Source organism: Thunnus albacares, chromosome 15, assembly GCF_914725855.1.
Source record: "Thunnus albacares chromosome 15, fThuAlb1.1, whole genome shotgun sequence".
Taxonomy (NCBI): domain Eukaryota; kingdom Metazoa; phylum Chordata; class Actinopteri; order Scombriformes; family Scombridae; genus Thunnus; species Thunnus albacares.
In genome coordinates this window covers 6,317,931-6,389,680 of record NC_058120.1, presented here as the reverse complement: position 1 = coordinate 6,389,680, position 71,750 = coordinate 6,317,931, and the positions used below count along the sequence as shown (strand labels likewise).

At 39.1% G+C, this 71,750-nt stretch overlaps 4 protein-coding genes and 1 long non-coding RNA gene across 15 annotated transcripts; 2 read left to right on the top strand and 3 right to left on the bottom strand.

The window, feature by feature from the left end:
- Positions 1-1,775: 1,775 nt before the first annotated feature.
- LOC122998788 lies at positions 1,776-15,740 on the bottom strand. Of its 5 annotated transcripts, none has more exons than XR_006407506.1 (4): positions 15,452-15,740; positions 14,386-14,562; positions 3,130-6,008; positions 1,776-2,517 (listed from the first exon to the last, which is right to left on the bottom strand). It is a non-coding gene; the product is annotated as an uncharacterized LOC122998788 (long non-coding RNA). The 5 variants fall into 5 exon arrangements; XR_006407507.1 differs by having other exon boundaries at positions 14,386-14,531; XR_006407508.1 differs by lacking the exon at positions 14,386-14,562 and having other exon boundaries at positions 3,130-3,200; positions 3,286-6,008.
- A 7,873-nt stretch (positions 15,741-23,613) lies between these two features.
- On the bottom strand, positions 23,614-42,393 carry wdr43 (WD repeat domain 43). Its single transcript, XM_044375293.1, has 18 exons — positions 42,113-42,393; positions 40,894-41,028; positions 40,474-40,595; positions 37,914-38,034; positions 37,536-37,654; positions 37,304-37,406; positions 36,854-36,918; positions 35,532-35,691; positions 34,995-35,081; positions 34,697-34,822; positions 34,088-34,237; positions 32,807-32,893; positions 31,952-31,983; positions 31,693-31,756; positions 27,599-27,712; positions 26,816-26,885; positions 24,866-24,924; positions 23,614-24,697 (listed from the first exon to the last, which is right to left on the bottom strand). The coding sequence occupies exons 1-18, from the start codon at positions 42,317-42,319 to the stop codon at positions 24,560-24,562; spliced, it is 1,959 nt and encodes a 652-aa protein (XP_044231228.1). The 5' UTR covers positions 42,320-42,393; the 3' UTR covers positions 23,614-24,559.
- Positions 42,394-44,085: 1,692 nt separating this feature from the next.
- On the top strand, positions 44,086-47,967 carry trmt61b (tRNA methyltransferase 61B). 2 transcript variants are annotated; one of them, XM_044375784.1, is made up of 7 exons: positions 44,086-45,112; positions 45,219-45,321; positions 46,053-46,243; positions 46,389-46,480; positions 47,374-47,576; positions 47,660-47,740; positions 47,825-47,967. In XM_044375784.1, the coding sequence occupies exons 1-7, from the start codon at positions 44,315-44,317 to the stop codon at positions 47,857-47,859; spliced, it is 1,503 nt and encodes a 500-aa protein (XP_044231719.1). In that variant the 5' UTR covers positions 44,086-44,314; the 3' UTR covers positions 47,860-47,967. The 2 variants fall into 2 exon arrangements, with proteins under 2 accessions (XP_044231719.1, XP_044231718.1); XM_044375783.1 differs by having other exon boundaries at positions 47,657-47,740.
- Positions 47,968-48,175: 208 nt separating this feature from the next.
- Positions 48,176-51,771, bottom strand: spdya (speedy/RINGO cell cycle regulator family member A). Of its 6 annotated transcripts, none has more exons than XM_044375787.1 (7): positions 51,672-51,771; positions 50,822-51,118; positions 50,645-50,703; positions 50,473-50,558; positions 50,159-50,330; positions 49,562-49,904; positions 48,176-48,826 (listed from the first exon to the last, which is right to left on the bottom strand). In XM_044375787.1, the coding sequence occupies exons 2-7, from the start codon at positions 51,072-51,074 to the stop codon at positions 48,768-48,770; spliced, it is 972 nt and encodes a 323-aa protein (XP_044231722.1). In that variant the 5' UTR covers positions 51,075-51,118; positions 51,672-51,771; the 3' UTR covers positions 48,176-48,767. The 6 variants fall into 6 exon arrangements, with proteins under 6 accessions (XP_044231722.1, XP_044231721.1, XP_044231724.1 ...); XM_044375786.1 differs by having other exon boundaries at positions 51,654-51,754; XM_044375789.1 differs by having other exon boundaries at positions 49,543-49,904; positions 51,429-51,730.
- An 815-nt stretch (positions 51,772-52,586) lies between these two features.
- pcare1 (photoreceptor cilium actin regulator 1) lies at positions 52,587-57,533 on the top strand. Its single transcript, XM_044374022.1, has 2 exons — positions 52,587-56,276; positions 56,940-57,533. The coding sequence occupies exons 1-2, from the start codon at positions 52,891-52,893 to the stop codon at positions 57,061-57,063; spliced, it is 3,510 nt and encodes a 1,169-aa protein (XP_044229957.1). The 5' UTR covers positions 52,587-52,890; the 3' UTR covers positions 57,064-57,533.
- The last annotated feature ends 14,217 nt before the right edge of the window (positions 57,534-71,750 follow it).

Here is a 71,750-nt window from a genome sequence, read left to right as displayed (position 1 = left end):
GGTGTTTATTACAACTAGGGGACACTGTCATAGATATAAAGCACTCAACACAATTTGGTGACTGATCCTGAATCAGTGTACTGACTGTAAGAGAATCTGAGTATATGCTTCTTGGGGAGACATATAAACTCTAGCTGTGTCCCATTTCAGGGAGCTGCTCATTAGGACTGAAGGCTAGTAGGTTGAACTTGCACCTTCTCTCCAAATAAGACATCTACAGAGGGTTCACCATTGTGTCATCACAAGTACTCTCACAGAGACAAATGACTAGAACTCAATGAATTTGGGAATTAATGAATTAGCAGTGAGGTACTCTGTGTTTAAAATACCACTGAGTTATTTCTATGTTGCAGAAAAAAAGCTGAAGAACCTCAGTAATTGATAATGACTTGTACCTTTATGACAGGATTCATTTTGCAGAGGCAGTCACCACAGTTTCCACTGCTGAAACCTCTGAATGAACCTACCTACCACTTAAAATGGATTCTGGATAAAAATCCTACTCTGTGTTCAATTTGTGCACATACAGTAATCAAATCTGCCTCTGAGAAAATAATGGTGGTGACTGCACCTGTCACTGACTGACAAGTCAAATGGAAATTTCTCTTGGTTTGCTTGGCTCTGCAGTTTTGTTTTGACTGTATTAGGGGTGTGCCCAAATTACAAATACATTATTCGGCAAAGCGCAAATAGTGTGTTTTTTTTTTTTTTACAAACATTCATTTTGTACAAATATTTTTAAAATTATTTTCAGGAAGAAAAAAATAAATGTCAAATACCAGTGCACAGGTCGGTTACATCACTATCTCTCTCCTCTGCTCCGCTGTTATGTCTATCAGCAGGTCTCAACAAGGGGAGTCACTTCCACCTGCTACATGACGCACATTTCCTTATTTGGACATCACTCCCAGCATTGGGGTTGTTCCCCAGAGATAAATCTGAGCTACTGACCCATGCCAAGTGCTCCCAAGGCACTCTCCATAACCTGTTGTTCCCCTTCTCCTCTCCACAAAGTTAAGTTGTAAAAAATAGGCAATAAATGAAAAGTGCAAAGCAAGAATCGCCTTCGAAGTTCTTCTCTACACGTTACACGCTGTGCTGTCTCTGTGTTATGGTTGTATAAATAAGTAGCGGCCTGTCGGCACATTGGCAATGCACTTGCTTGGTTTAGTTCAGGAGTCAGTGCAGTTATCTATGATCTGGGGGGCTCGAGTTTGAGACCCGGTGTGGGGACCTCCTTTATAAGATAATTTATTCATAAACACTTATTTTAACACTTAATATCCTAAAATTAAAAGTATATTTAAAAAAAACAAAAAACTGGATTTTTAACGCCTATTTCTACTTTTATTTGAATACAAATACAAATGTAAATAATTTTGCTGCCTCAACAAATACAGATACAAATACAAATACTGGGCTCTCTGCACATTCCTAGACTGTATCATCCATATTCAAGATCATCTGTTTGCATCACAGCAATACACATTCATGGGAGTGAGATGATTTGTTATGGCACACTAGAAAGTGAAAAAACATAAAGTAAATTGATAACACTTCTCCTGTTGAATGCCATGCATCTTTAGAGTTTGCATTAGAGCTTTTAGCAACAATAGCAGCGTGGCTCTAGGGATGGCAATTATAGCACTTGGCTCCTAACACTACTATTTAGTAAGGATTTTAACAATTTTGGACCAGAATCAGAGGATACTAGATTCAGACAGGAGGCAGAAATGGCTATTTGCAACATTAAATGACCACACGAGACAAGAAGCTGTAAACTGGTACCGTGTATTATTTTTGAAAATAAACAAAATAAATTAAAAAACTTCAAGTTCAATAAATCGTTAAATTCCACAAAGATATCTCAGTTTGAATTCAGCAACAAATTATTTCTTCTGTCACTTTTTCTTTTGGTTTTGAACCACTGAGTTCTTTTCAACCACTTTTCTGTTTTGACTGGGTGCACCCTTCTATAGGTTAACTAAATTCTCAATATCTGGATCCAACGTTAGTTAGGTAACAATATCAGAACCATATCCTGTTCAATATAATCACTTCACAACACATATAATCCTTGCAACAGTTCACTATTCACTGCTCTAGCAATAACAAAATCACTTTAACCAAGGTACAATAATACACCATATCAATAGTATGACTACTCAGTCCACTCATTTAAACCAGTGCTGGTTATGGCTCGGTCCTTCCACAGACACAGGGAATGCGTTTGAAGAAGAATGAAGAGGGTAAGTGTCTATTCCAAGTCAAGTCAAAAAATAAAGAGTAAAGTCAGAGTCTGGGACTTTGGATTGTGCAAATGGGGCTGGGGGTTGAGCATGAAAGTGGTGCTGGCCTTGTGCAGTAAGATGTTTACCCTACCGCCGTGGCAGGAGAGAGGTAAGGTTGACAGTTCTCGGCTCTGGGCTCTCGGTTCAGGGATCTTCAATCCAGGGATCTAATGGTCTCGTCTGGTTTGGCTCGCCATCATCTTCAAATCAACTCAAAAAACCTGACCTGCAGTCATTGACATGGCCAGAAATGATCATTAATCAATTGCCATTCTGATTTGTCAGGAATGATTAATTCCTTAAACCTCAACAAAATGAATACATATGATGTAAACAATCAACATATTTTAAATAACCTTTACAGTAAATGAATTTCTGGGTAAAATGAACTAAATTACTATTTTTTTCTTAACCTGGTATTTTTAAATTAAAACAATATTACATGAATTATAGACCAACAGTGTGAACTTTACACTTTATATTCTTATGTCCTCTGTTCTTTTTAAATCAGATTCACTATATCAATGAAGTATAATACGTGATAAAACATAACTTGGTATGTTTCTTCAGTATTAAAAAGTTCAGTAGCTTTACCAGCCACAGAAAACATTGAGCAATTAAATACTCTACATGTCACATCTTTATATTTTTTCCAGTTGAGTTGTCAAACAGTGTTACTTTAGTGGAGCTCTACAACAGTCAGCTAATTGTACTGTTCAGCACTAAATGCTAATTTTTGTTAGCTCTAGGCTGATTCACTTGAACTAGCCAGCTTAGCCTAGCATCGTGTAGCGCAGCATTGTCTATTTGTCAATTGTTTACTTTTACTACGACTCACCAATTCAGGAGTTCCTCTGAGTCACTCGGCAGGTTTCAGTGAGCAGCCTCTCACACACACACCTGTATGAGCTTACAACAAAGTACAGGCTGTTACCGTTCTGTTTTGATAACATTATATGGTGTTTTTACTGTTTTATCTGAGTTATATTTTTACCATTCAGCGGTAGGTCCTTCCTCAACAGTGTCACCCAGCGTCTGACTAGCGTACGCTGTGTAGCTTGCCTACGGTGCTGCGGACCTGCGCTCTGATTGGCTAATGCACTTCTGTGTTGTTAACTCTTTATGACCCGGGTTACACAATGTTAGTTGGTCAGTCCACCACTTTGGTTGGACAGAAATTTCCCAACAGCTATTGGATGGATAGCCACGACATAGGGTACAGACATTTATGGCCCCCAAATGATAAAACCTTCACACTGATTTTTCCTACAGTGCCAGTCATGAGTGGAATGCCTCGACTGTCGAAATTTGATGTAGACATTCATTTCACCCTCATGATGGATTGTAATAACTTTGATCTGTAAACACATACGCATACATACAGTTAAATATAAGCATACTGGCATTGTCATTGTCAGTATTTTAGCATGCTGGCGTTAGCACTTAGCTTAAAGCACCTACTGTGCCAAAGTACAGTCTCAGCTGAGTTTGAGTCTTAGCTTTAGCTTGACCAGCATGATACAAAGTTTTTGTGTTCATTGAAAAAATGCCTCCAATTTGGCAAATGGGCAAGTGAGCCATGAGGGGTGTTGGTTCAGTGATGTTTTTATGCTTTTTTGAACATCTACCAAGTGGTATTTATGTACGGTATGTTATTGATCTTGTAGCAACCGCACATTTGGAGAACAACCAGGCTAATCTAAAGCTTGAAAGAAGACAGTCAGTTCCTGCATGTCTATTTAAGTTTAAAAGACATACCCAAAGAGTGAGAGATATGCACATTTATTGATTCAGAACTTCTGGTGTCATGATTTCTGATATTAAGTGAAACTCATTGGAGTGTAAGGGCTCAAACTGTCTCAAATTTCCTAAGTATACACAGTCTGACTTCCAGGCACTGTGAGTTCAGATTTTGTCTCCTGGCATGTCTGTCTGCATCATACCATCCTGAGAGACTTGTTCATGTTTAAAAAATACTGACAAATACTGACAAAACTTTACAAGACATTAGAAATATTTTTCTGCAATTTGACTTCCAGGAGGATTTTCCCCTTCAAAGTTTCATTCTGTTCCAACCCATAAATGCAGAGCGGTAGATGTGGTTACTCACAGCTTAACCTCCCTGGGAGCTGATCTCCATATCAGCTGCTTCATGTTGCACTTGCTGTTGTTGTGATCCAGAAGGTTCCAGGCAGTAAAGGAGGGATGAGTAGTGAGAGGCTTATTCCTGCTCCCGCTGCTTTACATGGGGCCTGTCAAACTAAGTTTATGGGCTTGCTGGTGAGGTCTAGCCTAAAGCCAATAAAGTAGCTACAAAACCTTCATGAATATATAATTTACCTCCTGACTCCCAGTGCCTAAACCCATCTACTTGTTTGGTTAAATGAGAAGTTCTTTCATTGTTCAACAGAGTTTTATTTAATAGTCTCACTTGACAAGTGTTACACAGAAAGGCCTTAATTTAAATTAAACATGTGCTGAGTTGTTCACTGTCAGGCAAATATGACTTAATTCTGACCCAAAGGTCAGTGCCATTATGTCGAAATGTGATGCATTTTCAGCCTGTCCCTGACTGTTTTTCTCTTGTTTAAATACCAGAGCATCTTCACACACACTCCACTCTCAGACTACTCTCAATCATACATACATCTCAAATAAATTAAACTGCAAACTAAACTATTGGATGGCTCAGCCAGTAGCTCTAGCCAAGTCCTGACTTTTATCGTGGACCTGATGTGAAATGTGATGGACACTCTCTTTATGCAACCTGTCTAGCTTTTCATTAACAAAGAAAACTGATGTTTTAAAGGGGTATTCCACTGATATTACACACAAGGATCAGTTTACTTGCCACAAAGAGAACTTTTGTGGTTCTGTGGCTTTAATGGAGCTTTCTAAGGACTGGGAAAATAAGTCTGGATAATGTCATCAGGGTTATTTTGGATTGGACATGAGACTACAATTGAAATGATTAGTTGATTTATGATGTTGATTGACAGAAAGTAAATTAGCAACTATTTTGATAATCCATTAATCGTTTGAGACATATGCTTATTACAACTCCTCAAAGTGAGGATTTGCTGCTTTTTGTTTTCTCATATAATAGTATAGTGAATATTTTAGGAATATGGACTATTGGATAGACAGAGGAGGCAATTCAAAGATGTCACTTTGGGCTCTGAGAAACTCTGATGGGCAACTTTAAAACATTTTTCTGACATTTTTCAATAGTTCCATGTAAGGCAGATATATAGTGTAGCACAACAAGCTAGTGAGGCATTGTAAATGGAACTGTGTTCCTGTGCATGCACAATGCTGCCTGCCTTACAAAGAACTACTCTCTGGGGAAAACATGATCGCTGCTGCTAGTCTTTGGAGCTGTTTTTGAACAAACTACCGTGCCCAAACCCTTCGTGATGAAGGAACATGTCACTCAGTGCAGCAATGTGGCTCATTGATATGTTTTTAATAGTTTTTGGATGTAACTTTAGCTCATTCAGAATGCTGCTTCTAGAGTCCTAACAAAGATGAGTACCTGAACATATGCCAGTTCTCAGGTCACTGGATTCCAGTGATTCATAGAGCTTAAATTACTTGTCTATAAATCTCTCTGTGGCCTAGGACCAAAATACAGTCATGATTGTCTTTTACCATTTGAACCCTCTTGGCCTCTTGAGTCCTCTGCTAGTGGTCATCTCACTGTTCCCAGAGTCCACACTATGGAGACACACATAGTTACTATGCAGAGCTGGAATATAAAGACTTAACCTGACTTTGACTACCTTTAAATCCAAGTTAAAAACTTTTATGTTCTCCACTACCCTGACTTAGCCTGAAGCACTCTTCACTGTTCACCATGTAGTTAATTATTTGCCTATCTAGGATTTATTTCTCTGTTTGCATTTTAATTTTTTCGTATAAAATGTGCTCTACAAATAAACTTGAAGTGTGGAATTCAGTGTTTTTGGAGTTTGAACAATGCTGAATAAATGTATGCATGGATTCACACTCAGGATATCTGAACACCTCCTTTTGAGTATTCTTTTTCAAATGATCTTTTAAAAATGTTCTTTCATAAACCCTCCAACTTTATGGAAATACAGTGCTAAATCACTGGATCACCACTTTGGATTTCATGTCAATGGATTCTTTGAGATAGTCCAGTGGTTTTAATGGGTTTTAGGAAGTAGGCTGATTTTCTCAACCCATAGAGGAGCATTTAAGGGGGACATGAAACATACATGTTTTGGTACCTGTAGTGCCCATCTGCATTAGAAAAACACCTTACCTAAAATCAGATTTTAAAAAGTTGTTAAAACCACAGATATGACAAATTTATTTTTGTAATTTCTACCTAGCTATCTACCTAGCAAGCCGACATTTTGGAGTGACGTCATTGGGATTGTTGGTTCTGTTGTCCAGTGAAGACAGTGAAGTGTTTCTGGGCTCTGTTTGAAATCATATCTTATCTTTTTATTGATGTCTAGTTTCTATTCTGGTCTTTACTTTGATTTTTCTATTTTTCAAGGTGCTATAATAGTTACTAGTGCTAGTTTTAGAGACTGATTATCAACTGATAGCATCTAAAATATATGTTCAGTAAAAGGCAAAAGCTAGACTACACTGAAATACAGAAAAATCGCCATATGCATAAATATATTATTTGGCCTACTGCCGCTACTATTGGTATTGCTATTAGTGATATTGTTGATTGTTATGGTCATGTTGGTCATGAATAAAACCATTGTGTCGTAAACAGGTAGATCTGACATCTGCCAATAAAAAATGCTTATTTAGTTGTGAGCCAATTCTGGGGTGGTAAAAAAGCAAACAACAAAAACAAGTCAGACCTCCAGTTATTTCCTAATGGATGTTCAGACGGTCAACACTCACACAATAATTTACTTTTGGAACAATATCTTACTTTTTCAACCCAAATTATTGTGCCTTACATTAGTTCGTGATGGCTACGATATTTTTTTAAAAGGCTAAAACTTTATTGCATGCATTGCAAGAAGAAGAAACAAGATGATGGTGAGGAAGATAATTGAGGAACGTCTGGGGATTATCTCATCTATGGAGTCTAAAGTCTGGAGTGTCTGAAGTGTGAGCCTGACTAACTGCTATGGAAAACGTGAAGTCACGGTAAGAAATGTTTCTTTGGAGGTTTGCACAGGGTTTCTCTTTTCTTTTATAGGTTTATATTTGTCATGTTTGTTATATAATTGTTGATTAGAGTGGAAATCTAAATTATGTTAACTTCATTGACTGCTCTATATCCACTTTAATCATTTGGTTTATCTTCACCTAGTTTAGAAAAACAGAATGGGTGGAAATTAGTAGAATGATAGCATTAGGGTGTATTAGAAAGTAAGGTGTTGGGTCTTCATGAGCCTCCAGAATAGCTTCAATGCTTCTCATGTGTGTCAAGTCTGTGTTCAACAGGGTTGGGATCTGGTGACCGTGAGGGCTATAGTATATGATTCACATCATTTTCATACTCATTTACCCATTCAGTGACCCTCATGCCCTGTATGAAGGCATCTGCATTTGTCATCTTTCTCCACTTGTGTACTTCTTAAGTTTTTCTTTTAAAGGACCAGTATGTAGGATTTAGTGGCATCTAGTGGTAAGTTTGCAGATTGCAAACAAATGAATACACCCCTACTCACCCTCCCTTTCTAAGCGTATAGGAGAACCTATGGTGGCTGTGAAACTTGCAAAAAATGTGAAAAGCCCTCTCTAGAGCCAGTGTTTGGTTTGTCTACGCTGGGCTACTGTAGAAACATGGCAGGCTCCGTGGAAGAGGACCTGCTCCCTATGTAGATATGAAGGGCTCATTCTAAGCTAACAAAAACACAACAATTCTTATTTCCGGGGAATTATACACTTATGAAAACATACTTATGAATATTGTATTCCATTTCTGTCAAGTCCATTCTGCTAGATGCCACTGAATTCTACACACTGGACCTTTAATTACCAGTCTGTACATGGTTTCCTCTAGACAGCAACACTTTGAAAAGAAGAGCACTTTACCTCACAAACGCTTACTGGCTAGAATGAACCTGAGTACACTTTTAAACTGTTTGAAACTCTAATAAGAATCCAGTGAAGCCCTGACCGCTCATAAAGTGCATCACTCATCTGCACATTCAGACTAAAAAGACTGAATGTTTGACTTTTGTTTGCTTTGGGCTCACTATGAAAATAATTATAATCATGTCAAACCAGGGGGCGACCGTGTTTATGCAATTCATTCATTCATTCTTCTCCCCCCCTCGTGCAAGCAGGGCATGATAGCTGCAAGCAGCTCTCCTCAGAAGTAATTTTGTTTGAACTAATGAGCGGAGAGAGAGAAGCCGGCTCGGCGTTTGCTTTTAAACGTCTTTGATGAATGACTCCTGTCCCAGTGGCTCACGTTGTCATTAGCTTGACACCAGATAGAAGTGAAGTCCTAAAAGAAAATGGAAAATTGATTTACCTCAATTTTCATCCGGAGCAAATAGTTCATCCCCGTAATCCCACGCGACGGTGCACAGAGCGATTAGAAAACTGCCAGCGTGTGCTTCCTGTCGCGCTCATGTGGAAAGACACCATTCTAATCAGCAGTTATGCCATCGTTTCACTGTGCTGCACCAGTATTAATGTGATATGAAAGACAGTCACCAAAGCTGGAGTCTAATTTGGGCGACGTTTCAATGGGACTTATTTGGAAAGCTGGTTCTATTCTAATTGTATTAGATTTGAGCATATGTTCTGGGCCTAAGTGAAAGAAACATTTGGGGATTAATGAAAAAGCAGAATATTTGATTTTCTGAGCCTGGACAAAATTATGATTACATGGCTATACTTATAATTTATGGAAAGTCTTGTACATAAATAAATTAAACGCCAGTGTCAGGCTCTGCTACTGTCAGTGCTTCCTGTGATGCAGGATATCTTTCCCAGGCCAGTATGTATAAGTATCTCTAAGTGAGTCAAAATGCTAAGTGCAATTTTTTTTAAAATTAAGAATAAGTGCCATGCATAAACATTCCTAAGGGTTGGTGCTTGGTTTCAACTCCAAAATGTATTAAGAGGGCCCAAGAGCTCTCTTAAGTGAGTTAGGAGTGACCAGCAGAGGCAGCAGCTACATATTTTAGAAAGTATAATGATAACAAGGTCTCTCCAAATACACACACTACCCATACAATATGAATAAATCTTGACATGACGGATTCAGCCTGAATGCAATCAAATGTTCATGTTAGTGTGATTATTTAATGTTCATAGGAACAATATCTATGTCAATTATAAAAAGTGTAATATGACAAAATAACAAATCAATATGATTGTAAATGTATCATTTTTTGATTTTTAGGTCAACCTCTGCATTCTCAGAAACATGTATTTGATTTACATAGCTACAAATTTTACAAAAAGATCTTCACAGAGTATCACTTAACATGGTTATTATATTCATCTACCCTGTAGCAGTGTTTCCCCTAGGTTGAGAGGTTTAGCCTGGCACGCAGCTACACATTTCTCTGTTTTCTATTTATCTGTTTAGCATCGTCAAACTAGGCTAACCCCTTGTTGCTAACTTTGGAGCTAACCCCTTCACTTTTCCAGCTGTTGGGGAAACAACAGACGTGACTTTTCATGGTCTTGACAAGCTGCAGCATTTATTAACTGACACGCTGTAGTCTGTACAGTACATTTACCGCCAGCCTGACAACTTACTGCTAACCTTTTCCTCTGCTCTCTCGCTTAACCACTCACTTGCTTATGCTCTGCCCTATTCCTTAAAAGCAGCTATGCTACCTGCAGTTTCCCAGGCAACGACACAGACGTTAACTCACGTTTCGAGACAGCGCTGCTCAGCGGCTCCCAAATGCTATTGATTTGCGAATGAGTGGATATTTGGTGTTACTTTTGACATTTAAAAAATTATTTTTTGGCCTGGCGGGGGTTCTTGTTGGCTGTACTATTATAGGGGAAACACTGCTGTAGAGTTTTTGACCACTAGCAGCATTATGGAGGAATGTTTTTATGAGTGGGTGACCATTTTGCTTTTACTGTGTGTGCACATGAGGACGCACATGCATGCATGCAAGCAAGCTTGCAGGTGACACAACATCTCTGCCAATGCTTTCTCACTATTCTGCTAAATGACAGATGTGTAGCAATGGGCTAACAAAGGCATTAAACTGACTGCAACATGCAAGGAAACTAGCTATGAAGGATTTAAAAATAAAAAAAAACACATCTGTCAGACCTCCAGGATACACACACAATGTGTTTTGGTGATTGGCACCGAATGTAAACAAAATGTAAACAAAAACTGACATTGTCAACATAACAGTAAGGGAAACATACAGGCTTTCAACTTGCATGTTTCAATATACTTGATTATGAAAGTCTTGGATACAATGAATGCTGAATAGTCAGTAGAAGCTGTGAGGACTGATGTGATGAAGCCCTGACAAGCCCTCAGCTCTGGAGGCCTGCTATTGGCTGATTCAGTGCTTGAGGGAGGGTATTCTTGGTGGACATAGGCTAATTGTAGTCCTTATTTCATTTCATTTTACAAATCACACAGACTTTTCTAACAGTTTATTTTAGCTGCTTTATCAAAGCCTCTAAATCCTTCTAAGATCTTTTTGACACAAGTCAATGTTTAGGATCGGGAAACAGGGAAACAATAAGACGAGTGAGGCTAATTGAGCAGAGGATACCATCTAGATAAAATACGGCAAACACCATCATTGCTTCTTTTATTGCACATTGACAGTGTTCGCCATCTGTTTCTACTTCTCTGTTTTGACTTTATGGATTCTGGTTATCTCAGCCAGAGGCAGGATGCCATTTCAATGTAGACAGCTCATCAAGACGAGTGACAAGTGTTGAGGTGTGAACGTGACCAAAGCAGGCAGGAGAAGTTGGGACTAAAAATACATTGTTGAGTGTAATGTACATACATTGAGTGTTCTGGCATCAAGTGTTGGCACTTTAAAGAGCAACCTAGCACCTAAATAGCATTTTTAGCACTAAAAGAGCAACATGGCTTGTATTACCCTGTAGGTCTACAAATTTCAACATTTTCTGAATGTCCACCATCTGCTTACAGCAGAGGAAAATCATTTTTGCAGTCTCATTTTGGGCTAAAACTACCACCTGTGTTGAACCTCTGGTAACCTCAATCACAGATGTCAAGACATGTGATTCACATTTGGCAGCTTGAAAAGTTTTCAACAAAAATGTTTTCACCATCAAGGAGAAATGGCTCATCCATTATCTCAACAAGTCCACAACATTCAGTTTAGCTCCTCACCTCCTGAGTCACATCTTTCACATGTATGCCAAGCAGAAACTGTTTGGAACCCTGTGTTCATGCGCTATATAAACATTGATCTGTCCTGTTACGGATATGAAAACAGAATGTAGCCACGGAAACTTATCTAATAGAGCTTAGTGAAATCGGTCAGGAAGACAGCTTAATTTGCCATATCGCCTCTACTTTTCACTTATTGCTTATCATGCTATGCTCCAAGCTCTTTTCTTTGCCCCTGTTTTCTTCTGTTATCAAATTCAAATCCACATTGGTTTGAATCACACAGCCAACAAGCTTTATTTACCCTCTCTTTTTCTCCCATGAGGAATCCAATTACTAAGTGTGTTCATTACTGTAGACTACCGCATGCACCCAGTCTGCCTCCAAGATTGGATGGATTGCCATAGGCATGATCATATCCATTTTCAGTTATTTCTCATGCACATTGGTTAAACAAGCCACTTAAATACTAATTGAATGACATAGAAGACACATGATGTTTCAGATGATGGACTGAGTGTTTCACCTCAAATTTCTGTTAGGAGCTGTAGGTAAACACAGCTGGAAGTTAATGGAGGTGTCTGGAGGCTAATGAATCTCATGGGTGGTGAATTGCAATTTTATTGATTTTACAAGTCTCCAATAAAGTAATGTGTGAATGTGATGAGGTTCATGATATCAGTAGCTGACATGGTGGTTGAGGAACAACCAACAGAGCTCATTATTTATAATTAGCCCCACCTTTTCAGTTACTGTCAGCTCTGCTTATATCGCCGCTGCTCTTCCCGCCAGGACATGCCGCTGTACCACGCTGCTGCGAAACTAGAGGCGCGTTCACACATACAGATACAAAGTAGTCAGCAGTCTCTGGTTGCTCATGAATCTATAGCTTCGTGTGTGTTGTGTTGAGCGTGTAATTTACATACTCTGCTCTGACTTGACAATTGCTTTCTGACATAGCCGCCATGCTAATGAACCGACAACTTCAGCGATTTCTGTTAAGACACCGTTATTCTTTTAACAGTCTCTGCAGCTTGTTAAATACACGTCGTAGAGAACCTGGAGTCTGTGACAATCAGCTTTCACTTCATTTTGTTTAAAGTTATTTCACAAAGGAGAATGGAGAGGTAAACAGCCCTGTGCTTCTGTGACCTGCCTGACTGGAGGCTAAGGCACTACTAAGCCGCACTTTAAAATGAGTCTACTAGCTTCTATGTACAGGTCATAACACAGATAAGTGTAAAGAAAATTAGACAGAAATGTGGTTTTGAGTGCAATTGTATAAAATGTATTAAGAATGGTAAGAATACTACAATAAAACTAGATGAGCACTATATTTTTACAAAATTAAATACTGAAATGCCAAAGCAACTAAAATAGCAACAATACTGTGATCCTAAAATACCGTGCTGGTTCTGGGCAACAGGTAGGTAAAAATAAAAATCTGAACTATTCCTTACACAACCACAAAATCATAATTAATAAAACAGACTGACTATCAAAGGACTAGCCTTTATCTAATTCTGTTTTACCACTTGTTCCCCTTAAATTATGCAAACACGCACACACACACACTATCACTTCAAACAAACACCTCTAAGTGTTGTGCAATATTTATCTGCATGCAGGTGCACGGCAAACCAAATGGCCAGCGCCCCCAGCAGTACAGCCTTAATACTAAATGAACAATATCAATAATATCAATATCAAAGCTAAATGAGGGAGCGTAGAGACAGCATTAGAACATTTTAAAAGGATCAAGAGGGCACAGTGTTTTCAACTCACAAGACACAAATGAACAAACAAACAAAAAAACTGAAATTATCATTGCCACAAGATAAGCTAATTACATGCCTCTACTATGATCACATCTGCCGAATAAGGCGCAGCTCAAATGCCTCTTCACTCAACATCTATATCATAAAGAAACATAAAGAAAAGCAAGAATAGCAAGAATAGCATGGGCAATAAATACAACTAACAGTGCCATCCTTTCCAGGTGGGATCTACCCCATCTCCAACCACACCAAACACTCAATGCTGGGGTTCCCATTCCACATAAAGTTGAGCTTATCTCAACTTTTTTCTGTAGTGTAGCTGGGCGCTTTCTGAATCTCTCTAGCTAGGGGGTGCTGACATATGTCACGCAACAGATACACTTCCATTTCATCAAATGTATCAATCCAACAGCTCCAAGCAACCACAGCAAATCCCGACACAGTTGATTCCAAAGACAGTAGCAGCAAAATTTTATGTTTATTAAATAAACTTTTAAAAATATAAACTTTATTAACCTGTAGGTGAACCTTGCTGACCTACCAGGTTCAAACTGGTCAATCTGACCACAGAGCTGTTAGCTGGCTAGCCTAGAGATTAAGATAGTCGAAGCAAAGGCTCTGGATGCATGATGATAAAAAGTCATTTGTATCATTATTATGCTACCAGACTGTAGTTTACATTCTAACTGGAAGAATTAAAAACTGGTTCTCTTCCCACTAAGGTTTAACTGAACCAATTTCTGACTGGACAGCTCTGCCTGAGAAATGATTGTATATCTGAGAATCCAATTTCTCTGTTGTTGATGATGATGATGACAACATCTGTCTATCCTGTCTGTCTGTGAGAGAATTGAGATGACAGTTCTACATTTTCATTGTTAAAGTTCAGCAGACAAACCACAATAGTACACCACCTATCTAAATCATTTACATCTATATATATATACACACACTAATGCAAATCAGTGAGTCTGAGTGATTTATTTGCACTCCCACCAACCTCCTCCCCGTCTCCTCCCTCGTCAGTCTTGTGTCTCTCTTGTGGGAGGGTGAAGGGAACATCAAGCAGGCCAGACTTCACAATGCCAGATCTCAGAGGATCACAGAGTTCTTCAACCAGCCCGCCCCCACATCTGCATCCTTATTCTTCAATAAATTATCAGACTCATTTCTTGTTCTGTTTTGTATTCATGCATTTGACACAAACCCAGTTAATCACTCACATGCTGCTATCACTGAGATTTCTTTAAAAAAGATTTTTTGTTATGACACATATTAATAACATTTCTGGTTCAACTGAGCGCTAACCAAGCCCCGTCCACCTTACTGTTGCTATGTCTGTCAAGCTTTCCATTCTCACATGGCACATATGCAGTTTGCATTCATAACGGTGGAAGATTTACCACTCAAAATTCTCAATAATATTTTAAGCAATGGGTCGTTAATTCTAGACAGAGATAATCAATAGCAGTTTCTCATTTCTAGCAGGTGAATGTTGATTTTGAAATTACAACTGTCACCAGCATATTTAATCAGCTAGGCTATAGCTAGTTATAGTTAACTCGACAACGCTGTCTCCAATGACCTTTATTACCTACCGTATTTTCTCTAATAGTGGCTGGGCCGTTATTTAGGCCACCTCAACTGCAGAGGGTACCAGGCCTTTATTGGAAGCAGGCTTATATTAGAGAGAGGCCTTTATTCCTAATTCCCTCTGTTTGATAAGTATATTTGCCCATATTTTAGTACAAAGTCTCCCTGTTTTCTGATCTGCTTCCGTTTGCTCTATTAATTTCTTGTTACTGCATTATGTTATTAATAAAATTAAAAGCCTTCGTTTCCTGACTTTTATTGTGAAACATTACACAAACATTTCAATATAACTTGTGTGAAGTATGACTGGTCAAGTACTGCAGGGGAAATATGGCCACTGTCAGTTAAAAATTATACAAATCTGAGGTAACGTTATGCTGGATATAAACATTAATAGCCAGTTAACAGCACAGTCAAATATCAAATATCAATCAGCTGTCTCTCTAGCTCCAAGCTAACTTTGTTCCTCTCACCTCCAGCTAGCCGTGCTCTCCTCTTGTCAGTTAACAGCAGCTCACGCTTCTGTTTTTTTTTCCAGTATCTGATTCTTTTCGTGTCAGTCTCAAAATGTCTTGCAGTTTTTGCTCCTTAGTTTTCCTCCGCATATTGCAAAACTCTCTCTTTAAATTTGACGTCAAACTTCCGTCTGGTGGGTGCCATGTTCGCTCTCTACAGTGTTGTGGCCATGGATGTACTATAGGAGCTGGATACCGGACTAAAATTGGCGTCCATTCAGTCCTACGCCAAAAAAAGTTTCTAGCTTCTGGGTTTGCTTCAGGGTTGTGCGGCCCACTGAATATGCGCAGTAGTGTTCCCCCGCTGGCCAATAGCGGGGGAACACAGACTTTACGCTGTGATGACATCAATGGAAAAGTTAGGCTTTGCTGTCGGTTTCCCAACTCATTTTAAAAAAAGTGAATGAAGAGATGGAGCTGGTAAGAAAGCAGTGAATCAGATCAATAAAAAAAAATATCAAATTGTTTCACAGCAGTAACTTTCTAGAGCACAAATAAAGACACCCACATCCCCGCACATCATCGTACAACCCTGCAGCGGTGCGCAGCAACACCTGATATGGTCTGAATACGGCCTTAATCCACCCTGGTTTTTTCCCTTTCTTTCTGAACACCATTATTTCATTCCAACATAACCCTGTTTGGCTGCTTAGCTTACACACTTCGTATTTTCAAAACTGTATGTTTTCACTTATAATATTACAGGAGAAAATGCTTTTAGGATGAGGACTAACCAATGTGTCACTGTATCAAATCCATGACCAGCTTCCACACAGTGGGGGAGTACTACACTGTGGATGCTAGTCATGAACACAGCTAAATGTAATCTGTAAATCCACAAAATAATGTAGTTAGTTAATAATGTTCTCTGGACTTGGTACTAATGCAGCCAAAGCTTGACATGTCTGCCTTGCCTAGTTACAGTTGCTAAGCCATGATTGGACAATATGTATTTGGGGGAGGGGTTTAGCAGTCAATTGGTGTGTCCCATAAAACCATGACCCTGAAATGAGGTGAAATTAATCTATTACGAAAGAAAAATATGTAAACACTAGTAATTATTTTTCATTAGCCTGACAAGTGATGGAATTGAAATCTCTTATTACTTCCAACAAGGAGCACAGGTTTATCACCTCCATCTGTCTGACACACGAAACGAATTTGTCCATTTTGGTGACTTTAATCGAGCACCACTATCTGGCCAGTTGAGTGTATTTCATCCTTGACCCCTTCATTTGAAACGAACAAAAGTTTTTGTGTACATTCATGGTCCCAACAAGAATAAACACGTTGATTTTGGTGACCTTGTGACCTTTCCTGTAGAGCCACCATCAGGCCAAACCTCACCTATTCTTAGAAAGGGTTCTAGCAGATCCTTAAAAAGTCTTAAAAGGCCTCGAATTCATTAATCTAAAAACAAGGCCTTTATTGGTATTAAAATGTCTTAATGTCTCTTTCAAAAGTCTTAAAAATGCTAAATGGGAAGTAGGATTTTAGGAATGCTTTTTAAAAAATTTTTTTATGTTGCAATGCAATGTCAAATCTCAGCGTGGACAGCAATGTCTTTCCCTGGATTGCAGCAGAGAGGCTGCTCTTCACTGCTGGAGACATGACGTTAATAACAACACAGCAGAGCACTCCTCCTCCCCCTCAGTTTGTTATTGTCATACAGGCAGGAGACTGTAAGATGCTTTCAAATTAATGAATGAATTAATTCATTGATGCAGTTAACTTTTTAAAACAAAAAGGCTGCAGACCATTTATCTTAATTGCCAGTTATGTTCATATTTACTTCAGTGGACTAAGGGCACCAGTGAATGGTATGGCATATAGTTTAGTAGAGCAAGAGACTGAGCATAGAGCCCCTTTTTCTATTCATTCATTCAATCAACAATCAGTTTTGAATTGAGAATCAATTCTGAATCGAATCAGACACCCAAGAATCAGAATCAAATCAAATTGTGAGATTCCCAAAGATTCACACCCCTAATTTTATGTTGTTTTATGTTATTTTTCCTATGTTTTCTACTCTACAAAGTGTTACATTTTTTCAACATTTGAAGCAGATCATCTAACTTTTTCACTGGACCAAAAAAGTCATGTTTTATGTTACAATTAACATTTGGGCATAATTGTCCCTGTCCCTAAGTAATTGATGTTGTTTTTTTTCTTCAATTTTGGTGTAAATTTGGTCTCAAATTTCATTCCTAGTAGTATTTAGAAAGTCTTAAATCTAACTTGCTTTAAGCTATAGGAACCCTGTTATTTAAATATTGTTCTCTGCCCAGCATAACGTTGTCTCTGATAGTACCAGCTAACTGAGGGGATGATTAGGGCTTGGCAGAGGTCTGCATTATATTGAGTGCTTTCTTGCTCAGCTTGTAAATTTGCATCATGCTTCAGCAGCTAAAAAATGGAGGCAATTGAGGCTCGGTAAAAGTGGTTTCAATCAGCATTACTGCAAGACACTGATGGTCAGATTCCGCATGCAGTGATAACTATTGTCCTTCCTTGTCCCTAGGCAATGAGCTTGCAAGGACCACACATCAGAAGAGCGACATATTACTGAAGCTGTCCTTGGGCAGCTAAGAGGGAGAATCTTTTCATTCTGGTCACTGTGTAACTTGACCTTCTGCATTGTGGCAGCTGGTCTTATTTGGAGGAAATGGCCTTGGGTATTGTGGTGTGACTGTCACATAATGTAACATGCAATTCAAATTAATTGTAAAACATTATTTATTTAAGCTCTGTTGGATGCCAATCCCAAGTAAATTCTGCACATTTAAATCCTTAACAATGTTGACATCTAGTGGTTTAAAGTTAATTAATCTATGGTTGGATACAACCTAGAGAGGCAATTATGGCAACTCCCCTGTTCGATGAAAACATCATCATTTGGGGGATTTTTGCTCATAGTAATACAATATTGGATAAAAACTTACAATATTATCCTATTATAGTAATGCCAACATCCCATTTGTCTTTTTACACATTTCCTCACTACAACTGTTTCATAAATTCGCAATTTTCTCAATTAGTCTTTCATCTTTTTTTTTTTTTTTTTTAAATACACATTCCTCTTAAGTTGTCTTGATTTTGTTTCATTTTAAACAACTTCTGGATATTTTAAAGGCCCTGAAAACCTATTTTCTCAGTCAGTTGTGAGTCATGGGGTCCTACATAAGAAAAGATTTTGTTTTTTTTTCTTTTTGCCAAAGTGGGAACAGTTTGGCTTATTTGACCTAAGAAATATTTGTATTTCTGTTTTTGACCCCGTGTTTCCTGCTGGTTTGAAGTTGGCAGGCTCAGTTGGAAAAAGATGATGTCATGTTTTTCCTTGCACTAATCAAAGTTTAGCTATATTAATAGTGCAACTTAACAACAGACTGAAAAAAGCAGCATTCTGCTTCCCTGTCTGGTTGAAAGCTATAAATCTGTTTCATCTGTAACCACACCCAACAGTGATGTCACGGGCTCCTGGAGTACATCTGTACATCTGCTGCAGCAAAGTGAGAAGTTTAACCCCCTTCAGGGGTCACTAAGTTACTCTTTAAATCCCTTTAAGTCATGAAGGCTTAAGTATTTCTCTAAAGCATTAAATATTCATCTCGAATTAATGAACAATCAACGTTTAAAAAAAAGCATAGATTAGATGTAATTCATTCGTTTAAAAAGCCTAAATTAAAATCTAAATTAATCTGCCCTGTCAGGACTATGTGAGTGTGGTTTGATCAGATCTGACTGATAGTGCCAGCAGGCAGATTTCACTCAATGTGTAATAAAACTATTGCACAAGTTTTTTTTTTTATAGTTTATCCACATGGATGTCTGGTTTTGATTGTTATGTCATCCATGTACTGTGTGATGTGTAATAAATTTTGAATAAATGTTTAAAAAGTAAATAGAGTGTTCCATTTGGTGAGGAGGATGCTTGATATATTTAAGCAAACTGAAAGAGACCTATTTTTTGATACATTTTTTTTCATTAACATGCAAACCAAAACACTGTGAAAAGCAGTTTATGGTCAGGGAGTGTGTTGGAGTGTAAAATCTATGTAATTTTTTGCGTCACAGAGATGGTTCAACTTAAAATATCAAGTGCCATCATTGAAGATTTCACTTGAGCAAACCTGTTGTGTGTGTATGTGTCTTTGTGTATACCCAGAAACACTTTTGAATGCCTCTAAAAAAGTGTTTTCCATTGAAGGAAATGATTTTGGCAACATTTCAGCAGCTATTGAAATAAAATCACATACATCAGGCATGGCATTGGACAGCTCGGAGCGAAAACTGAAACTGTGAATGTGCATGTGTTGGGATTGAGCGACTCGAATGTGAAACGCTCAATTAAATACAAGAAAGGAAAATGATTCACCTCTCTGCTGATGTACTCTGATATAAATAATGAGGTGATGTTCAGCTTCCAGACTGAGAGTAAATAATGTCAAACTTTCCTATTTATGACTCTTGATGTGGGTCCTGACTGCATTACTTGAGAAATGGGATGAAATATGCAAGATACTCTTGTCAAAATGTCTTCAAGCACTAGATTAGATAAATTTCCCTTCTCATGTCATGCATAATTCTCTGTGGACAGGGATGAAGTAAGTTTGCTGCAGCCACCGTCGCTTGTCAAGACACTCAAGAGGCTATTTGTTATTCCTCGTCTGCGAGAGGGGCTGACATTTCCCATTGGCAGTTGAAGCACATCTTGCGGTGCCCTCTGCCCCCTTCATCTCCTGTGGTTTGCACTGCTGAAATGGGACAAAGCTCGCGGGGCCTTATAGAAATTCACTGGGGAACTCCGGCAGAGCCACATCCAGTGGTTTTCTGACAGATGTGTGATGGTATTGTGGTACTGCGTTTGCCTCAGGAGACTGGTGGATCACCTTATTACATACATTTACACAGGAAATGGAAGCATGAAGATAATAATATTTGAGCCCAGCAGGTGAGTTAAAACTTGTCCATGCTTCCATTCCATGCATGGACAGAAGCTGAAGATATTAAATATAGTCTGCTCTACTTGGAGAGGAATGCATGGATTTATCCTTTTTGGATATTTTTTTCCACAGATTTTCCGTCAATATTCTTGGGCATTCATTACATTTTCTCAGTGTTTCATTCACTATCCTCCAACTTTATTCATTATTTTTGCACCCCCCCCCCCCCTTTTCTCTCAGTTTTATTCAATATTTTCAATCAGTTTCATTCACTGTCCTTGGATGTAACTCATCCAGGTGCACCACAGTGGGTGGACTGCTACTCTTCCTTGTTATTTTCCTGTTTGATTTCTCTCATTTTCTGCATTACATCAGCATCATGTCAGGAAGAGGCCTCCAGGTCAGCTCACACAGTGCTAATAAAAGTTTCCGTTGGCACTTCAAGAACTGTTGTCAGCCTTCTTCCTGCCATCTGTGACAGTGAGAAAAAAATATGATGACAAAATGCAGCCTCCATGTTCTTTAAATCCTGCTTTAAAATGTTGTACTATTAAAAAGGATGAACTATTGTTGCTGTGCATTGAATTATGCATGGCATTCATTATTCATACACGCTCATAAATGCATTATTTAATGTGCAAAAAAAAAAAAAGAAAGTCTGGTGTTCATTCACACAATAGCTTTAGTGGAACACTGACATTTCATGAATGGTTAACCACCTATACTGGTGGCCTGGAGGAAACAAGTCATCACTAACCATTTGGAAAGCGACATGGTTTTCTCTTCCCTTGGCTGATAGTCTAACCACAGCTCAACCACAAGCTCTGTTAATGAGCTAACACCTCTTCTCGCCATTATCTACACTCTTATGAAGTGGTGTCAATACCGTGAGTGGTAGGAGTCTCTCTTGGGGGCTTTAATGAATAGATTGGACAGCTCTCCCTCATCTTAGAGACCCTCGGGACAAATCCAAGGACAAAGAGAATGTGGCTTCTAGCCAGCAAATCTCATAACAGATGAGTCCCATGGTGATTTGCATTGAGAGGATCCCGGTGCCATCTTATTCAAAACTCAGAGATACACAAGTGGAATCTAGTTGAAGCTGGCTGGAAGAGAGGAGCTCATCATTAACTGGGAAAAGTGTCTCCTCATAGCTGCGGACCGGCACCAGGGGAGCAAGGACTCATACAACCACCTCCATCATGGCTGACTAACTCAGCTGTTAGAGTGCACAGAGAGAGAGAGCGGGGTTTGACCTATACTGTAATTGCTGCCACTGATATTTGCTACTGGAAAAAATTTGCAGCTGCCATTCACTCATGTCAAAGTTCTCTCTGTACTGTAGCTTGCTGGCTCCTGGCTAAAGTGCTACTTAACTAAAAGAATGATATGAAACCAATTCTTGAACCAAGGTATGGCTGCACGCTGCCGTACTGTCTGTTTTACAAGTGCACTCTGGACATGAGACAGTTGGTATGTGGCCCAGGTTCCTTTATAGAGAAAACAAAGAACACCAGATGAAGATGTGTGATGGATAGTCATGCTATACTTCATAAAATGACCAGGACAAGAGAAGTACTTTCCCGGACATTCAGAGCGTCCCACCAGTCTTTGTCACTCTAAATCACAAAGTGGTGCCACAGCACAGAAGAACGTCCTCGTCCTCTCCAAATTCAGTCATCATAAATTAATTTCCATTTTCCAAATTAAATTCTGATATTGTATATGATCACTGGCAGGTACACAAGGAGGACATAAGGAGGTGAAATTTGGGAGAAGAAGAAGAACATGCATTATCAGCAAAAACAAAGCCAAGAGCAAGGAGAAGAAAGAAAAGATGATTTGTAGGTACAGGTATTTGTCTGCTTGTGCATCCTACAAGTCACCTTGAAACACTTGGTTTCACTTCACTTTGTTCATGTTCTGTCATAATATTGCTACACTTCCTTAATTAGCAGGATTTTTAAAAGCAAACTTTAATGGTTCCTTTTATTTCCTATAAAACCTGTTTGTCACAGTGGGAGTTACCAATAACACCTTTTTCACAGCAGACACTGACTTGTAATAGTGAGAAAAACAAATAAGAGGGAATAAAAGTGGAACTCCTGACAGTAATGATGGCTCACTCCCAGTTGACATGTTCTAGTTAGGTCAGCCACCATGAACAATCAACATTATTCATTATACCTCACAAAAAGGATTCATACTTTACTCATTATGTTTGGTCAGGAGCAGCAGAAACACAGGGAAGTAAATTTTCACAATTAACTTCATATTTTAGTAAAGCACACTTCAGGAAATAATGATTTAAAAAAAAAAAAAAACACCTTGTATTTCCTGTTTAACCTGTGTTGACCTTTACCAATAATGACCTGTTTCACAGCAGATATTTTAACTTGTCCAAGCAGGAAAAGCACAGCTTGAGCTAGTAACTAATGATGCACAAAAATGCAAAATGCAGCAATTAATGTTATTAATTACACCTGTGCTTCTCTTGCTACAACAAACTAAAATACAATTTAGAAGTAGGGTTGAGGTCATTACAACAGGGCAAAAATTTCAAACCACCTATCAGCTCTTTGCCTTCTGACTGCATATCTACAGCGGTGAAAAACACTGTGATAATGAAGATTTAAATCTTGTAGGGAGTCTTCTGACAGTGTGATCCAAGATGCACTCAAATTAAGCTTGAAGAGGGTTGGGTGATATGAAGATATATAAGAGATAATCTAAATTTGTCACCCTTTATATTGTAGTATCTTTCCCTTTAATATCTCTGGTTATATTAGGCCATTAGGGGTAGTGTTGCAAATCAATGAACTGGACTTCTTTATGGCAATATTGTGTTTTTATGATCTTTGCATCAATTAAATTAAGTACTATTATTTATCTGGTATTTAATTTGCTGGATATGCCAAAAACTTACATTCCTGTCTGGTAATTTTATCCTTTACTCAGTTTCTCAGCAGATGTTCAGATGATTTATCAAATAAGAGACCATGCTAGAGGGTTTTATACATACCTTGTCTGAACCAGTCCCATAACCCCTGGTGTAAATCACACCGTAAACACTGCTTTTCAAATAATAACATGTCAAATCAGAAAGCCAGTCTGCATTGTGTACCAGCTCTTACTGTGGCTTTGACACTTCTCACCCCCCACACCAGACACAGTAAGCCATTTTGAAAACCCATTTATTCACCTATTTGAGCAAAGTTCACATTTTCTTTTCCTCAGTTTGCCCCTGTGAGTCTGGGTTCAAGGCAGTGGACATCAGGGCATGCCCGGAAATTAAATGCACAAAAAGAACACGATTAAAACAAGAAGGCTGCAACAAGTCTGGAAATTAAAAAAAGAAAAAAAAAAAAAAAAACTGCATCCAGGAGACTTTACAGGAGTTCATTTAATCCCAAGGATTTCTGGGGGATAGCTGTAGAGGGAAGAGCTCATACAAACACTTCACTGTACATACAGATTTACATTGTGTGGGGACATGATGTATGGTCTTGCCTGGCAAGCCCACCTCTGGATCGAGCAGTATTCTGTACAACAAAGAGGGGCCCTGCATCCCAACTCCAAACCTGCACTGTGAACAAAAAAGGCACGTTCCAGATGGCCTACATGGTCGGTTAGAATGAACCAATCAGTGACAGAGTGCTGTCTCATCTACTGTTAAGCAGGACATACAATATACTGTAATATATTTGTGATGCACTATTTATTATACAATGACAAATCTGGAATGCAGACTGCAGTGTAGGCAAACTGGAACATCACCTGATTATTTCTTCAGTCATTTTCAATGCAAACTCATCAGGCTGTAGAGCTGGGATGCAGACTGAACTGACAAAAGCAGAAGGAGAACTTGCATTCATTTCATTTCGCCCTCCTTTCCAAAATGTTGCATCTGTTCCTCAGACGGGGGAAAAGACAGGGAGCATGACATCACTGTGTTGTGGCGAGGCAGGGGGCCGCACTGCCCAAATTCCAACATGTGTCCCTTAATTTTGTAAAACCATACTTTGTTCTCATAATAAAATCAAAAGCATGAAAATAAAATGAAAGTATATATAACTCTTTCAGGTCCATTTTGTGTATGATTGACATTTCTCCTTGTTTGTTCTCATTCTTCTTCGCTCTCGTTTTCGTGCTCCATGTCTTCCTCCCCGTTTGCTTTGGAATCTGTTCTGCTGTCGGGATCCTCCTCGTCCTCCTCCTCTTGCTCTTCCTTGTCTTCTTCCATCGTCTCCTCTTCCCAATTCTGAGGATTAAAAAAAAAAAAATTAACATCTTAGTGCCAAGTTTGTGTTTTCTTAAGAAAAATGAACAGCTTAAGCAATCAAAAAGCTAACTAGTTCTGCATCAGTGTTGCTGACTTCTTTGAAACTTGGAGGACATCTTTCTGATTGGCCAGTTTAACAAAACTTACATCAGAGTCCTCATCAGGAAGACCTTCATCACCAGAGGCCTCATCTTCATCTGATGATTCTGCAAAGGGCAAGAACAGGAAAAACGAATCCATCAGATGATTTCATAACATCAATACTGGCACAAGCCCTCCTACACGAGGAGACAGAGGGGAGGTGAAAAAGAAAAGAAAAAGTCTTCCGTGCTTTAACTTGCTTATAAATTTCATGCAGAGGGCTGGTATGTATTTGCATTTCAATACCATAGTGGGGCCACCTGGTTATGACAACAATACAGACTGTGTGGTGCAGGAGGGAGGAATGTCAATATGATTTGCTGAGGCTATCTGCTCCATTAGGTCAGCCAGGCACCATCTGCTGCAAACTGTGACCAGTGGACCTTTATACAGAAATGACTAAATATTACAGCATTGTTGGTCATAACTTTAAAAACACTTACATATTACATGACAGGACAATGAGGCAGAGTAATTAATTCATTAATTAAGAATATAATGGCTGAAACACACTTTAAAACCAGAGACGATGCTATTTTTTCATAATCTAACAGCCTCAGAGTGGAGATTTGTTTTTTCTGGACTACAATTATGAATTACATGATGCAGGCTAATTGACATTAAAAAGCTATTTTACTAACAATACATGCTGGTGAACATGGCTGGTTTGCACATCTGCTATAAAAGGATGAAGTCCCGGGAATACAAAGTAGAGGATGAAACAGTTATTATTGTACCCATCATTTCAGCAATCATTGTGAAACAGGCAAATGATGTTTGTAGTTTTGCGGTATGCTGCAAAAAATGTAGGTTTTATTAAAATGAATTTACAACATGTACCATGTCAGACTGACACTATTATCTGCACCACCTCTGGGTGACTGCTGTGCATTTAAAGATCTAATTGTGTATTCTGACAGTTATTTTTAAGCTCTAATTATTCCAGCTGATGCTACAGAATGGCTTATTAATCTATGAGTGATTAATGTACCCATACAGGTACCAGTACAATCAGAGAACTAAAAGATCAATTACATATATCCATTCAAACAGTACAGACAGTCCACACAACCTGACTAAACTATGATTCACAAACTAACTTCCTGTTAGATTCCCATGTTGGCTTCGTGATGGACCCATAACAAGCCAACAGCACAGCACCATCCACACATGAGTGTACAAATCTTTCTGTTCATTGGCTCCTTTTATGAACTTTTTTTGTTAATGAACCTTCACATCTGGACCACTGACGGAGGTATTGGAAATCAAAAGCGCACCTTAATTATTTCATGAAAGCCTATTTTCTGCGTTGTTCAATAAAGCGTTTTATACTGTACGGTAATGAGAAATGAGAGTGAACAGAGTGGGGCCTTGTTGTTCCGCTCAAAGGGGAGGATCTGAACACTGCTGGTCAGGTTGCCAGGCAACAGGAGTCATGTTTGCGTGCGGTGCATTGCCAAGAGTGGCTGCATGATGGGTAACATTGCCTTCATAAATCTTAACCGATTCAGTGCAGTCTTCACAGAGCGTCCTCAAATGACTTAATGGGAATTGACAAGACAATGAATGCCAGTCAAAAAAAAAGTGAGAAAACAATAGTGTGGTCGGATGGTGATTTCAGCAGAGCATCAGTGTGACTTGTTGCACTGCTGCAGCTTGAAGGAGTCACTCCAGTCAATCATCTATCTGAAGTGTTAAACTGATGAGTTGGGGGTTGAAATAAGATTATACCTTTATTCCTGACAGCTGCCACTCGCACTTCACTGCACTCAATCATCACTGGGATTGACAGACTGGCCGAGGTTATGATGCTACACATGAGATTTCAAGGGCCAAAGGAATTGTGATGCCACCAAAGAAGAATGTTTTCAAGGTTTTTGAAGAGCAGGGGGAGCTGGGAAATGGAAGATTAGAACTGAACATAACACGGACACAGTCAGAAGAGCAAACACTTACCCTCTTCATACACCAGCTTAGCTGCGTGGTCAACATCTGTAACTGTGTTGCTGCTGTCACTTGTCGCCACCTAGTGGTAAAGGGGAAGATAGGCATTAGAGGTTCAATTTGCACACAGCACCATCCTTTTTTTTCCCCCAGATCATGACAAGTCACTTTGGCCAATAATTAAATGCATCATAAACTGAGCTTGGAGAGCTATGTTTAGTTTCAGAGAAGAACCTTACAGTTGAATCTCACATATGACATTCACTGCTGTACTTGTATTTGGAAATTGCAAAATAACCAAAGCTTGTGTGTACGTCTCTGTTCATCAGCCCAGTCCTGAAGGCTCACAGTTTCTCTCCTCAACCCTGTTGTTGTGCACTTGATGCAATTAGGGTCTACACATTTTGGATTATATTTGATTAAGGTGTGTAAGAGCAGAAGTGGTGCAAAAACTCTGATGTGAATTCAACACAGGAGCACATCACAAACAGATGAATAAAGATCCTGAAAAGCCACTTTCTGGCCAGAGATGCCTCCAACTGTGACATCACTGCTGCAAAATAAATGCCAATTCCAAGACTGGCAGAGTAATGCATGACATTCATGCAGCAGGTTGAAATGATTCTGAAATCACATTGGGACAATTTACATCTGTGCCTGAATTTATTGCATAGATGATGTCCAGCACAAATCCTATCAGAACCTAGAGTGTCTGTTCACAAGTGATTGCCTGCTGACAACTAGCTTCTCCACATGCAGGGTGCTTTGCTTATTTCTGTGCATGACCATGCTTACCTGTGTCATTAGGAGATACAGTTTCCCATGCAGCTTTGTTAGCTTGTGGAACATCTTCACTCTGCTCTCAATCATGTGATAAAGCACTCCAAGCTGTGTAACCAGGTCTGGCAGCTGTTGGAAACACAGATAGATCAGTTGAAGATAAAAAACAGAAAAGACACAAACAAGGCAGCACATGATGTACAAACCTCTGCTGAGGCCTTATTTTACAGCTTCCAGGGCTTGACATTAACTTTTTGAGGCACTTGCCCTTTGGACAAGTAAAATTACTTTTCACCTATCCAGGCACAAACGTCACTTGTATGGATAAATGACACAAGAAACAAAGAGATGCTGTAACTTTTCAGTTTCACTGAGACTTTAATGCTGTTGTGTTAGAGATCATGGAGTAAAATGTATTCCTTTCACATTGATATTAAGAATGTATTCTTTTAGCCGAGTAATGAATGGCACATAACATGAAGACACTTCTTTTTTATGTTTATGACTTTTAACTTGTTCGGTGGGGCAAGAACATTTCTCTTCCACTTGCCCTACAAAAGATCCACTTGACCCTGACAAGTGGACAAACATAAATGTCAAACCTTGTTTCATATAACATATACATGAGGCTGGACTGGTGTATGTATTAGCAGACTTAGCTTCACATATAACATTGTAGTGGGTGGAATACAATGGATAGGTCACCAACAAGTTCAAGTTTTCTCTTGTTCAGATCAATATCAACAGCAAATGTTACATCTGTGTGACCTCAGAGGTCAGGGGATGTCATCTGGAAATCAAAATGCTTCGGGAAAGGTCATACAGTCCCTCAAAACTCCATAGGTTTCTTGTCTTTGCTGCATGAGTAAATGGGTGTTGAGCTGCTGGTTGTAGTCACACAAACAGAAGGTCTGAGACATGATGTCTGCTATGTGTGGTGGAGGTAACGACTGGAAATTAAAGTCAGGATTAAATATGAATGTCGGAGGAAGTATGCTCAGAAGGATGCTGTGTGTGACTTCCATGTGCTTAGGGAAATCACAATACGACCTGATTGGACTGTGGAGAGTCTAGAGTGTATGTCTGTGCAGAAGGCAGGTACAGTACAAGTTAAAGCCCACTCCAGCCAGTGTCACTTCCTGCTCAACGGTTAATGTTCTTTCTCAAACAGAGATTGGGGGAGTGGTAAAAGTCTGACATAATCCATTACCATGGCAACCAGATTACCGTTCTAGCACACTGGTGATGTGTTGGAATGGCAGGGTTTTCCCTGCCTATCTAACTCACAGGCAGGCAGCCTTTGTATTACTAGCCGCCACCTTTGTTGAAAGTTCCGGCATTTGATGTTGACGAAATGAAAAAGGTGGAACTCAACTGCGAGTGCAAGTGCAGCGCAGCACGTGGACAGTCTACAGCACGCACATGCTGGAGTACATCTTCACAAAATGCAGCGGTTGCAAGCATGTTTTGATTTAATGACTAAATAATTACCTTTATGAGACGAAAGTTAAGCATATTTTGAATTTTCTACACCATCACTCAGACTAACGTTAGCTGAGCGGAGCAGCAAACTCCAGCAGTAACAAACAAGACCAGCTGACCAATACACATTGCAGCATTAAACAACTTACACCAACTCTGAGGTGAAGAAAATAACTTGGTTCTAAGTCTTTTTCACCTCAAAAACCCTGTGCCCCCCCCAGCATCTTGGACAGTGATGTCTTTCCCCAGAGCTAACGGTGCAGCAGAGAGGCTGCTCTTCACTACTGGAGACATGACGTTAATAACAACACAGCAGAGCATTCCTTCTCATCCTCATTTTGTTATTCTCATAGAGGCAGGAGACTGTAAGATGCTTTCACATTAATTAATTAATTAATTATTGCAGTTAACATTTTGAAATGAAAAGGCTGTGGACCACTTGTCTTAAACGCCAGTTATGTTTCATATTATATTTCAGTGGACTAAGAACCCTGGTGAATGGTTTGGCACATACTGGAGCAAGAGACTGAAAATAGTGCCCCCTTTTCTATTCATTCAATCAAGAAATGGTTTCCAATCAAGAATCAATTCTGAATTGAATGGGCACCTGAGTATCGTGATAGTATTGAATCGGGAGATAAGCATATTGTCCCAGACCAACAAAATGAACACTGTCATTTGTCACAATATTTATCTTTCATCTCTTGGTTCCATCTTCATATAAAATTTAAATCCCAATAAACACTTTGTCTCTAAAATCGTGATTTGTTTTCACTTAAGTGCACAACACTCTGAGGTGCATGCACAAACTGTGTAAGCCGCACCACGCACATTCTTCAACCTTAGCCACACTTGTCTCAAAAACATCCAGGGAAAACCCTGAATGGTAGTGATATTATAGCCTAACCTGTCCACTTACTATGTCATTAACTATATAGACTAGGTCACATGTCAGTAACAGAGATACACAATGAAACCTTGCTTTATTTTTTAGTAAATATTTGTAAGTTTTCCTCCTCAGTGGCCAGGCCCAGTTACACAAGGGTACAAAAGCTTGCATTGCACCCTCAGTTTAATATTTTGCACCCTCAGTTGAAACTTGAATAATAAATGCCATGGGCAGAGGCCCACGGACTGTGTGCTGTATGCACACCTGCTATTTTGGTTCATGTGTGTGCAGCAGCGCGACGTGCAAAAGGGCTGAGTGAAGGTGGATATAAATCAGTGGGTGTGGTGATTATTAAATACTCTCTCAGTCAGTCACATCACTGCTGTCATAGCTCTGAGACAGCTGTGCCAATCACAGTTAACGATGATAATGTTAGCTCAACAACAGAAAGCTTTTCTTCAGGAAAAGTCTGGACAGATCAGTGTCATGACATGAACACACATCACCACAAATCTGCAGCCAAAGACAGATGGAGTAGTTGTTTTTATCAGTCAGTTGCTATAATAACAATAGAAATAAAAAAAAAAAAAGATTTGGTATATGATTATATCAGACCGATGCTATTTCAACAATAATTCTAATGTATCTCGCCTCGTAAATGGTCACATAGTTTGGTTATTAATGTTACACAACAGCATTTGCACTGCAATGTGTTTCAGTGATAAAACATGAGACATTACTTTAGCTAAAAGGAAAGTTGGAAAAGAGGCTTTGATGAACTCTGCTGACCCAACATCTCCTTCATAAAAAGCAGAATATTGACTTATAACCATCTAATGTGTGTAGAGGTGTGTATGGTTATATTGTAGCAGCCTGGTGTTGTTTTCAGGTGATTTAATGAAGGTAAACATATCAGTCGTGCTGCCTTCAGATGCTGCAGGGATTTAATGAACTGAAGGAGAAGCTTTTCATACAGTATAAGGCAGAGCATGTTTTTGCCTGCCTGGGGCAGCTTTTTCCAAGGGGAGTCAAGTTTTTTGCTCGCTGCTTTTGCGTTGCTGAGTGCCTCATGTTTTTGCAGGAGTGCCCTGAATGCCTCTAGTTGAAAAAAACGGAAAAGTGCCAAACGTCATTTGCATCTTTCCCCATTGTCCATTTGGATGAATTGAGAGACGGACCTTTCTTTGGTGGTGATGTCGACAAGTAGAGAAAACCAGAGTGGTCTGGGACAAACTAGTGGTGGCTGATACCTGGAGCTATATTTACTTTACCAACCGTAGTTACCTTGATCTGAACAGAAAACAACACTCCTGGAGTGAATTTACTACAAAAAAAAAATTGCAGTAAGCTGCTCTTTTTTTAAAGCAGCTTTTAAGCAATCCGTTGTTGCAGCACATCTGCAGCAAGTATTTAGTTTGAAACGCAGCACTTGATACTGTATCAGTAGCCTATGTGCATTGACAAAAACAAAAGGGAATTTATGAGGATGATGTAAGACTACAGCGTTCTACTACAGTCATATGTTATCGCTCCGTTTTAGCAACAGCTTCAATTTTTGAACTTTGAGCGCAAAATTAAGTTATTTGTCAAAAAATATTTGGTGAACAGTGTGGCTAATCAACATTGTCAGGAAATGACACAGAAACATAAAATATGTTAAAGATGCCCAAATAGACTGGAGGGGGGCTTTAAACATATAAAGCAACTGGAGTCATATGAGTAGTACAGGTAGACTCACCGAAGCCAGGTATGATGTGTGGTGCATGAGCACAGCTTTGAGCCACCGTACCATTAGAACTGCCCTGTAGAAAGAAACATGTGTATGAACGGTCAGGTGGGAACCAAACTAGTCCATTATGTATATCTACATGATGTGAGACATTGTTGTTTTCATCATGTGAAAAGCAGCTGCATTAGTGACTAGTGATTATGTGTACAACCACTGTTAACTTAAGCCAATTAAATGCTTAGAGTTGATCTGTCAAGCTTTCACTTACGTAAAAGGGTGCCCTTGGAGCCTCTTTGTGATCTACAGAGAGAGAGATAAGGGGTTGATTAAAAACTGCAGTAAATCATGGAACAACCTTAACACAACTTCACTTACAAATCCTGCTAGTGTGACAAAACATCTGGGCAGGTTCATGCAGCTTCAGACCAGACTGCTGACTAAGTGTCACAGAAGAGCATGTTTTTTCTTTTTTTGTTAATTTTTACATTGGCAAAGCGGCAAATACCACAGCTCGAGGCTGAAGCCAATGTAGAAGTACCTTAAAGTGCAATGTTATCGATGGCTGCTAGATGCTACAATTGACTTCCATTCAAAAAACATCAGCTTCTCTCTAGAAAAAGTCTTTTTTTAGTCATTTTTTTCCAATGAGTCATTATGGTCTCAATCTCTAAATTGAAGCCCTCTAATAAGTGTGCTGGTGGTCATTTCAGAAATGATTTCTCAGTTAATAAGATGTGAAGACCTATAGTAGCTTTGATGTCTGCTGTGTGGGCGTTGATTGACAGCTGTGATTGACAGTTGTCTCACTTGCTGCTCTCCCCGGCTCTGGCACTCGCACTGAGTCGGACTATTGTCACAATACTTCACAAAGTTTAATATTACATGATTACAATACCTGCCCTGTTAGCACAGTTTAGCTTAAGTAGCTAAAGTAAGCCTAAATACGTTAGTGTGAAAGGCAACACCCTGCACTCCTTATCTGGAAGGTCCTGGCTCCAAACGGAAAAGATGGTGCCGACCATGAGCTGCAATTCTGGGCTTCAAATCGGCTTCAAAGCAAACCAATGGGTGACTCACACCCCACTGTGTCCATCTTTATATACAGTCTATGGTTGACACTCACCTCTTCCACCAATGGTAAAACAGCAGGGAGGGGTAACCGAGCAACCGTTTTCTTTATCACCATCTCTTTGCGAGTCTGGAAAACTTTCTGTAGGAGAGAAAGGAAACCACATGTAGCTGCAAATTTTTGACACATTTAAAGAACAAATTTAAGTTTATACCTAGATGAGCAGTGTGCTTTGCACCCCTCGCAGTGTTTTGTCTTGTCCTGTCCTGCCTGTCTGACAGTAGCCCACATACATATAAAAAGCCTACACATAGTACTGATTCTCACTCCGCAGGGGTGGGTCCAGGAGAGGGTGCTGTCCTCGCAGCGACCCAATCCCACCTGTCGAAGAGAACACTTTTCCAAATCCAGGGAATGGTAATAATGTACCATATTATAAATGTCTTTTGCACAGGCCAAAAGATAAAAAACTATTATTTAAAAAGAAAAAATCAGCTTCCTTAACTATAAAAACTTTGAAAGGTTTAGGCTTTTATAAGACAGACTTTGAAAGATGGTTTGGGATACACACCCAAATCAATTTAAGTTTTGGCTGGTACTACATTTGCCTTTTTAACCTTCTGAATGGTAAGTGGGCAAAATCTTTGTACAAAACAAACTTCAAATTAGGTCTGAGCAATATATCGATGTTATAAATTAATACTGTGATATGAGACTTGATATCTTCTTAGAGTTTGGATATCGTAATTGGAGCTGCAATGATTAGTCAATTAGTTGACAACTATAAAATTAAAATCACCTATTATTTTGATAAGTGATTAATCATTTTGAGTCATTTTTTTAAGAAAAGAAGGCCAAATTCTCTGATTCCAGCTTCTCCCATGTGAATAGTTTCTGGTTTCTTTAGTCCTCTATGACAGCAGACTGAATCTTTGGGTTGTGGATGGTACAAAATAAGACATTCATCTCGGCTTTGGGAAGCAGTGATCCACATTTGTCCCCATTTTCTAACATTTTATGGACCAAACAACTAATTGATTTATCAAGACATTTACTGATAATAAAAATTATTGTTAGTTGTAGCCCTAATAGCAATATCATGAATAAGTGTTGTCTTTTCCTGGTTTCAAAGGCTGCATTACAGTAAAGTGATGAATTTTCTGAACTTACCAGACTGTTCTAGCTGTTCTACTGTTTGTCTTTACCCACTTAATCATTATATCCACATTATTGATGATTATTTATCAAAAATCTATGTAAATATTTTGTGAAAGCACCAATAGTCATCCCTACAATACTGTAACAATATCAATAGACTAAACTAAATTCACTTACATTTAGGATGTTGGCATCATTACTCTCCAGACCCTGCACCAGCAGCACTGCAAAATTGTCTGTCTGTAAAGAGGGCGTCCCTTTAGGAGCTCCCTTCTCAGAGGAGACTGTAGACAGATCAATTTCACCTAGTCGCTCCGCTATTGACATCTGCAGGAGAAAAGAATGACTTTAGCTGAACAGGAATTGGATAAATTCAGTGGGTGAACATATTGTATCAGCCAGTCTTACCCAGACTGAATACCATTACCACATCACGTAAAAGAAAACATGTAAAGTCAAAATTCAAAACATGTTCTCATATTTAAATGAGTCAGTTTTTTGTAACTGGAATGTGGAAAGAAACTGGCAATGACAACTGGTAAATGACTGAAGAGGTCTCCAACTACTGAAACATGAGTGAACTCATGCAGATATTGTCATCAAGCAGTTTAACCTTTTATTCACGTGGTGAGGGTTTACTTGTGTGCCCTTGGACTAGAAAGAGCATACATCTGAACACACAAGCAACATCTACTGGTTGATTATGAGGCCAAAATGCTAACAGGAGGAGGAACATACCGATGCAGTGAGCCATGTGTGGTGCATCATCAGCAACACTCAACATACCTCTTTAGTGTCTGTGTCTTTTTTCCGTTTCTCTGATCCCTGTGAGGTTCCCTTCACTGGGGCTTGATGACCAGGAAGCCCTGGGACCAACACTCTGCTTTTGGCGTTGACAATTGGGGTTTTCACCTGGAACGGGGAATGAAATTCATAATTTTCATCTTCAGTCACAATAATAGTTTGAAGTCATTTAGAGTACACATAAAATGGCCAATCAAATCATATGGTGAGTGAAATGAAGTCATGCAACATGCATCATCTTCTGGGCTCATATTAAGCGATGTGAAGTACTGATAGTCACCTTGGAAACGGCAGTTTCCATGGAAAGAGACAAGCTGGTCTGAACATCACGGGTCAAACAGACATGTCTGTCTGTGGTGTTGATCTCCTGTAAAAATGGAAGAGAGCAAGATGGAAAGTCAATGAGGAGCTGAACCCACACTGGTTTTTAAAGGCTGATAATGTTGTGTGAGGTATCTTCATATTTAACAAATCACCAGTTAAGACGAGGATTCAGAATTTAATTCTCTTCATGGAAACTACAAAAGCTCAAACAAAACTTCATCTCACAGCTGGCACACACCTGCAACTAAGATTTATCATACCGTATGCTTAATGAAAGCTTACTATCCACCATGTGGAACACAATTCACAACCACATGTTTCTGATGCCCAGGAAACTTTTACAATGACTTTTCAGTTTTGACCACTGTAATTTAAGAAAATAACTTTCGGAGCCTATTTACACAGCTGTATATGGGGAAGAGGCTCTTTCAAATAAGCTGCACAATGATTGGACATCACACTTGTGCATTTCAGGAGCCCCCTGTGTACTCACCACTTTCTCCATAACCGGCTGCAGGTGGTTGCCATAAGCCAGCAGCACAGTCCTAATGTCAGCTCTGAGGGCGGCTGCCAGCAGGGGGATTGGCACCGGGGAGTCCTTCGTATCTGACATCTGCACCGTACATGAGGGTGCGAGGGGCTTCTTACAGGGCCTGTGGGGACCGATGTTTAGACCCAACATGAGCATAGCAAATACACAAAACTGATTTAACTTTACATGGTGAGATTCATTATTCGACAACAGGATCTGACACTCCACACTATACAAAATGTAGAATTACTGCAGAGAGCAGAAGTGAATATTCCTTCATCTGCTGGCAGTGCACTGTCTGCTAACAGCCAATAGGGGGCAAATACTCTAACAGAGTGAGTGAATGAGAATTACTCAGGTGATCTGCATTGAAAACTCAAGTGCTTCTCCTATATTCATTCTGCAGTGGCGGTCACCATGAGTGCTGCTGCTAAAATGTCACACGACCATTAATATCAATGGGCTACTATTTATTTTCACTCGCACACTGTGCGAGCACAATAACACCCTACGTTACTGTGGAACAGTTTTGAGTCATTCTCTCTCCTCATTCTTCAAATGAGATCTTTGTGAAGGGTACTGTTACAAGAGTGGTATAGCTCCATTAAAGAATAGAGCAGTGCGTAATGCGTGTGCGTAGTGAGTGTGTAGTTGAGTGAGCAGCAGAAAAGTGATGGTGAATGCAAGTGGAGCAGAGTAAAAGGTTCAGAATGAGTTGTCAATCTGGCAGTAAATGTACAGTACAGGCTACAGTGTGTCAGTTAATAAATGCTACAGCTTCTCAAGACCAAAAAAAGTCTCCTCTATTGAAGGGGGTTAGCCCTGAAGTTAGTGACAATCCGTTAGCCTAACCTGAAAAGGCTCACTTAAGGTGGACTGACCTTTAAGGTGGACCAGTAACTCTCACTTTAGTGTCAATCTCAACCGCTCTTAAATAGAGAACGGAGAAATGTCTGGCTGCTGAGTTTCTTCTGAGCAAAGAGGGAGATTTTCCTCATAGAGGTGGAAGGTTTATGACGTTATCTGTATCATATACTATAAGGTAGCAAAATCAATGCAGTGAAGAGGTACCATTCTCTTTGTTGTTGTAATGAAATCTGGGTTTATGAATAAAAGCTCAAATTTAATCGGCTCAGTGTGGACAAACTCCAAGTTGAATCTTAAGAGTGAAAGACAAATTATTTTCTTGAACAGCAGGAAGCAAATGCATGGTGCTCAAGGGTTTTTTCATACCTTACACTGTTATATTGCTTAGCACAGTTTACAGTGTTTTAAGGGCTTACCCATTTAAAAAGTGCTCAAAGAGATGCAGCTGCCCATCCTTACACACCACTGCCAGCCTCACCGCCTGTGCAAAAGAAGTAACACCACACACACAGACATTTGCATATGGTAAATAGGTAATACAAAACAGGAAATATTTCTGTATAACTCTTACATAATTGCAACACAGAGAGAAACAATTTAGCAGGGTTTTAAGCATATGTTTAAATCCCATGTTCTCTCCCAATAACCATATCCACAGTGATGAACACTCGTTTAGCCATTTCCACACAATTAAGTTACCCAGATGGGGTTCAACAGTGTGTTCACCAATGTCCGCAGTTTTTATTCAGAGTTCCTATCATTTACCTCATTCTGTCATTGTGAACACAGACTGAACTTATTTGATTCATAGGGCATAACTGACATTTCAGTACAAATACAGACAACATTACACTCGTCTCTCTGACCTCTTCCTTGCTGTTGGATGTGACAAGGTCGATGTGCTGTGGCTCGTCCGTCAGAGTGAAGGACACCACTGAGTTCTTGTCCTTTCCGTCTTCTCGAACTTGCCTACGATGAGACGGCTTTATATCAGTTACACAAAAACACAAGTATGGCATCATAACCAGCCAGACAACAGCCGTATGTCTTATACTGAAGATCAGCTCTGGCTGACCTTGCCGCTGTCTTTGTACTCACCATACACTAAGCAATCGATCGTGTGCAGCACCAGACAGGAAATAGAGACCGTTACTGTCAGGAGGTCGTGTGGTGGCAAAGCGCAGGGTCGTCACAGCTGTGGAGTGGCCTGTGAATTTCTGCAGAGAGGAAAAACAACAAAGAGCAGGACAATTGGGTCAATTCTGCTCTTAAAAGGTCAGAGCCATGTTTGACTGGTTTATAGCCTTCAATGCTTCTCTTAGCTCCGCTTACTGTAACTATGATCCAACAACCGCATTTAACACCGCTGACCCTTTCAAAGTAAAGCAACTAACATAACATAATAAAACCAGAATATAACAGTTGAGCTCTGTATAACACATCTATAAATGTGAATATGAAGACAGTGAGACTCACCCTGTAAACCTCCTTGGTGTCCAAGTCCCACATCTTGATTATCTGTCCGGCTGAAAGCAGCAGTTTGCCGTCAGGGCTCACACATAAACTGGTCACTGCTGCACGGTCCGCCTTCCACTTACTGTGTCAACAAAAGAGATTGGAGCACGTATTTATTTAATGGTTTAAGTTTTATCTTCAAACTGTGTGTTTATGGGATTCAATTTCTTCTTGTTTTGACATTATTCACTAGTGCATCAGAAACACCTGCTCTGTTTCCATTATTGTGAGATCTAAGCAAGGCTTCCTGTATTGTGTCTGATATGGCAGCACTTTTCTGGTGTTGTATTTGAGTGAAGAGCTCAGATTTCTTCAACAGCTTCTAACTCATTGCTGCACTCTACCAGAAAGGAGCAGTAAGTGGATGTGGACCACAAATGGGCTTTCGTGAGCATCGAGTGAGGATTCATGGTGACATTAAAGTTCATGGTGACTGTGTTGCTACTAAATCAATCACCAGAGAAATGGTGTTCAGGAAGAAGTACAGCGATACTAAATGTACAGTGGTATAGTCTACAATGATAAAACTAGCTGGTGTATTTCAGTGCTTGTGAGCTAAGTGTTATGTCTGACTTCTGTTGCAAAGCTAGCTACTTAGAGGCATTAAGTAACATCCACATTCTGATTTTTGAAACTATCAATGTCTTCTACATTAGGGAGCAGCTGAGACATAAGGCAGCAACTTTGGGGGGGTACTAACATGTGCTGTGTATAAGTTAAAACAAATGAGACTGACCCATCTTTTTTTGAGCCAACTACAAGAGCTTTTTGAGTTTGAGAAGTGAAGGTTTAACAGAGTGAAGGCAGGACAAAGTTTACGAGAACAAAAAAAGAAAGAGCACCAGAACCAGTTGGTGGTAGATATCTTCACTTATTCATAGCCATGAATAAGTAAGACATCTATTGTTTCTTAAGCAAAGCAGATATTCCTATGTGCCCGAATATGTAAACTCAATAAATAACTTATGGCACTCCATTCTGCAGAAGAGACCTAATGTAAATGTCTCCTGGTCTGTATAAATACCAGCCAGTCTGGTATATTACAAGGATTTTCAACCACTGCATCTTTCAGAGTGAGCTTTTTCTGCCACTGGACCTCAACTCGATTCTTCCAACTTTTACAAACACCTAACTTCTACTCAAGCCATCTTTGGTAAATTTTCTTATGAATTACGGTCTTGTTTTAACTTTGAAACTTTCAGCCCAGCTTTGGCTCTGAATGATGGCCTGATACACTGGTCAAGAATTTTTTAATAAGCAGGGCAGGTCCAGTACTGCGGATGACTGAACTGCAGACAACAAGAACACATAAAGCAGCCAGCAGTTCTAATGAATGATGTCCTCAAAGCTGCTTCAGGTTAAAAAAAAAGACAGCTTTGCTCCTGCTGCTGCAGCATTTTGCAGATGGACAGTGTCTCCAAAGTGCTGCAATTGTTTGAAAACGACCTGCGGGCTTTAGTGGTTGTCCATGTCTCCAAGAGGTCTGCCAAATCCAGTTCTGAAACTCCAGAACAACATTACTCTTTCCACATATAATATATACAGATACATTGTTTGTGATTAATGGAGACTTTCAGGGTTTCCAGCAGACATCCTGCCTCCACTCACGTCAAAAGAAATTGCACTTTTTTGAAATATCTTAGCTTTGTGGAAAACAAACCGAGGTACTAATTTACATAGCAAAGGCCATGTATTTACAGAGTGAGCTGACAGTTTAGATCATATTCTAGTAACTAAATTGATCGCGAGACAAGATACTTAAAGATCTGTCTGATTCAGCTCGGCAGATGACTGATCAATCACACTGTATGTTTTTACAAGTGGGGAAAGTCGATGCCAACGACTCAGTCAGTCACTGCTGTCACCCATCAGAGTCTTATTCCAGTTGAAGTTGGTTTACGGCTATAAAAGAACAATGCAGAAGCTACTCATTTTTAGCTGGCCCTGACTGCTGCTTTCGCCTGTTACAATGGAAAACATGACCGTCATATCAGCTGCAACTAATTGATGCTAATTCTGTAACAGCCAAAATAGACAAAAAAATGGACTGATGTTTTATTAACGCTCTCTGCAAGCTGGTGTCTGTACTTCTGTCTTTGTGATTTAAAAGACACATCACTCTGTAATGCTGCTATATGACTGAGTGGACTGTGTTTTGATGACGATGATGCATGATCCTGGAAACAATGTCTTGAGAGTCTGAGACAGATGAAACGGAGATCATCTTTACACTTTTACTGGTTAGAGTGAAACTGAAAACAGGCTTAATTTTCCTTCACATTTCGTCTGGCTCTGTACTACAGTCTACAGCTCTCTCAGGATGTGAGATGTTGTTTCTTTTTAATAAATAAGACGTTAAAAATCACACCAGTGTGACTTTAATGTGTAGTGGTTCGGTCAGCTCTGGACACAGGTTTCATTCCCAAATCTAATCAGGAGGAACTCCTGAATTCTTTCCCATAATGATTTTAAAAAACAAAGCACAAAACATTGTATCTCTACTAATAAAGTAGATACTGACCTTCGTGTCTTGCCTGTCTGCAGGTCCCACTCTATAATATATGTGTCATCTGAGCCGCTGTATAATAAACTGTCTTCAGGGTGCCACTGGACACAATTCACTCCTCCACTATGGCCTCCATCCTGACAGAGACAGAGAATCATATGGTTAACAGTGGTGAACAAACTGCTCCATTACTGAATTAAACACTTAGAGGCTGCTCATGCAATACAGCATGACAACTGCCTAACATTTCTCACTTTGACAAAAGCATTTTTCACATACAAATTCAGTTCAAAGTTAGAGATTCTACAAACTCTGATCAATATATATATATTTTTAACATTTTACAGTTTAAATACACTCTTGGCGTCTATCATCATATAACACTTCTGTAGGATATAATAGTATACAAGCCAGTGTTCTAAATCTCAAACTCACCAGGGTACAGTGCAGTGCTCCCTTTACTGTACTGTAGATGAGCACAGTGCCCGCTGCTGTGCCCATTGCCAGCAGGTCTGCCTTCTCCTCCACCTGCCCTGCCTCCGATTTCCTCTTCTTCCTCTGAGGCCCCTCCTGAAACACAGCACATTTGTAACATTTACCTACTAAACATTACTAATAATGACACAGGTATGAGATGCTCGGCACATACGCTTGACTCTATATTTACTTGTATCACAATTTTCACTAATTAAAATCACTGACCATTTGATATTTTAGATCAGCACAATAACAGCTGATAAAAGCCAGTGCTGTATTTGACAAACTGCTACTCATTGATATTTAAAAAAAAAAAAAAAAAAGCAAGCTGAACAATCTAACAGCAAGTACTGCCATTAATTATAAAATATCATGAACACAGGATGCAAAATTATCTTTTCTGTCCACCGGCCTAATGGCTAGTGAATGTTCAAATTTTACCAGCTACTCAACATATAACCATTACTTTTTTGGCTGGTGAGTGAAGCAAATCTACCAGTCATTTGCATATTTTACCAACATTTGGCTGTTGGCTGGTGGTTGGTGCCAATTTTGTGCCCAGCATGGACACATCAAATCACTTTGTATCAGAAGTAATAAGATCCATAGTTTAATTCTTGTCATAACTTAAGGCATATTTTCTTGTTTTAAACTGATAAATTGTATTACTAGGCCAGGAGATACTCTACAATGAAGCAAAACTTTCTGAACCTCTCCTTCTCAACGTGTCATGGTGGCACACGCTTCTGAAGCTTTGGTGGACTTAAAATAACGAGTTTATTTGCAATGTCGACTGTCTAAAAGACAAAACCACATAATTGGTCGTGGCAGTTTAGCTGCGGCAAGTATTCTTGAAAGTTACTTCGATGTTGAAGCACCAAATTGAGACACTGTCCGTGTTTTCTTGTGACTACCATGTGGGACTAACATGTGCGTCCTGCGCAGCTGTTGAAAGCTAACTAGCAGCTAACGCGGCTGACCCGCTAAACAAGTCAGCGTCGGATACATGAAAGCATCCGTATTAACTCATAGCAGAGCGCTCCCAGCTTTCTATACACTTTCTACTGTGAATACTGACACTTTTCTTGTTCAAGCGTGTTAACTTCTCTGAGAAGTCCGTCCCAGACAGCTTCTTAAGGCCTCACTAGCTTACATAGCTAACAGCAGGCTCACGTACCTTCACTGTTCGGCATGGTCCCCACGATATGCAGCTACAAGTGGCACTCAAATGGGCTGAAGGCACATATTCCTGGTGAAGTGTTTTACTGTCTGTGTTCCAAATGCGAAGTCTGCCATCCTGGGCACACAAGGCTAAGTACTGTCGTGATTTGGGTGAAAAAACGCAGGGGAGCTGCAGTGGAGAGCTGCCACTATCGGCCGCCATTTCTGCAGCGCTGCTTGCGTCTGCGTGTCGGGGTTTACACAAAACCACGTGTGGCCCTCCGCGGACATGCGCGGCACAGCGTCAGGAGCACCGCCCTTCCCATTGGCTGCTGCCACACAACTAGCGGCATTATGCTGCCTTCAAGTGTCATCGATGCAGCGGGAACATTTATTGCGGTCCGCCCACATCAAAACAAGCGTGGAGTAAATTGTCACGATTTATTGCTGATCATATCTACCCTCACTTTTTATTGCTTTGGAAAAAAATGCATTGTTTGGATTCACTGAATATGACAGAAATCTCTGCTCACAGATCTATTTAATTAATCTGCTTACTATTTTGACCAAATTTTATATTCACAAATCCAAATTCTTAATCAAAAAGTCAAACTTTTCAGAACTGACCCCCATATCAAGCAATACATTTCTTCAATATCTGAATGTAAAAACCAAAAAGCTGTTAATAACCACTGTAAGGTTTACAAGATATTTATTTAACTACTTATTTTTTTATTACAACCTTTAGCCCCCCTTACATGTTTGTGATTGTAGATTCAAGTTAGGTGCTGTAAACTTGTTGAATAAGTTACTTGTTTCAGTAAAGCTGTTTAAAAAGAAAAAGAAGTCTCATCGATGCTACCACGGTAACAGTTCAAAGATGCTCTATAACTGTCTGAACTGTCTCTGATCAGTTGTAAATAACAGGATTTACAACCGGTCGATGCATTTAGGCACTTTCGATCGAAAATATCAACAACACTGACAATAGAGCTGCCACTGTAACTCAAGTAGCCCACTTTATTTAATAACTAGTGATAAATGATGATTGTGTGTATTTGTCTCCGTTTCGCCCTGCTGTATATTTCGCCCTGAAAATATTTACGAAGTTTGACTGCACCTGAATGCAACAACAAATAAATTCTCTGCTGTAAATCCATGTGTATAAGGATGTTGTTAAAATTAATAATTATCTTCAACAATCAGTTTACTGAGAAATGGGCTGCTTATATAACCCACCACAAAGACACCAAAACCTCTGTATGAAGAGATATTGTTAAGTTGTATATATGTTGTATACCTCACCGGCACAACTTATGCTTGTTCTGTAATTACTAAATGAAAAAATAAATCTTTTAATTATCATTGCAATTAATTTATGTGGACCTGTTTTTGATGCCCAAATATCTTAACATTTAAGTTTTACATGTAAATTAATTTTTGTAGATAGCCTATGGTTAAACATGTTTTATGACGTCTGAATTTTAAACGAATAGAGAGAAAGACCCCGTTTCCCTGTAATTATTTGACACTGTTAGGAACTATCTTTCCCCATTTAACATGCCATTTAGATAAGCTGAGAATTGGACAGCTTCATGACGTGTGTGTGATCAAATTACCTGAATTAGTTGCTCTGTAGTTTCAGTACTACACATTGTGGGCCATGTATTCACAGCTAAAGGAAAGGAAATTTAATACTAAGGTCATTCTGACTGCCATTTGCACGTTGTTAATTCTGTTCCAAAGAAATATTTAATTAGTACACTGAAGCATTATCAAAAGTAGAAGGTGTGCTGTTTATTATTTCCAAAATTTCCCAAAACTCAGGACGAATTATAACAAATTAAAGAACACATTAACTTTCTATGTAAACAGATGAGTTTGATAGTGTAATGCACATTTGAGCTCGACATGAGGCGTCAATAAATGCATTTGTATAGCTATGATACCACCCTCTGCTGGTTAAATTAAAGGACTACACCTGTGTCGCTCACTTATGACGTCGTTCACGTGTGTTTTCCAGCATGGTGACCTCCTTCCTCTGTAAATACAACCGGGTTTAGCAGAAATGAGGACGATCCTGTCATTAGTTGTCAATCTGCGAATGGACGTTTCAACAAAGTTTGTTGTTATATTTATTTGAGTCGTGTATTTATCAAGTATTGTATCTCGAGACATAGCCTTCCGTCTAGTTTATAGATCATATTCATCTGAAGTAATGACTGTGCAAATGCCATTTGCTGGACTAATGATTGCGCACAGACTGGTGCGTATGTGCACATCCATCCCAGCACATTGCAGACACAGAGACGTTCTTGTACACTTCGATAAAAGTAAAAGGGAGATCAGGACTTTTTCAACCGGTTGTGTGAAATGTAACGACAATGAGAGAGACAGCTCAGACCCACCACCCTTGAACACCAAGCTGACATCCAGACAAGCACTGCTGTCCAGGAGGAGGAGACCGCTGTCCCCACTGGAGAGGATCAGTAGCCTGCTGCCCCAGGATGCCCTGACCGCCGAGGTGATGCAGCTGAGAGAGCAGAACAAGCAGGAACCTGAGGAAGACACTAACATCCAAAAGGAGCATGCACTGGTGACAGAGTCTTCAGAAGAGGAAAGTGGACATAAGGCAATTCGTAAAGATGATTCTTGTACATATGATGCATCTGATGCAGCAGACAGCTCAGAAAGTCAGTTAAATGGTGCACTTCATCACGAGGATAACATGTGGATACCAGCCACTCTTCCAGGGGAGAACTTTCTTGCCTTCGGGGAGCTGCTGATGGCTGAGCATCGTAAGAAAGGGCGAGTGGAGTACAGGAAGATGTTCGAGCTTCAGACGGGGGCACGCCTGCATAGCAGCTGGGGGATCATCCTGCATGACGACATAGCCGGGCAGCCCGCAGGTCGGACCCTGAAGACAAACAGAGGGGCTCCCATCTTCATACGACGGCCCAGTCTGGATGAATATGTACTCTATATGAAGAGAGGCCCAGCCATCGCCTACCCTAAGGTATGTGCTGTGTATTTGTGTCAGGAGTCACATTGATCATTAAGTTCTTCTCAAAGATTTTGTGTGCAATTTCTTTCTGTCTCTGCAACTCTCCTTTTCCATGCAGGATGCAGCTGTCATGATGATGATGATGGACATCACAGAGGGAGACTGTGTGCTGGAGTCGGGCTCCGGGTCAGGAGCCATGTCTCTGTTCTTGTCCCGAGCAGGTCTGCATTCATTATATTGTCATCATCTCACTTTGGCTCTGTTCCGCTCACATCAAAATGACAGCATACAGTTAAAATATGCATAAAAAAACAGAAGTCCCAGAAGACACTTAAATAATATAGTAATGAATACATGTACATGTGCACTGTTAGAAAAACAAGAATTCTTAAGCATGCACAGCTTCAACGCTCTGATTTTACAGTTGCTGCTACAACTGACTTGTATATCTTACCGGTAATTTATTTATATTTGTAACACATAGGGCAGGGTTACAATTCAGTTTCATCATCTCTCAGCCTTTAATGAAAATTTGATGACTTTTATCATGCTGTCATTTTGCTGAATACTTTTGTTTTAATGAATGAACAATTTAAAAACTACAAAATGAGCTGTTAAGTTTTTTTCTGATGGATTTCATAACAGTGGACAGTTTAGTGCATTGAAAACCTCTGATCATTTATATTTTACCTACATTTGCCATAGATTCAACAGATTTACCAGCTAAATCTGTACGCCAATCAGAAGTTATGTACCGCCATTGACTGTCATTTTAGGACTGTCATGAAGGAGAGTTACTGAGGTTAAATGTCAAGTTTTCACAATTTCATGTCCTCAGCTACTTAAATGTTGCTAAAAGTGATCAGAAAAGATTAAATATGTTTCCCTATATCAGTATGTTGTGAAACAGTCTGAAAGTAGAGCTGATATTCTGCACTTTTTTTTCCCCCAGTGGGCTCCAGTGGCAGCGTACTTAGTGTGGAGGTCAGGGAAGATCACTACAAGAGAGCCGTGCGGAACTACCAGCGCTGGAGGAAGTCATGGAGTCTGCGGCGAGGGGAGGAGTGGCCTGACAACGTCCAATTTCACAACACTGACCTCTGCGCTGCCTCCTCGCTCCTCGCTGGTCGGGGATTCCATGCGGTCAGTGTCTGGTATAAAGGGGCGGATATGGAGGCAATGGTTACACTAGTAACAGTACAGCGACACTTGATCAGAAGTAGTAAGACTGTTGGAGTTAGATTCTGTGACACCAGCTCATTGACAGATTGGATTATGTCTGTTGCAGATTGTTCTTGACCTGATAAACCCACACCTGGTTTTACCCTCTGTGATTCCACATCTGCACTCCGGAGCTGTATGTACCGTTTACCTCGCCAAGTGAGTATCTCCACTGTTGTCAAACCAGACCTAAGATGATGCTATGCATTAGTCCATTTCTTAATAGTTTTTGAATTCTCTACACAGTTTGTTTCTACTGTAAATCTTTAAAACCTCATTACAAATCTTGTTTCATTTTCTAAAAAACAAAAGACAGTTATTTCCTGAAACAGCTGGATAATTGTGTTTCTGTTTATAGCAAACGATACTCAAACAGGAGTAAAAGAAGCATTTGTAGGGGGACTATTTTAAAAAAAATATAATATCCCTGTAATATAAAAATTAATCATGATTGAGCCAGGAGGAGTATGAAAAGCAGGCATGATATAACTGGGTCCTGACAGTGCCAACTAGTCTCACACTGGCCTTAGACATAACTGAAGGACAGTAAAGTATGGTGTCCAAATTATTTTGTTTTTTTTACTGACCTAAAGAATGTTCTGAATATTATGTTAGTATGTACTATCACATATGCAGAATTCATCCCACATCCAATCAGAGACTATCTTTCATAACACTTTATAACAATGCTAAAAACATTTTGATCCTCACATTGTTAAAAACTTTTACCAAAAGCTACCAACGTCATCTATGTTTTATGCATACTCACCTTTTGAATACTGTATTTTTGAGCTGCAACTAACAGTTGTTTTCATTTTTGATTAAACTATCAGTTACTGTTTTGATTAACTGATTAATCGTTTAGTCTAAAAGAATGGCCAAAAAAAATCCCATCACTTTCCTAGAGCTCAAGTTATATTCAGCCAATTTTAAGATATTATATTTTTTGCTTAGAAAAGTGGGACCTCATGACAGAAGATGCAACTAGTAAGCAAAGTAACCAGACTTGCTCATGCATAAAGACTCTCTCTGACTCTCCCTCTATAACAAAGTATAACACAGGTCGTTGACCTGCTGGAAGGGCTTCGATGTTTGGCGCTCCCTTTGCTGTGCGAACGCATCATCGAGGTTCCCGTCCGGGATTGGCTGGTGGCCCCAGCCCTTCAGAAAGACGGGCAGCACTGCAAAAGAAAAGCTCCCATCTTGGATAAAGACCAAAGCGAGGAGGATGAGACATCAGAAGAGACTGATGAAGGTGAATGACATTGATAAATCAGTGTGTTTGTGTACAGCTGACGTGGATAATGTCATTATGAGCGTACTGTTTTATTTCAGCAGAGTCGACCACAGAGGGAAACCCAGCCTTCGGGAGCATTCCCTACATTGCCAGACCTCATCCTGAACAAATGAGCCACACAGGTCAGACGTTCAGCACATTTCTAGTGGCTAACAGATTACATAAGATGGCGATGATGTTATAAATAAATGCTCTTTTGTTTTCAGCATTCCTGGTGAAACTGAGGAAGTGTGTGCAGTAGCTGCTCCACCTGTAAGAAACCAAAGACAAAGATGATTGTTTCATGCTTTAACATGTCAAGTAAATTATCTCCTTACTGTAAATAATTTAATAAATAACAGTCAAAATATCTATTTTCGTGTATTGATTTTAATGTGAAGTCTATCATGTAAACGTCAAGACAGAAATCCACTACAATACAATATTTCTCAGCTAATTTAATGAGTAGGATATATGTTACGCAGTTAAGTGAAGATATATGACTGACATGCAAGGACATGAGACATCTGTCATCTGAAAAGCATAAACTATAAAATAAAGAATCGCAGAAAGACAAATTACATTCAAGCCTTTATTCAAACTCAAGAGGCAGTGTCGGGTCAGTTAACAGGCACATTTGGCAACAATACTAAAAAAATCACTCCCTGTATGAGAAACACTATGTTGTCCATCCATCCACCAGTGTCTGAACTTTAATACAGCCATAAGATACATTAACATAACGTGTGAATGAATGGTTGTAAAAAGAATTCCACAAGTGCTTCAGTAAATAAATAAATAAATAAATAAATAAATAAATACCATGAACTCAGTGTAGGATAAACAAAATTTTCGGCGTACCACTACAGACAACATTAATCTTACTGCATGTTTTCATCAGAGAATGATGTACAGAATGACATTAGTTCATTGTTACGGCTACTTTCTTACTGGAACGGTTACTGACAGGATGAAATTTGTTCTGATCAGTTCTGTTGAATCAGTATTATTGTTTATATTGTAGTAGATGAAAACAAAGTAATGAGTCCCACTTGTGATTTAGACCTTTACTTTAGAGTAAAAGTGGTATTAAAGCCAAGAGGAGAGACGGTAACACACAGAACTGCTACAAAGAGGGAAGTAGTGAAACTGCTGAGGTGAGGTGATGCTCTACTCCTTGCTGATCCAGTCCATGGAGGTGTCGTATATGGATCCGGAGGACTCATCCCCTAACAAAAAGAGAAGATTTAAATAAATGTAGTTTAGTCAAAGTGAGAAACAAGTCAATCTTGTACAAGCAGTGGGAATGTTTTCAGAGAAACCGCCAAACTAACTATTACAGTGTATCTCTGTTCCTTTTTTCTTGTTTGTCTCCTTTCTTTTGTTCTGTATTGGATCAGTTGTGTTGTGTGTAAAGTGCTATAAAAATTGAGTTGAGAGGTTTCTTTTAATCATTTATTTAGCAGAGGTGGTGTTTGTTTCAGAAAAGGTGATCCCTCTTTTATGTTGGCATCCAAATTAATTCCAGGATGCTGACTCACTTAGCAAGATAACATTGAAATGAAACATGAAATATCTTGTGAAAATGTATTATGAATAGTCATCAACATGCAAAAATAAATCCTATTCCTAAACCAAAATATTCAAGCTCTTTTTCAAATCATCGGGATATAACACAATCTTTGCCAGTGTGACTTTCTAATCCTGCCTTGTGAAATACCTCTCAGGTGTGATCCAGCTAAATCACATCTGCACACAATCCAGATTACGCAAGACTCAAATTTGAGGTGGAAAAGAGAGGAAGATTCCACTCTTTCCTCTCCAGACCAGTTTACATCAGGGTGGGAGTGCTATGTCCAGAAATTACAGTGATTTAAACAAACTGTAAACACAACACTGGCTTTAATATGAGATTTGATCCACTCATGGTTGGGGGAAAACACACCTGGATTAGTGATACCTACTGGGAACCTCATCAGCACAGCAGCAAGAGGAATGCTGCGCCTGGCGTTTAGTCTCCACCACCTTCCTGTGAGAGGCGACGGCCCTGGGTGGGGTTTTCTCCAAACTCAGCACGGAGGCGAATGGCAGTGGGGTCTGTGCAGGGGAGCCTTCAGAGGGAAAAGAGAAGTCTGGGCCCTGATCTAATCTTGTGCTGCGGTTACAGAGGGCACAGAGGACCGGGGAGGCGGTGGGCCCGCGGGGAATCCGGGCTTGGTTTCGGTCACCGTACTGCCGCTGAGCGCCGCTGTGGTGCTCTGACCGCTCTCGCTGCCACACAAAGTGAGAGGGCACAATGGCCATCACCTGGAGACACAGACGAAGACACATAAACAGAGATGTAATCAACACCACAGAGAGCAAGAAGAAAGCATGCAGCTACAACGGAAAGAAAAAACACACATCACTGCAAAAAAAAAAAAAAAAAAAAAATACACACACTGATGGAACTTGTGGCATAAAACCCAAGCAATAAAAATTGCACAGTGCTGCAAAAACAAAACCCACAGAAACCCATTTATCAGCCCCCCCCCCCTTTAGGCAATTATACTTGTGTGCACCTCTTCACAGCAGCGCCTGCTGACAGCAGCTCTGTACTCGATGCGAGCCCAAAGCTTGTCTCGCTGCTTGAGGAAGCGGGTAAACTGCTTCCTCCAGTTCTTGCCCAGCGCCCATGGAAAAATCTCATACTTATTCTCCTCCTCATCCTCCTCCATGGTGTTGGCAAGATACCTACGGATGGAGCACATGAGCTGATTTCAGAGTTACAGTTTTGCCTACAAATCAATAACAGGAGCAAAAGTGGTGGCATACAAAGGTCACTTTGTATAATAATATCAAAATATGAAAGCAGGACTTTTTTGTCTGAACTTACAGTGCAATGAAAAAATTCTTCCTGGTGTATTCAGCAATAGTGAAGTGGGCCCGTTTGAAGTACACAAAGGTCATGGCTAGAAGATACTGAAAAATTAGAGGGAACAGTCAGAGCCTGTGGTGTGTAAGCATCATAAAGCTTCAGGAGAAGGTGGGGGGGGGGGTTACTTTACCTTGTCTGTCATTTTACAGCAACAGTCCATCCAGAGAAAGTCTAGGATTAGGTCATCAACTGTAACAAAACATGACTGTTTAAAGTGTTTTCAGCTTATTGACAAATTTAAAACTAACTTTCACCACTTGGATGCAATTGAATAACAACATGCTTCTTATCTGGGCTATTCATTCACCAAAAAGTCTGAAGTACGATGCCATCTCCTGTCTCTGAATGACAATAGTTGGAGGCATGGTCACTGTGGCATAATACATCTCATCCCGACACTGGCTCGGCTGGCTCTTCTCTGGTGGGCCCTGTGCATCTTGGCCGTTGGCTCTTTTCAGCCGGAGACCTCTTCTGATCTGGAGGGAGCGCGCACTGTTGGGTTTGACCCGGACAGTTACTGAGGGGGGAGTCTGGCACCACCTGAATGTATGCTTCATCATGCTTCAGTCTGGATCATATATGGTGAAGAGGTCTCTGGTTTGTTCTGAGAGGAAACGGAAGGCAGGCAGAGGGGAAGGAAATGTGACACTTTACTTCACTTTAAATGATAAGCTGAAAGTCTCCTGTCATACACAACACAGCATTAGGTCTGTTTAACCTGGTGTCTGATTTAGACCCACTAAAACATCATAACAACTAGCTTCCAGTCTGCTACCAGCCTCACTCTCCAGCTCCAAGAGAAGATAACTTTAACGTTATTTCATTGAGTGTAACTTACTTTCTAACCAGCGGTGGTTCAATCAATTGAAGGAGATCTTAAAGCTAACTTAACGCTAGCTTAACTTATTCCTCACCTGTGCAGATCTTATTGTAATTTCAGAAACTGAAGAAGCGTTGAGTTAGTTAGCTGGATTAAGTTAGCAAGAGACCAGCCAAAACTTATCGGATTTCAGTTTAACTCACGCCTGAGACACAACTTGATAGCCCTAAAAGAATGAATGAGTATTGTTCTTAAGAACAGGGCAGCATGCCAGCTGTTAACATGATAAAACTGCTACAAATGAGATTAAAGCGGTCACCAGTAAAAGTCCACTGACCAGTGGCCAGAGGAGATAGTAGTCTGAGAACGCGCTTCAGGACCCGCGCCAAGCCGTACACCTGCACGCGAGAACGCGCACGTTCTTCTTCTGCTTCTTCCTCTAGTATTGGCGAGTCTCTGTTACTATATCGAGATAAAAATAAAACCCGATAAATGAAAATAATAGTACAAAAATGGATTTTCAAAATGTTATTTAAAACATTCTTTACACAATATAGACCAATGTTATTTGTCTTAACTGAGCCTGGTAAAATTAAATACCAGAATTTCCTACTTCAAGCTTGTGGAAAGCAGAGGTGGAAAGTACAGTACCTTTACTCAAGTAGACTACTGAACGATTCTGAAGTACTTTACTTGAGTATTTAAATATTATGGCATTTTATTCTTCTTCTCCGCAACATGCCTCACTGTTCCAGTGAATTGATGCTGGATAGGGAAGTTAATAGAGGATCACCAAATCACCCAAAATAACTTTATGGTAGGTATTTTGGCCTGTTTGTGTTTTGGGAAAATATGTCAGATGAAAATCTTACAATAGTATTAATTGGTAAATTTATAGTGATTTAAAAAAAAAAAAAAAACTACATGCAAAACTGTTCAATATCATACAAACAATTGATAAGATAAATTGGTGCATGTTTTTAATGCATTTGAAAATGAAAAGCTTTCATCTTTATATTAATGAACTATTTTTTTTTTCTTTTTGCTATGTAAGTGGTCCAATGAGCTAAATAGGGAGATATTGTTGTGCAGGCTATAAAAAAACCACCTGAGGCCCGCCCTCATTACACAAATGAGCTTATGGTCTTACAAGTAGGTGAGTTTTATATGCTTTAACGTGACATATGTGCATGCTGAGGAGTTCACTGAAAGCCTCACTAATCCTCTCAGCTGCTTGTCCTTTGTAAGATACAGAAGGATGTGTTTCAGAGCAGCTACAAGGATTTTTTTATAAACATGACCACCGATCTGTGGATTTATTTTGCCTATCTATGACAGGTGGAAGGGATTTGAAAAATGGATTTATCAATATTTTGTTTTGGTAGCATCCTCATGGAAAGGGATCTCATCAGACTCAACAACCTCAGCCATCTGAAATTGACAGATACAGCAGGTGGCTAAGGACCTTGGCTATTCTTTGCATCATTCACCGCACTGTCTCCTGTGTTGGTGTTACTGAGAAGACATAAAAGTAAGCATATACAGAAACATCTGAAATGGGCTGCTCACCATCCAAAGGTAACAATTTTGGGACTTTGGGTCCCTTGAGGAAGGGTAGAATGCTGCCCCCTGCACCTCAAGAAAGCCCCAGAGAGTCCCAGTTTGAAGACGGAGAGAATCATTATTCAACTGGATCAACAGATGGGGATACAAAGGAAAGGAAGGCAGCCGGACAAACCCAGGTATTTCAAAGAGAGGCACATATGACACCACAAAAAAAGAGATCTGTGACTGAGCTAGCCCCAGAAGCAGTAAACCTGGATAAATTGGGGAGTCAAGGTATGGAGAACAACACCGTGTCACAGAGAAAAGAGAAAAATGGAGACAAGCAGGATGTAACAGAGAAAAAGCCTGGCAGAAAACCAAAGAAAAATACCAGAGGTGTGAAAGTGCTAAAAAAGAAAGACAGAGACAAAGACAAACTACCTGCTGAGCAGAAAGTGGACTTCCCAGAGCCTCTGGTAAAAGCTCACCAAGCTGCTTATGCCTTTTTGAATCCTAACATAAACAAATATGACATTGTACTTGGACTGTTGGAACAAGCAACCCAAACTCAGACATCCGTACAGCCTATGGTTGCCTTTATGGCTCTGCGCTATGAGGAATTAATTCAGGTACTGGAAGAAATGGCAGATGAGGGAGAAAAAGTTTTAAAAGAAAATGGAGAACATCTTGCTTGGCCAAGCCAAATGAAAAACCTCTCATCTTCTCCACCTCTGAAGTCTGGCTCTACTAATATTGAGCCCCCACCGGATTTGTTGCAGCAGCTGCTTCAGTACACTACACAGAGAATGCGGAATGTGAGCCAGACTGTTGGAGGAATTGGGGACTCTGCCTTGGAGGAGGCAGTGGAGTACTTTGCCTCTGTCTCAGAGCTTTTGGAGGAGAAACTGAAAGTCAAACGTGCAGTAGAGACTAGGCTAATGCAACTCTTATCTCGCATTGAAATGGCCTCTCTGCGCAAGCCCGGGCCAGAGGATTCTGCTCTCTTTAGTGAGGACAGTGGTATTGGGGCTGAGAGTGAATCCCTTGCTGGATCTGAAAGACGCCATAGAAGGGAAAGTTGTGAGTCCACTGGGACAAATAGAACTACTCCTATCAGTCGTAGGGGATACACCGCCATGAACATTAGGCAAGGAGTGTCGAGGCAAAAGCTTGCACGTCAAATTAGTCCAAGTGTTTCCCTCACTTCTCTCAACTCAGTAGGTTCTGCATGTACCATAATGGCTAATGAACAAAGAGACTCATTGCTAGGATCTGTCTCCTTTGATGATGGGGAGGAAGATGATGAAGATGATGATAAGATGGATGAAGGCAAGGGAGATGGGCAAGTAATGTTTAGAAAGCGATCAAATTCTTCACCTGTAGACTGTGAACAACAACAACCATGCCGCCTACCCTCAAAGCGCATAGAGAATCCTGAAAATGTAGAAATGACCCTCAAAATGAAAAAAGCTATAAGTGGTAGGATACAATTTGTCCCATCATCAAACTCCAGTGCCAAAACAAAGATAGCGGGCAGCCCAAAAACCAGTAGACGCCAGTGGACTGATGAGGGGGAACAATCTCCAAGGAGACCTCAAACCACAGCACCTGTTCGGAGGGCAGTGGTAAAAACGACCCCAGCAGCTAAAGAGCGACGTTCCCGTTCTGCAGAATCCTTGCGAAGCAAAGGTGAAGATCCTACTCTTATTGAACTTGAAAGGACCCAGAAGAATTTGAATCAGAGGCTGCAGAGAATGAGTAAAAGCAAAGTGACTGGAAACATGAGGACTGCTCCATCTAAACAAAATCAAGGGACCTCACCAACACAATCTCCAGTAACAAATCGCACACGTCGCTCACTAGAAAAGAACAGCAATCCCCAACCACTTAAAGACAAAGCAGACCTTACAAGGCATATCAGCAGAAAACAGGAGGTAACTAGTGATGTGGAAGAAGACAATAAACAGAAAGACAAGAAGACTGCAAAGGGTCCTATAAAAGCTACTCCACCCCCTAGCCCTCCTTTAACACCAACACCATCTTCGGGCCTGTGCAGAGGCAGGAATTCAGTCAAAAAATTGATTGATACCTTCAGTCAAGGAATAGAGGATCTAGAAGGCCCAAAAGTTTTGGGGCCTCTCAAAGGTGTACGGAAGTGTGGTGTTCCTGTGTTACCAGGTTTAGGAAATGTGGAGGCTGTGCTTAGCACTGGGATAACCAGCTGTAGACCTGAATCCACTTCATATGAGAAGACAGATGATTTAGATTTGGACAGTCTTCCTCCACCTCCATTGGAAGTATTAATGGACAATTCCTTTGAAAGTGCCCAGAGTTCAGCTGCGGTAGCAGATGATGGGGCTACAAAAGTCAGCAAATCACCTGTGGTCAAAAGGGCTGTGGTGTCGCAGCGACTGAGGGCCTCATTTCAATCAGTGACAGTGTTGCCAAGCAAAGGAGGCATGCCACAAGGTTCCAAGGTTATTTCTTCTCCTAGAGAGGCTCAACAAGCCACATCTGCTCAATCAAAGGTCAACCAACCACAAGCAGAGACAGACCCAGGAAAAGAAAAGGATTCTTTTCTGTCCCGACAAGCCAGAAAGATCATACACTTAAGACACTCTGCAGACTCTCAGTCAGAGAAATCGTCAACAGGTTATGTAACAACAAATCCATCTGCCAGTCAAGAAGAATCAACAGATTTACAAGATGATGGCAACCTTTCAGTGCCTGGACCTAACACTACAGTGTCTACAGTGCCTCCTCCTTCAGTAGTCCATAGCCACCCACCTGCCACCCCACCCATGCCTAAGGGTCGAATGTTACCATCCACGCCTTCTACCCCAAGCAGCATGCATCGAAGACTTCCCAGTCCTCACAACTTCAAAAGGCAACCTACTCCACCATCTTCAGCTAGCCCCCCTGTTAATAGAAAACTTCCCACACCACCAGCAGTCCAGAGGAGACTTCCCAGCCCACCTGTTACAAAGCAGAACATTTTAAACTCAAATCCATCCACTTCATACCCTTTCAAAGCACCGTCTCCACCAGCTTCACCAAAAGTACAAAGATGGTCAAGAGAGAACAGCAGTGAAGACTTATCTTCTGCACGGTTGATCAGTAATGCTCGTTCGGTCTTCTGCCCTGCCTCTCCATCCATGTTTGAGGCCCAGCCTTGTCCAGTTCCCCAACCCCCTCAAGCATGGACCTCTACTGGGGTCTCTTTTCTCTCGCGTACTTGGGGGAGTCGTGGGAGGTTTCCTGTGTCTGTTCAAGGTCCCCGACCTTTCATCCGACGAAGCCATTCAGACCGAAGGCCAAGTCTAAATCTTCCACCACGATCACCACGCATCTCAGTGGCTGAGACTTGTGGAAGTGAGCCAGCAATATGTACACAGGGGTGAGTGATTAGCACATTTTTATGTTACACATCCTAAATCCTTAAAGGTACCTTAATAAGTTCTTGGAAATTTTTCATTGTAAGTTGGCGCCACTTATAAGGAAAATGGAGAATGTGTTTAATGAGTACAGTTGGAAAGTACCCACTTATAAAAAACCCACTGGTTTTTCAAAAGGAACCAGCAAAATATACTGCATTAGCAGCAGCTAATGTGTAAAGAGAGAAGAGATCCACTTGGTAACCAAGTAAATATTCATTTGCAAGTTTACAGATACCTCACAGTTGTTTATTTGCTTACCTGTAATTTCAACCACACAGGAAACTTTTTAGTTTAACTAATTAGGTTATTTTCTTAAAACAACTATAACTAGTGAGTGTAGCTTCCAACTGTACCACCTGAAAAATCTTGGAATTTTTCATTTTCTACCAAATTACACAACCCTTTCCAGAAAATATCATAAGAATTAACAGCTCCATGTCATCAACTTCTTTCTAGGTAATTGATGTTAATATGTTACCATCATACTATACCATCATACCAGCTCTTTTTTTCATACATGTATTTATATAAGAATTACCAAGGCAGACATACTTCCCCCCCCTTAAACAGCAGCATCAAACTCTACTACAATTAATGACAACACTCTCCTTTCATTCTTATAGGCTGGATGATGAACCAACCAGGGAAGATGAAATATGGGGTAGCCAATCAGATCTCAGAGCTACACCACGCTCTGCATCACACCCAGACCTGTGTGTTGTTGGACAGTCCTTGCACAGAGAGTAAAGGGGCCAATGAAGTGCCACTGGGATTATGGATTAGCAGGCTTACCAAGGATTTAAGGTGATGGCGTTTATTCTACTGGGAAGAGAGGAAGAGCTAATTTCATCCACCTTGCTGCAGTACAACACCTCCATAATGCTTATATTTAAGTGTGTTTCAGTGTTAATTCATTGGAGTGTGTGTGCGCATCTTTGCATGCATATATGTGCATGTGCACTGTAAACATACTCTCGCATCTGTGCTTTCAGGAAGAAATACATATTACAACACAGTTTAATGTTTACAATATATGAAATTCATAAGGATTCATAAGGATATTACAGATTGTACAGTTAAGTCATAAATACATCAAAGGTCATTTGGGGATTTGTCATAATCTACAAAAGGCTGCTTAAAGTTGCAATACACAACATTCAGCCACTAGATGTCGCACTATAGCACCAGCATCTCAGACCAAAACAAACCGTTTACTCAATAAAGTTGGAAAAAAAGAAAGCTGACAGCTCACAAAACTCAGATCAAACTGTCAAACTAGGCAGTGCTGATCAAAATATGGATCAAGATTCTATTAGTGCATTGCCTATTTCTTGCCTCAAATATTTTCAGAAACATATTTTAGTGTACTGTTTAGCTTTAATTTGAGAAAGTTTGTGATGCAGCCGCCATCTTGGAAATGGACGTGGAGGACACGGAGGGACTCACATGAACTAACATGCACACACAGCCGGTGCGGCTTCCAAAACAAAGAACAGAGAAGCTTGGATAACAATACACACTGAGGGAGTGTGACTTCATTCACTGCTCAGGTCACCATTATTCCACTATATCTGTACATAGCAAATAGTTGTCTGCTGACATACAGTGAGACTCAATGTCATTTATTGTACCTTTAAGTTTACTTTCAGTTCATTCAGTTACATAATCACAATTCAAATACAAAGTAGTCTTGGTGGCTCAGTGGTCTAAGCTGTCTTTTCTGTCTTTTGTATGTTAAAAAAGGAGAAAAAATAGTCCACAAAACCATTGAAATGTGTCAGTAAAATATGTCCGTATTGCTCTATTACAGCCAAATTAGCTGTGTTATTGAATGAACTTAAAGTAAATTGATCACATTAGTGGCAGGGCATATTCCAGGTTTTAAATCTTACTTGTCTTTGATTTTTGGAAATTATTGGTCCAAGCAGTATTGTCATCACTAATATTGAGACATCACATTACTGTTACAAAGTATGTGTTTTAATAATTTCAGTGAGGTGACAGTTCTCTTTGTTGTCATTTGCTGCAAGATTAAAACAATGTTCCTGTTAGCCAATATTTTCATAAGGTCCTGAAAATCTTTTTTTTTAAATCTATTGTTATTTTTTGTGTATCATATTTCCTTTTGTACAATCTGTTTATTAATAAAAAAAAGATGATCCATACCTTTGCATCTCCTATTATCCATCTTTATTATAAGAATTGGGTTATTTATTAATGAATAAACTCATTTGATTTAACAAATAGACTTTACTCTTTACTTTACTCTAGACGTTACAAGTATGAGTTAGGCTCCTACAATTCAGTAGCACCTTTAATTTGTCTTTATCCATTTCCAGATGGAGTGGAGTTAATGATAAAGACAAATAATATATGTACATATATACATATGAAGCCCCTCACAGAGCCACAAAAGGCAAACTGAGTAGAACTTTGTGACAAGTACACTGGTCTTCATGTGTGAAGATAATGTCCACACATGACCAGGATTTAGAAAAATGCTTTTAGGTCTCTCCTGACTAGCATTTATTTGCTAAGATGAGGCAGATGGCAACTTATAAAAACACAGTAAGTACAATAATAATGTACAACGCTTACATAAAAGTAGTGGGAATAAGATCCTGTCTTCAAGAGTCCACACAGGAGGAGCCATGAAACATCTTAATGAGCCATGAAACATTAAGACCTGATATCATGGGAAACAGAGAGAAAAATGCTGCTGCATTGTGTTTGGATGAAGCATTTTCCATTTTCTTACTCCTTGGAAATATTTACTAATGTTGCAGTGAATGCTTCCCCCTTGTTTAGATGTGTCAAAAGTTGTACTTGTTTCATCAGTCATACTTGCAAATTTACCAACTGTGATTAGTAACAACACATGCTGCCTGAAGAAATCCATGAAGAGACAGAGCACTGTGCCCTTTAAAAGCAACCAGTTAAATTACTGTCACTGTAACACTGAAAAGGTGAATACAGTCATGTAATTGTACAGGGAGAAGCAATAATTGTGATCTAAAAGTCCACTAAGCAGTGGTAATTGTGGTGCAGACCTTTAGCATACTGGCAAAATCCTCATTTTAAATGGCAGACGTGTGGTTGAAGTATGGACAATATTGTAAAGATGAAAATGGTTTGTTTATAATGTCACGGGGAGTGAGAGTTCACAGTTCTTGAGTCCTTTTGAGGGATAGAATCCAACATCAAAGTAAACAACAATTTCACAATCTGTAGTGATGTGCATAACTGGACAGCACATTACTTCAAGATGATCTCTCATTCCATGTCAACAATTTGATCAACTCCTTATTACTTATACCTATTTTGCATCATTTTAGATTATGCAAAGTGGTTCCATGACATTACTGAAAGTGGATTAAAAGGCTGATGAGGAACCTGTCTAGCACCTGTGGCCGAGCGTTAGGGTGTGTATGTTCACTGTGTTTCCCATTTTTCAGCATCATGCATCTAAATGAAGCTGCATTGACTAAAGATTGTTCTCATTTATTGAATAAATCATCTGTTTTCCCTCAAACAGATTATTTTGTTTGAAGGTTGCCAACAATAGAATACTGTTGGCAAGCTAAAATGTGACTGGCTGACTCTTTGATGTAATAACACACTGACTAAGCTTCAGTGAATCCAGAGGATTAAAGGAACTGAAAGAATACTGTATGTGATAAGCTTGTATTTGTTTGCCATCAGGTTGATGATTATCTTGTCAGACTTTTAAGTGTATAATTAAAAAATATGCCAACAGCCACAATTTTTAGACTTATAATGCTGACAAAGAAAACCCCCAGGAAGTAATTATGGTGGTTCCATTTTTCTAAATGAAATAAATGAATAAATCTCACAGCAGCAACTCCTACTCAAAATAATATTGAAATCCCAAAATATAGATGTTTAATTGGAACTGATAATCTTTTTTATTTTTGCTCTTAATAACTCAAGTTTGCAAGAGGCAAGATTTCTGTCAGCATGCATACTGATAATGAACATCACAGTAAAATAATTGGTTTTACTTTCATTCCACTTTTTTTTTTAAACAAAGAATGACGCCCTCAATTTCATTTGATCCTTCTTCCATTCATTTGCATTTTGCATCATAACTCTATATCTCTGGACACACTATAGTGAGTTAGATCTGAAAAGCAACCAAAGATGCGAGCCTGTTCATAGGTTCCCATCGTGGGGACTAAACCTGTCAGATGGTGAATGCTGAAGTGAATACAAACTCACAGCCTGTGCACTCACTTGACCCTGATACTCTCATTCATGTTGCTCTGCCTCCACACGTCAGTCAGTGGAGCTTTTCCAAGGTGGTGGAGGAGTGCTTCTGGTTTCTCTTTACACAATGGTCTCCCACATGCAGCAGACAGAGCACTCTTCGAGATGGAATACTGAAATAATGGATTTTCTTATATTCAACCTATCTGCATGTTTTAATGTAGTGACACTCACAGTGTTTACTGATTTAAAGTCCAGTTCAGTGTGATTCATGCATGCTGTAATCATTTATTTATTAAAAGATGCATTGGTTAATGGAACCTACATTCTTCCTTAAGGTTACAAATTAAATGTATTAATCACTGATTTTTATTAATAATAAACTACCTTAATACTTTTGCTCCAAATAATAATCTAAATACCATGTTGGGATTATTTAAAGTTCAGAATTTTTATTTGGCATTTAAACACATTTTAAAAACATAGAGCAAGAAACAGTTATTAAAAAAACAGAACAGCAATAAAATCTTTTTTGTGTGTATTGATTGATATGCAGATACATATACATATAGTACATACATACAACTAAAACACTACAAATAGTATGTAACCTACTAATCAATAGATACGTTTATGAAATCATTATGATATCTATGCTACATTATGCTACTTAACAATGTCAACAAAACATCCATATCACTATAAGCAGCTTGCTTGCTAATAGTACAATAGCAGATACCACTAATGTTTAAATATTCTGTCTTATCAGTGTAGTGATGTCAAATTTTCTGAGATAAAAAAATATATAGTTAATGCTTATCAAATGTAAAATTGTGTTGCATACATGAACATAGCTAAGTAACATGCGAAGGACAGCTGATATATGGTCTACAGGTAATACTGTATATATCTAACAGAAAAAGGATGACAGATTCCTATAAATTTCCATAGGAAATGCATACAAATCAATTTTGACCCACTTACAGGAAGTTTGAGTATTAATATTACAAATTTAGACCTACTTTTCTTAAAATGTTATAAAGGTAAATACGATTTTGAATGGGGTGAAATCAAGACTTTTGAGGAATATAAAATGCTGAAATATATTTTTCATAAACATAAAAAACAACAGCCAGGTCATTTTTGGCCCACCCATGCATCTAAAAGACACTCTCAGTATAATGTAAAGGCAGATATATAATAAATGTAAATTATAAAAACATGTAATCTATATTAAAATTATGTAAAATAAAGAAACGATTGGTCGCTGCAGCAGAAAGGAGTCTACAAAAAAATAACATAATTAAATATTACAATAACACATAGTCAACATTACTTTTCCATCCACTTAATAAGAAAAGAACTTTTGAACAAAAACCATGAAAAGGATCTTTTCCTTTCTGTTAAAGCAACCTCAAAGAGCTGCTGTAATCTATGTGTCCTCAGGTTAACTAATTTGGTATGGTAGGGTAGAATAGAAGGTAATTTTTGTTGATCTTTTGATTGAAAAGGAGGGAACTGTGAAGGAATTTTCATATATGTTTCATACCTAAAAATGCTCCTCGGACAAGCAGACAGTGAGGGACAGACAGCTGTCTTCTTCCCAGCTCAGCCGACCTAGCTTCATGATTGTTGCCATAGAGACAGCGCTAAAGTAAACAATCTTATAGGGATGTTGTCACGAGGGACAAGTTTGCCTGGGCACTGCCTGAATAACTGATAATGGTTCAACTCTTTTCCTTCAGATTTGCTGTAGCATTTCACCGGGTCTACATCGGCACTTTGAATTGTAACTGCTATTTCCTTGCTCAATCAAGTTTGTGTATGTCAATAAATCTTTTTGCATAAGACATCCATATCTCCTGGAGCTTCTGAATTGACAAGCTCAAGATTTCCATAACAACAAGGACAGAGGGCATGAAGCCATGCCTGCAATGAAAACTATTCTCCACCAGAGGAGTATCTTGTTCCACTATCCATCTCTCACCATCCCTGTGCAGTCAGACACCTGATAAGAATTCAAAGACACAGATGGAATGCAAATGTATTGCAATCTCACTTTGTTTACTTGTTATCCTTAGATTATGAGATGCACATATAATATCATTAGTGCATTCTCTAATATGTCACACAATACACCACACTCTAACACTGAATAAGATTAGTGCTTCCGAAGCAGAATTTTCCAGTGTAGAAAATGTGAGGATGACACATGGGAAAATGATAAATCACATCATCTGAATCCTCTCTTGGGGGAAATGAGTACGAACATGTGTGGATTATACCAAAGGAATTACACTGAATAATCTTCATGTCGATGAGCGAATGTTGCCATAAGAACAGTCAATTTATTAATAATGGTGCTGTTATATTCTCTTTGTCTTCATTTTCCTACTCTGTATCTTTCAATATTCCCTGAGATAGGCAAAGATAGAGCTTTTAAATTAATGTAAGACTGCTTTTTAGTGCAAGATTGTGCCATTATTTAAAAAGGATGGAATATCTGCACCGAGCAAAGATAGGGAAATAAACCCCAATATTTTTATATTTGTTAACAAAGCCATGGTGCTACATAAGATACTGTACTTCACCAATGTTTGACAGCTCAGGGTTTTCAATTTAGTTAACATAAGGTTATCTTCTCACCTTTCAAATGTCACCAGGCACAGTAATTCCTCTTGAAGATTAATGTGACCTTATATTCACATTTACATTTGTAGAAATTATTCATTTTGTTGGGTGTTATGTATAAATTATGTACATGCACACAAAGAATTGATAAAAACACTTGGTATCTATTTCTAATTTTGTGTGAATATAGTCTGAAAAATGTTCTCTGATCTGTCTTATGTTTATAGTTTCTTGTGTTGTAAGTCTCAATCGCCACACAGAGTGCAGTATTTTGATAACAATGGGGACACTGGCCTTCATTTATTCCCTGCAAAAAAAAAAAAAAAAATGCCGAAGGCAGATGATATAACATGTGGTGGGAGAATAACAATTGCTTTACTGACTGTGTATCTAATTTGACCCTTTTTGAATTTGAAGTTGTTTTTATTATATAAAGAATGCTGCTTGAATCAATTTTTGGTCATTGTTGGAAAAAAAGGGGGGAACAAATTACATTTCCCTGTGCAACAAAGACACTCTTACATGCAAAAATGCAATGTGTTCATACTGTAAGTAAAATGTGAAATGTCTAACTTTATATTTATATGATCCCAATTAATATTTTTTTCAACATGGTCTAAGAGTTAACGGCTATGCTAGTCGCTCTGTGAGACACTTAAACAGAGCAGTGCTTTGAGCTAAATGCTAACATTAACATGCTAACATGCTTACAATGCCAATGTTGACATGCTGATGTTTAGCAGGTGTTATGTTTACCATGTTCACCATCTTAGTTTAGCGTGTTGGCATGCTACAGCTGCTAACTGAATTGTTTTTGTTATAATGATGGCACTAGATGAAAAGGTATTAAATCACCAAAGTTATTACAATTGTGGACATTATGTCTGTGCCAAATTTCATGGCAATCCATCCAATAGTCATACCTGCCATCACTCCCGATTTACACAGGAGTATTTTTAACCCTTTTGCCTGCTGTGATTGGTAATTATTCCTGTTAATCTCCTGATTTCATAGTTTTTTCCTTTTTGTTATCACAACCCGTTTCTGGCACTGTAAAGCATGTGTGTGCAGCTGCTCTCAGTGTTTTAATACCTTGCAGTAGTTTTGCATTCAGAGTATGTAGTTTGGTTAACTTCATATGTTTAGACAACGATGGTCATTTTTCAAAAAACAATCAAATATTGTTATTTATTCAATATTTCTGTTTTTAATTGCCAATTTAGTTGCCACTAGACTATTGTGGCGGTGAGTTCATACATGTATGTAATAACAGCAGGACAGAGGACTGAATGATGTGTAAGTTTTAACAGAAAACATTAAAGAAAGCATTAAAGCTGGAAAGACTTAGAGGAAGGAGTTGGTGAATTTTATGGATATGGAAAAAGTTTATGATAATGCAAGTACCTGCACTGCTGCACTAGTAAATTTTCATGGGAACACGGGACTTTATGATACTGAAGAATACTGAAGAATACTTTATATATTCTCCCAAAGTAATTACTGTTAAACTTTGTTAAAAGCAGTGAGGTTTCAATTTCCAGTAATACGTGCTACAGAGGAAGTCAGTTGGTTTAAACCCCAGGAACACGTTTCATTTTTTCAGAAAGACTGATGAAAGAAATGCTCAGTGAGAGATTGCATGGAGTTACAGAGGCTAGTCTGGTGATGTCAGGACTTTAGCTCTTTATAAAGACAGTAAACCAGCTTCATAGCCAGCGGGGAGGCTTTACTCTTAACTCAGGTTGTGGCCAAAAGTTTATTTAGCTGTTTGGCTTTTCTGTTACACAAATGGCTGGATTAACCTGCTAGAGGGCCCCAGGGTGAAAATAAACTTCTACCTAACAGTTAAAGTGAGATGTGGCCTCAAGTGGCAACTACAGACAAATGGTGAAAGCTTAAACAAAATGTAACAGTGGCTACAGAAGAGGAAAATGCAGCCTGTCCTCACAAGAAAAAACGACAGTATAGGTCTAAAATTCAGCCATCAAAAACAACCTATAGTTACATTAATGCCACCTAGCAGCTGCAGTAATTACGGCGGGGAAGTGACATCAGATGACATCAATATAAGGTGACAATATGCCTTATTAGCAGTATGCGGATTGGGTGTATGGTTAGATAGATAGATGGACTTTGCTGCAAGAGATCACTGGTATCGTCGTTTATTTATGAGGATGTGTTGGAAAGTCATAAAGTCAGTGAACAGATGCTATAATGCCTTTTCCACAGTAATATCTATTTAAAGTTAGCTAACATTAGCCACCATGAGTTACTGGTCATACCAGATAAAGTATGGCTGTAGCAGCATAACCCCTGAGTGTGTTGAATTGAGTTATAGTGCATTTTTTTGCTTATGAATTTAAGTTTTATTTGCAAAAGACAGATTATGTCATTTCTTCCTTTATAAGTTATGTAGTCTCACTTTAAGAACAAACAGAAGAATACTGTCACAGCAGAGGTAAATAGCAGTAGATCAGGAAGTGTCGGCATACTGCCCCCGCACCACTTAGTATCTTTACCAGAATAGGCCCGTACTACGCGTAATTGTTACTGTTCGGGGAAAAACTTGTCAGCAGCTTCAGAAGAGTACAAAACCTGCTGTGAAAGCTATACAGTTTGAGAATTACAACTTTTGTCCCCTCCTGGGAAATGTATTATTGTTCATGCCCTCTGCATTTAGCTTCATGGAAAGTTTTCATTTTAAACACAGCAATCAACAGTCATTTTTTTCCACAGCGTGTTGTAACTGGTCCTTGGCTTGGTTGTGTAAGGAAAAGGAATTCACTGCCCACCAGACCATGTGAAAACATTGTGCATTAACATTTAAGTAAATAAGTAATAATCACTAAAATAATATAACTTGGAAAGGATGTTAAAAATGTGTTTGATGTTAAAAAAACTTGTTGAACAATGTGACCCATAATCTTTAACAGCAATTTATTTTATTCATACATCATATATATTTTATATAGTAAGTACAATACTTTGACAAGGCAAAAACACAAGAAAATAGTAACACACTAAAATAATTTCAATGCCTCTGCATGCAATGTTAATGACATACATTTCATTGAACATTTTACGTTAAAATATGAAATACAGCAATGGCAGCCAAGACAAAGAATTCAAGTCACAAATTATGTACATACTCAACATCATTTATTTGCATGTGAAGATGTTATATTGAATATGTGCTGTTTTAAGCCTTTTCTAATTATTTAGCTAGACTGAAAGGCTTAAATGAGCACCTGACTGTTAAACAATTTGCGGCTTTTCGTGGGTGTTGACGGAGTGGATGTTAAACATACACTGTCGGTGCACCTGCTGTTTTATAGAGATGAAAATAAATGCGTGGGCACCATATCTCAGCTGAGAAAACCAGGTACAGAGTTGTGCCTTTTATCACAGGGGCTGATGTATACAATGTTTACAATGCAATTACCATCACAGCTACACTCCTCCCAATACAAATGTGGAATGTGGCAAGTTAATCATCGGAGGTATATGATGAGTTAAATGATGTATTAATGTGGTTCATTGTTTTGGTTTATTTCTCTGTTAATTAGATTGAGCCAAAGTGATATTTACTGAACGAGTTCCTCTCATAATTGCCTACACAACATTGTTATTGCATGTTTGCACAGCCTGTCAGGAGGTGAAATCAACATTTGCCTTGCTCTCCAGCACTTCAATGGATGTCATGGTTCCAACAATTGCATTTGCTGTCTGGATCTGAATGGTTCACATCAGTTCACATAAGACTGCACCCACACTGGCAAAACAAACAGAGCAGATGCACAGACAGAAACTAGACACACACAGACAAGCCAATTAACAATGATATATTACTAGATATCAGTTCTAATCCTTGAAGAACTGAAGACATTCTGCTGAAGCCGTGTTAGAAGTGTTTAACTCTTACAGTAGTTAAAACACTTGATGGCTTCTTTGAGGGATGATTCATGAATGTAAATGGACAGCATTTTAAAATAGATTTTGATGAATTCATCACAGCAACAAGTCTTGCAACAGGTCTTGGTCATAGTAGAAGAAATAAACATTGACTGTGGTGGTAGACGGGTCTCTGATGTCAAAGTTGTATGTTTTGGAAGCTTTGGAAGTTCAACCATCCAACCCAACCTTGTCCCTTAGAGCATTTGTGGTGCTAACAACATTACGCTACTTCTGCCTTTACTTCTTACCGACAACAGTCATTATTTGCATGGCTACAAATGGTCGCTTGTCAGGAAAATGCAAACATAGTATGTCAATGTAAATGTTTCACCAAACAACCAAAGCTGTTTTGGTGGTGACTATAGTCTCAGTCACTGATAGTGTACATATGACTTTGTGTTCTAATGTTGGCTTGATAGCTAGCTAAAACATGGCTAACTTAACATGACAACCATTGTTGTCTAGTTAAACATGAACAACATTACATGAATAATGGGTAGCATTAGCTTTAAGACATTGGCAGACCCACTTTCATGCTAGCGAGCTAACAAAGTAAAATCAATTGAATTCACTTTAAGCAACTGTTTCTGTTTCACATCTGTCTTTTTATTTGAATGTGTTTGTAATATAGCATAGTAGCAGAAAGCCAATTGCCCACTTTCATTCATCCAATAAATATTCTTAGATGGCATTAGCTCAACCCAACAGTAAACCAAAGTATCACTATCTAAAACTCTCACCATCTTACTAAACTGGTCCAGATAACATTCTTTACACAAGAGCCAGCCAGGACCAAAGCAAATACTCAAGTCCACAGTGTCTCTCTTTATCCCATTTACACAGCCTGACTCCTCCGGCTGGCTTACAACCGCTGAACTCTCTGGTCCACTGGGGCTGAGGAAAAACATGACCCACCAGCTGCCATGGACGCCTCTTATCAGGGCCTGTGTGTGCCCAGTGCTGGTCCGGACATGGCAGTGCCCAGATAATACTATCTGATAACCATCTGTGTCAAATGGCTCTAACCTGAAGGTGAACTCCAGCTGGGCTACACCGATACAGAAGCAAAGATGCAGAAAACATGCTCTAATGGGAGGACCATGAGCATGACGAGCATCGTGAGATTTTTGGGCTCAATGAGAAAACTCATCTACATGCCTGTATTACTGATTAATGTCAGATAAAAGCATTTTGTCTTACACATCACTGATTTTATGGTTATGGGTGTGCAAGATCAATTAATTTTTTTTAACAAGTTGATGGCTTCATATGTGTTGCAAATGTTGCAAAATAAAATATGCATAGTAGATATTAGGAGGAAATGTCCTATATTAACTTGAATACCTGCAGTGCCTACAGTAGAGAGTGCTTTAATCAGGATGCATGTCTGTACATGTTGTCATGTCATCAATAATAAAGAGTCTGACAGGCAATTTATGAGCTGTAAATAAATTGAGATCTCCCAAGCTGAAAAACACTGGTTATTAATTTTTACATTCTATTTGAAAATACAAACATAACTTCATGCACTGCATCTTTTAGCCATTATAACGAACATCATACAGCACTTAGTGAGTAACTGTCCCTTGGCTGTTATCCAGCATGTTCTGACTTTTTTCCTTTAATTCACTTTTGCTTTGTTTTTAATGTCCCTCACTTTTGTCCTTATGTGTGTATTTCATCTTTTGTGAAGCACATTGTATTGTGTTTTTATATAATATATTAATATACTATATAAAATGTAGGATATGAGCATCCAAATGTTATAAATGTGCGACTTTAGAATAGATTAATGAATAACAGTGGCTCACCAGACAGATCTTTAACTGGGACATTTTGTATGGACATTATTAGTCTATTAGTGTGGTAAGATCTTTATTGTTTATGATTCATTTATTTTTATTTTTCAAAACAAGTTACAATGTAATATCCATGATTCTCAGCACAAATTTTTCCTGATGTATGAGGAAAGATGGTCTGTAAATGTTCGCTACAAACTTACCAACATATTGTCTCATGAAAAACAACTACAGTAGAGCCTTATGTGGAGCAGGATGTACACTGTTACATTCAGGCTCATTAATATTAGCAATAGAAACTGACAGGTTTAATAGTCTCCCAGAAGAGAAAAGGCTTTGTTATGTGAAATCCATTTCATGTTTTATTTTTCATTATATGATGAAAAATGTCCATTTCTGATTATTTCTTTTGGTTGGATGATTATAAAATGGAGGTTTTCTTTTTTTTTTGGTGGCAGATTTTATTTGTAGACATTTTCCTTGTCTCACAAATCTTCTCTGACAAGTGTTTTACCACTGCAACAGTCTTTTAGGCATCTTATAAGACTATGAGGGCTGGACACTTGTATGTGCACAACACAATAAATAACATATTTAACTAATGAATATTACTAATATGATTATTATCATTAGAGTACAAAAACAACAACAACAACAACAAAAAACAGGAGTTCCGAAATGACTAAGGAGGGTCATTAGTGTTGCTCACACAACATATCACACTGGATATTTCTCATTCAATCAACCTTTATTTACTCTGAGAAAAACACATTAAAAAAATAAATAAATCAAACAACTAAAAAAAGGTAAGTGGTAATAAAAGAAAATTGTCAAAAACATAATCACATCAAATACGTCAATGCAAGAGTTATTCAAAAGCATGGTTGTAGATTTGGCTGTGGAAGGTAGGGACATGTCTACCAATGGCAAGGTGTTGCTAAATTGTCCCTACCAATATTTGTACTGATCTCAAAGGATCTTGCCATTTTTACTCCACATAATGTTAATGGCAGAGTTGTCAGCTTTGTGTGTTTTCTGTGGATTATTAAGATAAAGAGTGAAAGGTAAATTAGCCACAGCTTGTCACACTGATCTGTTTGTGAATGTCAGAGACACAGAATGGTGAGCTGCAGCCTCTCAGATCTAGTCATAAGTTCAGGAACTGAATGACAAATGATACAAGTTTTTGGAATCATTTTAACATTTGTTTGAGTGTTGCTGTGGCATATTTATATTACTATGATTATGAGGGACAAAAATGTCCCTACCAAAGATAAAAGCAAATCTAAACCCTTGATCAAAAGCATCAATATTAGTCAAGAGCATCATTGCTAAAACAGGCACAAGAAAGATCAGTCATGGCCACAATGAAGTATCTGAAACTACAGTGACTCAATGCCAGAGTATTGAGTTTCAAGCTTTGCTGTTACTTATTCCATGAAGAGGGAGCAACATAATGTGAGGGCAGACTTTCTAAGCTCAGGATTTGCTGATGAAATATGAATCCAGTCTGCAGAATATGTTTGAGTAAATGATGCTATCTTCTTGCGAGGGGGCAAGGCTACATTTTGATTAAGAGTGCAGTGGTGTGTAGTATAAGCTACACATCAAAATGCAGAGCGAGGATAATACACATGCCAAAAAAGCATAATTGGCAATGTTCAGTGTGTATGTAGCAGTAGTTGTTAAAGGTGATCCATGAAGTTTTCTCATTCACAAGCATGAGTGAGGAGAGCAGAAGCGAGACTCTGAAACATCTTTTGAAATATTGATTCTATTATGTAAACCACACAAAAAAGAACAATAAGAGAGGCTTTTAAAAAAAAAATCCTAAGGTGTTTGTGTTTGTCAGTCTTGTTCTTTTATTAATATTAACATGCCACACGCTAATGTATTCACAAGAGGAATCTTTAAACCACTAACATATACCATTGTCTTTCATCTATGGCGGATCAGCTGCTTCTTCTTGTTTTGTTATCTGTGTGCCCTCAGGCCCTGACAGTCTTTCATCTCATAACAATGAAGCGCACACTGAATCTCGTGATGTTAATTTTTGCTGATTGCTTGCTTGGGAACATTCAAACTTGTTACCCCATGTGTTATTTGTTATTTATGTAAATGACTTCATTATTAGATTATTTTCCTGCCAATGTCAAGTATTGAAGACAGACAGAGAAAATGAATTTTAGTGATTATACTGATTCCCATGATGAAGAAGGACATATTAATCCAGATTGAAGATGATCTTATTCGAATGTTATCCTTAAATCAATTAAGTGTAAGTTATATTCTTAATATTGAGACCATCATATGAGTGTGATTCTAAAATATATTTATACTTTTCTTCTGTTGCATCAGTTACAACTGATAGAACATGTCCTAGATAATTGTTATTTTGAACTCTTAAAGCTGGAATATTAAATTGCATAAAATTTGATTTCCCTATTAATGTTCCACATCTTCTTGTGTGAGAGCCAATCATGTATCACGACCATGTGGGAGACTCGCAAGCTGTGCTCTGATATATGCTGTACGTACAATCAGACAGCCCTGAGAACCACACAATCCCTTGTAGAGAAAGTAAGGCTGTGCACATTCAGCAGCTAGGCAACTGTAAACACACACGTACGCACACACTCACTGTGTTGACTAGATTGTGACAGAAAATTTTTATTACAGTTATGCAAGGCTGCTGCCAATAAATAAAAATCTGACCTCGGAAAGCTTCTTTATATCTTATTGAATATGTGACTTGGTTTTCTCAATATGATGTTCACTGACACAGGGCTGTCGGTGCAGTGTTTCCAACAAAAGTCGGCCGTA

Bases quoted from the DNA above. Each gene is read 5' to 3' on its own strand.
- wdr43 (XM_044375293.1), bottom strand. From the start codon at position 42,319: ATGGCGGCCGATAGTGGCAGCTCTCCACTGCAGCTCCCCTGCGTTTTT. The intron at 36,919-37,303 runs GTCAGAGAGACG...TCTTTTGCACAG, and splicing joins CATCCAACAGCAAGGAAGAG to GCGGTGAGGCTGGCAGTGGT. The intron at 34,823-34,994 runs GTGACTATCAGT...TCCCCGTTCCAG, and splicing joins TGGAAACTGCCGTTTCCAAG to GTGAAAACCCCAATTGTCAA.
- trmt61b (XM_044375783.1), top strand. From the start codon at position 44,315: ATGACTGTGCAAATGCCATTTGCTGGACTAATGATTGCGCACAGACTG. The intron at 46,244-46,388 runs GTCAGTGTCTGG...TGTCTGTTGCAG, and splicing joins CTGGTCGGGGATTCCATGCG to ATTGTTCTTGACCTGATAAA. The intron at 46,481-47,373 runs GTGAGTATCTCC...TCTATAACAAAG, and splicing joins TGTACCGTTTACCTCGCCAA to TATAACACAGGTCGTTGACC.
- spdya (XM_044375787.1), bottom strand. From the start codon at position 51,074: ATGATGAAGCATACATTCAGGTGGTGCCAGACTCCCCCCTCAGTAACT. The intron at 50,704-50,821 runs GTGAATGAATAG...GTTTTGTTACAG, and splicing joins ATCGTACTTCAGACTTTTTG to TTGATGACCTAATCCTAGAC. The intron at 50,331-50,472 runs GTAAGTTCAGAC...CTCCATCCGTAG, and splicing joins AAGAATTTTTTCATTGCACT to GTATCTTGCCAACACCATGG.
- pcare1 (XM_044374022.1), top strand. From the start codon at position 52,891: ATGGGCTGCTCACCATCCAAAGGTAACAATTTTGGGACTTTGGGTCCC. The intron at 56,277-56,939 runs GTGAGTGATTAG...TCATTCTTATAG, and splicing joins CCAGCAATATGTACACAGGG to GCTGGATGATGAACCAACCA.